Source organism: Saccopteryx bilineata, chromosome X (assembly GCF_036850765.1).
Source record: "Saccopteryx bilineata isolate mSacBil1 chromosome X, mSacBil1_pri_phased_curated, whole genome shotgun sequence".
Classification (NCBI taxonomy): domain Eukaryota; kingdom Metazoa; phylum Chordata; class Mammalia; order Chiroptera; family Emballonuridae; genus Saccopteryx; species Saccopteryx bilineata.
In genome coordinates, this window is record NC_089502.1 from 53214104 (window position 1) to 53286192 (window position 72089).

A 72089-nucleotide genomic window follows, 5' to 3' on the forward strand; every position below is an offset into this window, starting at 1 on the left:
ATTGTGTAATAACAAGTGATTGTACTTTTTAATGCTGTAAATGGTTCAAGCAAGGGAATATCCTATAAAATCTGCCAGTTTCGCATGAATGAATTTAATATTTGAGCTTTCTGAAATAAATGCATCGAGTGTCTCCATGTGGATTCATCAAGAAATATAATTTCCATCTCTGCTGACATCGAATATTATACTTAAATATAAAGTCTGGCACTTAAGATTGAAATGTGAATGACCCCTTAAAAGGCCACAACTGTACATCCTAGATTTGATTGATGGCCAAGCTAGCTCTTGGTCTATGCAATCTGAGCAGGCACTATTACCAGACACTAGGAAAATGGTGAATAATTCATGAATGAAAGATCCTGATGTTGTGCAAGGTTCTAATTGTCTTCCCACCTTTTTAAAAAAATATATATATATTTTGGAAATATTCAGACCAAATACCTCAATATTCAATTAGAAGAATATAATTCTTTATCTATGACATCTGCATTTTTTTGTATGTTTGTTTTGTTTTTTTGCCTAGCAACTCCTCACCTCCCCTTTTTCTGGTACTGATTTTATTAGATAAATTATTTGCCCTTGTTCCATGTTTTCTTCTGTGAATATCAATTAAGAAACCCATGTCCAGGCAACCTCTTTGACCAGGGTTTGACCCAGCTGAGTCACATGACCATCAGTTGTTTTTTTCCTGGGATTTTGAATGGTGACTACAGCATCCAAAAATGGCCGCTTTTGAAGTGCACATTAACCATCCTGCCAGTTGATACCTGGAACACATCTTTGTTTTTTCCAGCCCAGATTCCTGATGCTTTTTGTTTCTGGTTCAAGTAGTTTAGCTGTTCTGTAAACATTCTCATCTTTTTATTAACTTTCTTTTTTGTTAAATCAGTCAGGGTTTTTTTGTTTGTTTGTTTTTGTTACTTGCAATATAATCTGACAGATATAACATAAAACTAAAAATCAAAAAAAGCAGCCAAAGCAGAAACTTGTTTTACTATTGGTTTGGCTGTGGGAGATCTGGCTTCCAGTCCTAGCTCCACTAATTGTTAGCCTATCCTTGGGCAGGTTGTGTTTAAGCATTACTTTGCTAATCATTAAAATATTCCATAAATATATCTTGAATGCCTTGTGTGTCAAGCAAAGGCAAGCATAATAGAGTTTGATATTTTTTTTAAAAGTTATTTATGTCCCATAGAATTTTTGAAATAATCACATAAAATGAAGTTTATGAGAACACCTTGTTAGGTATTAAATATTATACTGGATGACCTCAAATGTAAACTATACAAAACATTAAAAGAAGAACCAATACCTATCTATTCTTTTCAAATTTTTGAGAAAACTGAAAAAGAAGGAATGCTTCCAAACCCATACTAAGCCAGCATTAGTCTGATACCAAAACCAGACAAAGGCACTGCCCCATTGAGATTACAAACATAGATTCCAAAATTCTTTAGAAAATATTGTAAAATAAAATTTAACAATGCATTAGAAGAATTGTCTGCCATGATCAAGTGAGATTTATTCCAGGGATGCAAGCATTGCTCAAAATCTGTATATCATTCAATATGATATACCACATTAACAAAACAAACAATAAAAATTATATGAACATCTCAATAGTTGCAGAGAAAAGAATTGACAAAATTCAAAATCCATTTATGAGAAAAAAAAATTCAACAAAGTCAGTATGGAAAAAACATGCCTCAAGATAATAAAAGCTATATATAACAAACCCCCAGCTGATATCATATTTAACAGTAAACACTATTAAGTTTTACTTCTAGGATCAAGAATAAAATGAAAATGCCCACTCTATATCTTTTATTTAACATGGTATTGGAAGTCCTAAACAAAGCAATTAGAAAATAAAAATAATTAAATGACATCCAAGTTTGAAAGGAAAAAATAAAATGATCACTATTTGCAGATGACATGATACTATATATAAAAAACCCTAAAAACTTAACCAAAAAAAACCCCATTAGAAATAATGAATGAATTTAGCAAAATTGGAGGACAAAAAATTTATATACAGATATCAATGGCTTCTCTATAATAATAATAAGCTATCAAAATGAAAAATTAAAAGAATAATCTCAATAACTAATTTCATCAAAAAATAGAATATCTAAGAATAAAGTTTATTTTTTTATTTATCATTTATTATTTATTAATTTATTTATTTTGGTGAGAAGAAAGGAGACAGTGAGGCAGACTCCCACATGAGCCCTGAACAGAATTCACATGACAACCTCATCTAGGGCTGATGCTCAGGTACCAAGTTACTTTTAGCACCTGAGGCTGACAAGCTAGGACCAATTGAGCTATCCTCAGCACCTAGGGCCATGTTCAAACCAATCAAGCCATTGGCTGTTGGAGGAGAAGAGAGAGAGAATGGGGAGGGGAAGGGGCAGAGAAGAAGATGGCCATTTCTCCTGTGTGCTGTGATGGGAAATCAAACCCAGGACATCTATAAACTGGTCAATACTTTATTTACTGAGCTATTGGCCAGGTCTTAAGAATAAACTTAAACAAGAAAATAAAAAACCTATAATTTGGAGACTATAAGACATGGATGAAAGAAATTGAACACAAATTATTAGAAAATTATGCCACACTCAAGGATTGAAAGAATTAACATTGTTAAAATGCCCATACTAAAGCAATCTACAGATTCAATGCAATGCCCATTAAAATAATAATAGTATATTTAACAGATCTAGAGAAAAGAATTGTAAAATGTATGGACCCACAAATAACCCTAAAGAGCCTAAAGCAATCTTGAGAAAGAAATACAAAGACAGAAGTATCACATTCCCTGATTTCAAACTATGCTACAAGCTGTAGTAATCAAAACAGTAAGGTACTGGTACAAAAACAGACATAGAGATCAATTAAGAAAAATAGAGGCCTCCTCAAAAATAACCCATGAATACTTAATAATGTAAAAGAGGTAAGACTATACAATGGGGAAAAACAGTCTTTTCAGTAAATGGTGTCGGGAAAACTGGACAGCTACATGCAAAAGAATGAAATTGGACTACTATTTTGCACACTACCAAAAATAATTTAAAATGGAGTAAAGACTTGAATGTTAAACTTGAAACCACCCTGGCCAGTTGGCTCAGCAGTAGCACATCAGCCTGGCCTGTGGAAGTCCCAGGTTCAATTCCCAACCAGGGCACACAGGAGAAGTGCCCATCTGCTTCTCCACCCTGTCCCATCTCCTTTCTCTTTGTCTTTCTATTCTCTTTCCATAGAAAAGTTGGCCCAGGCACTGAGGAAGGCTTCATGGCCTCTGCCTTAGGCACTAGAATGGCCCCAGTTGCAATGGAGCAATGCCCCAGATGGACAGAGCATTGCCCTCTAATGGGCATGCCATGTGGATCCTTGTTGAGTGCATATGGGAGTCTGTATTTGCCTCCCTACTTCTCACTTCAGAAAAATACAAAAAAGTATAAAAATAAAACTTGAGACCATAAACTCCTAGAAGAAAACATAGACAGTACATTTTTTCCCCATCAGTATTAGTAATATTTATTTGGAACAGACTCCTCTGAGAGGGCAACAAAAACAATAATAAACAAACAGATATACATTAAACTAAAAATCTCTTCCACAGTAAAGGAAACCATCATCAAAATAAAAAGGCAACCTACTTAATGGAAGAAGATATTTGTAAATAATATACTTAATAAGGGGTTAATATTCAAAATATGTAAAGAATTTACAAATCTTATTTTTAAAAATAAGCAAAGGACTTGGAGACATTTTTCCAAAGAAAACATACAGATGGCCAAGAGTTACATTAAAAGATATTCAACATTCCTAATTATTAGGGAAATGCAAATAAAAACCAATATATATCCTCTAACAGACAGAATTGCTATTATCAAAAAGCAAAAAACAGGCTTTCTCTGGTAACTGGGAATATAGAAACTGAGGCGGGCAAAGGGGGTGAATAGATCCAGGCCGCAGCACAAATGGCCAAACCAGGCTGTGGCATGGCGATCCAAGCGGAGAAAAAACTGATCCTGTGGCAACCTGGGCAATACAAGCTAACACTCGCGCCAAACCCAAACAAAGAAAGACAAGCGGGGCAGCCATTTTACCCGATCTCCTGGTCGGCGTGCGCAGTTAGTGAGCAAGAGATTTCTTCCTAAGCCCCGGGAGTGGGTGCCCGTGTTACCCCACAGAGAGGCAGAGTCAGAGGCCTTTCTGTGGGCTGAAAGCAGAATCTCTGGGCAGCCCCAGCGCCCTGGGAAAGCCGCGCACGGGAGGGAGCGAGAACTAATTCCAACGGTGGAAATTTTCCATGCTGGTGGGGGTTTCACTCAGAGGGAAACGCGGCCGACCTCATATCCTGGTCTGCACACGCAGATAGTGAGCGAGAGATCCCTCCAAGTGCCTCGGCAGTGCGCGCTCGTGTTATCGCACAGAGGGGCAGAGTCAGGGGCCTTTGTGTGGGCCAAAGCGGAATCTCGGGCCGCACCAGCGCCTTGCAAAAGCCGCACATGGGGACGGAGCGAGAGCCAATTCCAACGCTGCAACTTTTCCATGTGGTTGGGGGTTTCACTCAGAGCGTGAGACTGCTGGCCGAATATCCTGGTCTGCGCACGCAGATAGTGAGCGAGAGTTTTCTCCAAGCACCCTGGAAGTGGGCGCCCGCCTGTGTTACCGGACAGAGTGGCAGAGCCAGAGGTCTTTGAGTGGGCGGAAAGCCCGCCTGATTATGCTAGCAGCTCTGACTGACTGAGCCTTACCCAGAGCCCTGTGCTGCGTGGAAATAGAGTGGGGAGTTGCCAGCTCTTTGAGCCTCTTACTATCCAGGCAGAGGCAGCAGCAACCCCATAGCTGGATTATCAGGCTACTAATTGAGGAAGGAAAGACTAGGAGAAAGGCTCCAGGAATACGGACTCTCTCACTGTCGGAGCCTATAAATGCTAATGAGCCTCGACTGCCAATGAGACTAAAGCACAATACATGACATTGCCATAGAGACTTATCAACTACAAACCTCTACCTGAGCGTGCCAAAGGGGCAGAACCCGGGGTACAGAGTCACCAACCAGGAAGAGGGAGACAAAAGAAAAAGCAAGAAGATAACCTCTCAAAATCAAGAATAATCTGCAGACTTTATAACCTATCCCATTTTATTATATTTGTTCGTTTGTTTCTCTTATCTTCATTCTTGATATATTTTTTCCTCCTCCAACTTGGCCAATTAACTCTCTGCCGGTCTTCTCTCTCCTCTCCTTGAACTACACTACCCATAAGTGTTACATCTCCCATTATCTTTTCTCTCCTCTTCCTTTCTCTCTATGAGGGTTGCACTCCAAAACCCTTAACTCTTTCTCTCTCTCTCTCTCTCTCTCCTCTTTTTTCTTTTTTTTTTCTTTTAGTGGTTCCCTCTTTTTTCTCTCTCTCTCTTTTCTCCCTCTGTATTAGTTTCTTCCTTTCTCCTTTATATCTCCTCTCATTCAAACCTCAATAACAAACAAATTATCTTATCTGGGACTCAAACTTATGTTTGTGGCATTTTGGGGTTTTTTTACTTCACCTTTTTAACTCACTAGCAGTGCTCCCATCCCTGGCTCTCCATTTTATCTAGTTCTTGTTCCACTAAATACAATAGTATTTTTTAATTTGTCCCCCCATTTTTCTGTTTTCCTCTTATTCCTCTCATCATAACTCTTAGACAACCAACACCTAAAAGCAAATCATTTTATTCTTGACCTAAATTTTTTCCTTATTTGCTTTTTCTGGGTCCATACCCCCTTCTTTTTTCTTTTTTTTTCTTCCCTTTTTTTTCCTTTTTTTTTGCCCCTTTATTACTTTTCCCCAATTCAGGCCCTCCATTACAGGCATTGTTTGTTATAATTCACAGTTCACCACAAGATTTTCTCAAGAAAGAGGGGAGAGGAGAGGAGACAAAAAAGGAGGGGGAGAATAATTTCCTTTTTTTTAAATTTTATTTTATTTTATTTTTCTTTATTTCATTATTAATTTTTTTAAAAAAAACAACTCTTTTCGATTTTTTATTTTTTTAACTTTTTATTCTTTATTAAATTTCATTAATACTATCAACAAAACCACCCTCAGATGCCATTAAGGAAGAGAAAATCGAATATCATGGATACAAAAGAAAGAGAGGTAACACAGCTAGATGAGGAAAAATCTATGGAGAAAAAATTTAATATATTGGAAACCTTGGAGCTAAATGACAGAGAATTCAAGATAGAAATCCTAAAAATCCTCCGAGATATACAAGAAAACACAGAAAGGCAACTTAGGGAGCTCAGAAAACAACTCAATGAACACAAAGAATATATGTCCAAGGAAATTGAAACTATAAAAACAAATCAAACAGAGATGAAAAACTCAATTCACGAGCTGAAAAACGAAGTAACAAGCTTAGCTAATAGAACAGATCAGATAGAAGAGAGGATTAGTGAAATAGAAGACAAGCAACTTGAGGCACAACAGAGAGAAGAAAGAGACTCAAAAATTAAAAAAAATGAGATAGCCCTAAAAGAATTATCTGACTTTATCAAAAAGAATAACATAAGAATAATAAGTATATCAGAGGGAGAAGAGAGAGAAAATGGAATGGAGAACATACTCAAACAAATAATAGATGAGAACTTCCCAAGCCTGTGGAAAGAACTAAAGCCTCAAGTTCAAGAAGCAAACAGAACTCCGAGTTTTCTTAACCCCAACAAACCTACTCCAAGGCATATCATAATGAAATTGACACAAACCAACATCAAAGAAAAAATTCTCAAGGCAGCCAGGGAAAAGAAGAATACAACATATAAAGGAAGGCCCATTAGATTATCATCAGATTTCTCAGCAGAAACTCTACAAGCTAGAAGAGAGTGGACCCCAATTTTTAAAGTCTTAAAAGAGAGGAACTTTCAGCCATGAATACTATACCCATCAAAGCTATCTTTCAAATATGAAGGAGAAATAAAAACATTCACAGATACAGAAAAGATGAGGGAATTTATCATCAGAAAACCCCCACTCCAGGAATTACTAAAGGGGGTTCTCCAATCAGATACAAAGACCAAAAAAAACCGAAACAGAGCCACAAGTAAAAGCTCCAAGAAGAACACAATAAAACCAAATTTAAACTGTGACAACAACAAAAAGAAAGGGGGGGGAGAAGATGGAGATTAACAGTAGCAAAGGACGATGGAGTGGAAAAGTACTCACAAAATAGTGCGCTACAATGAACAGGGTAGGGACCCTTTTCATTACTCAAAGGTAACCACCATTGAAAAAACCACCACAGAAGCACATGAGATAAAAGAGATAGCAACAGAGGAAAGATGTATGGAATACAACCAAATAAAAACAAAAGATAGAAAAACGAAAGAGAAGGATCAAACAAGACACAAAACTAACAGAAAGCAATCTATAAAATGGCAATAGGGAACTCACAAGTGTCAATAATTACACTAAATGTAAACGGATTAAACTCACCAATAAAAAGGCACAGAGTAGCAGAATGGATTAAAAAAGAAAATCCAACTGTATGCTGCCTACAGAAAACTCATCTAAGTAACAAGGATAAAAAAAATTCAAAGTGAAAGGCTGGAAAACACTACTCCAAGCAAATAACATCCAAAATAAAAGCAGGTGTAGCAATACTCATATCGGATAATGCTGACTACAAGACAGGAAAAGTACTCAGAGACAAAAATGGCCATTTCATAATGGCTAAGGGGACACTGAATCAAGAAGACATAACAATTCTTAATATATATGCACCAAACCAAGGAGCACCAAAATATATAAGACAGCTACTTATTGACCTTAAAACAAAAACTGACAAAAATACAATCATACTTGGAGACCTCAATACACCGCTGACGGCTCTAGATTGGTCATCAAAACAGAGAATCAACAAAGACATAGTGGCCTTAAACAAAACACTAGAGCACCTGGATATGATGGACATCTACAGGACATTTCATCCCAAAGTGACTGAGTATACATTTTTCTCCAGTGTACATGGATCATTCTCAAGAATTGACCATATGTTGGGCCACAAAAACAACATCAGCAAATTCAGAAAAATCGAAGTTGTGCCAAGCATATTTTCTGATCATAAAGCCTTGAAACTAGAATTCAACTGCAAAAAAGAGGGAAAAAATTCCACAAAAATGTGGAAACTAAACAACATACTTTTAAAAAATGAATGGGTCAAAGAAGAAATAAGTGCAGAGATCAAAAGATATATACAGACTAATGAAAATGACAATACGACATATCAGAATCTATGGGATGCAGCAAAAGCAGTGATAAGAGGGAAGTTCATATCACTTCAGGCTTATATGAACAAACAAGAGAGAGCCCAAGTGAACCACTTAACTTCACACCTTAAGGAACTAGAAAAAGAAGAACAAAGAAAACCCAAAACCAGCCGAAGAAAGGAGATAATAAAAATCAGAGCAGAAATAAATGAAATAGAAAACAGAAAAACTATAGAAAAAATTAATAGAACAAGGAGCTGGTTCTTTGAAAAGATCAACAAAATTGCCAAAACCTTGGCAAGACTTACCAAGGAAAAAAGAGAAAGAACTCATATAAACAAAATCCAAAATGAAAGAGGAGAAATCACCACGGACACCGTAGATATACAAAGAATTATTGTAGAATACTATGGAAAAGGTTATGCCACTAAATTCAACAACCTAGAAGAAATGGATAAATTCCTAGAACAATACAACCTTCCTAGACTGAGTCAAGAAGAACCAGAAAGCCTAAACAGACCTATTAGTAGAGAAAAAATAGAAAAAACCATTAAAAACCTCCCCAAATATAAAAGCCCAGGCCCTGACGGCTATACCAGTTAATTTTATCAAACATTCAAAGAAGACTTGGTTCCTATTCTACTCAAAGTCTTCCAAAAAATTGAAGAAGAAGCAATACTTCCAAACACATTTTATGAGGCCAACATAACCCTCATACCGAAACCAGGCAAGGATGGCACAAAAAAAGAAAACTACAGACCAATATCTCTAATGAATACAGATGCTAAAATACTAAACAAAATACTAGCACATCGAATACAACAACATATTAAAAAAATAATACATCATGATCAAGTGGGATTCATCCCAGAATCTCAAGGATGGTTCAACATACGTAAAACGGTTAACGTAACACACCATATCAACAAAACAAAGAACAAAAACCACATGATCTTATCAATAGACGCCGAAAAGGCTTTTGATAAAATACAACACAATTTTATGTTTAAGACTCTCAACAAAATGGGTATAGAAGGAAAATATCTCAACATGATAAAGGCCATATATGATAAACCATCAGCTAACATCATATTACATGACACTAAACTGAAGGCTTTCCCCCTTAAATCAGGAACAAGACAGGGTTGTCCACTCTCTCCACTCTTATTTAATGTGGTACTAGAGGTTCTAGCCAGAGCAATCAGACAAGACAAAGAAATAAAAGGCATCCATATCGGAAAAGAAAAAGTAAAGGTATCACTTTTTGCAGATGATATGGTCCTATACATCGAAAACCCCAAAGAATCCACAAAAAGACTACTAGAAACAATAAGCCAATACAGTAAGGTCGCAGGATACAAAATTAACATACAGAAGTCAATAGCCTTTCTATATGCCAACAATGAAACAATTGAGAACGAACTCAAAAGAATAATCCCCTTCACGATTGCAACAAAAAAAATAATAAAATACTTAGGAATAAACATAACAAAGAATGTAAAGGACTTATATAATGAAAACTATAAACCATTGTTAAGGGAAATCGAAAAGGATATAATGAGATGGAAGAATATACCTTGTTCTTGGCTAGGAAGAATAAATATAATCAAGATGGCTATATTACCCAAAGCAATATACAAATTTAATGCAATTCCCATCAAACTTCCAATGACGTTTTTTAAAGAAATAGAGCAAAAAATCATCAGATTTATATGGAACTATAAAAAACCCCGAATAGCCAAAGCAATCCTAAAGAAAAAGAATGAAGCTGGGGGCATTACAATACCAGACTTCAAACGATATTATAGGGCCACGACAATCAAAACAGCATGGTATTGGCAGAAAAATAGACACTCAGACCAATGGAACAGAATAGAAAGTCCAGAAATAAAACCACATATATATAGTCAAATAATTTTTGATAAAGGGGCCAACAACACACAATGGAGAAAAGAAAGCCTCTTCAATAAATGTTGCTGGGAAAACTGGAAAGCCACATGCAAAAGAATGAAATTGGACTACAGTTTGTCCCCCTGTACAAAAATTAACTCAAAATGGATCAAAGATCTAAACATAAGACCTGAAACAATTAAGTACATAGAAGAAGACATAGGTACTCAACTCATGGACCTGGGTTTTAAAGAGCATTTTATGAATTTGACTCCACAGGCAAGAGAAGTGAAGGCAAAAATTAATGAATGGGACTACATCAGACTAAGAAGTTTTTGCTCAGCAAGAGAAACTGATAACAAAATAAACAGAAAGCCAACTAAATGGGAAATGATATTTTCAAACAACAGCTCAGATAAGGGCCTAATATCCAATATATACAAAGAACTCATAAAACTCAACAACAAACAAACAAACAATCCAATAAAAAAATGGGAAGAGGATATGAACAGACACTTCTCCCAGGAAGAAATACAAATGGCCAACAGATATATGAAAAGATGCTCATCTTCTTTAGCTATTATAGAAATGCAAATCAAAACTGCAATGAGATACCACCTCACACCTGTTCGATTAGCTATTATTAGCAAGACAGGTAATAGCAAATGTTGGAGATGCTGTGGAGAAAAAGGAACCCTCATACACTGTTGGTGGGAATGTAAAGTAGTACAACCATTATGGAAGAAAGTATGGTGGTTCCTCAAAAAACTGCAAATAGAACTACCTTATGACCCAGCAATCCCTCTACTGGGTATATACCCCAAAAACTCAGAAACATTGATACGTAAAGACACATGCAGCCCCATGTTTATTACAGCATTGTTCACAGTGGCCAGGACATGGAAACAACCAAAAAGCCTGTCAATAGATGACTGGATAAAGAAGATGTGGCACATATACACTATGGAATACTACTCAGCCATAAGAAATGATGACATCGGAACATTTACAGCAAAATGGTGGGATCTTGATAACATGATACGAAGCGAAATAAGTAAATCAGAAAAAACCAGGAACTGCATTATTCCATATGTAGGTGGGACATAAAAGTGAAACTAAGAGACATTGATAAGAGTGTGGTGGTTATGGGGGGGGGGAGGGAGGAATGGGAGAGGGAAAGGGGGAGGGGGAGGGGCACAAAGAAAACAAGATAGAAGGTGACAGAGGACAATCTGACTTTGGGTGATGGGTATGCAACATAATTGAACGACAAGATAACCTGGACTTGTTATCTTTGAATATATGTATCCTGATTTATTGATGTCACCCCATTAAAAAAATAAAATTATTAAAAAAATAAATAAATAAATAAATAAAAATAAAAGAATTACAGTAAAAAGAACAAAAAACAAATGTTGGTAAGGATTTTCATGCACGGCTGGTGGAAATGTAAAATGGTGCAGCCACTGTGGAGAAGAGTGTGGAGGTTCTTCAAAAATTAAAAATAGTTCCTGGTGCAATTCCATCCTGTGCATTGTTTGCATAACGAAAGTCATTTATCTCCATCTGCTTTCTCTCCCACCTAAACTTCTGTCACCACCCCATGGAAGGTTTGGTGGACATGGACATGAGCTCCCTGAAGCCACAGAACTATCTTTTTGGTTGTGAACTGAAGGCTAACAAAGATTTTTCTCTTTAAAGTAGATAATGATGAATACAAGCACCAATCATCTTTATGAACAGTTGGTTTAGGAACTGGTGCAAAAGATGAATTGCACCTCGTTTCAGCAGAGACAATGAATTATGAAGGCAGTACAATTAAAGGAACACTGATAACTTTGAAAATATCTGTAGAGCAATGGTTTCCCTTGGTAGCTTTGGTCTTATGGGTCAAGTGTGTTTCAGTGTGGTTAGCGGACAGCACTTAGTTACGGCAGAAGATGCCAAGTCAGAAGATGAAGAGGAGGAGAATGTAAAACTCCTAAGTATAAATATATCTGGAAAGCATTCCACCCCGTGGAAGTAGTAACAAGTTCCCACACACACACAAATATAATAATAAAACTTGTTGCTAATGAAAATGATTCTGAGGGTAAGGAAGCTGAAGGAAAAGCTCCAGTAAAGAAATCTAAATGAGATACTCCAGCCAGAAGTGCACAAAAATAAGACCAGATAAAAAATAACTCAAAACTATTAATACTAAGATCAAAATGTCAAGAATCCTTCGAAAAAACGGGGAAAACTTTAAAAGACACCAAAAGGACCTAGTTCTGTAGAAGACATTAAAGGAAAATTGGAAGCAAGTATAGAAAATTGTGCTTTTCTTCCCAAACAGAAGCTAAATTCATCAATTATTTTTTGAAGTGCTTCCAGATGACAGATGAGGAGGTTATTTAAAGAAGATGTGGCACATATACACTATGGAATACTACTCAGCCATAAGAAATGATGACATTAGATCATTTACAGCAAAATGGTGGGATCTTGATAACATTATACAGAGTGAAATAAGTAAATCAGAAAAAAACAAGAACTACATGATTCTATACATTGGTGGAACATAAAAACGAGACTAAGAGACATGGACAAGAGTGTGGTGGTTACCAGGGGTGAGGGGAGGGAGGATGCAGGAGGGAGGGAGGGAGAGAGTTAGGGGTAGGGGGAGGGGCACAGAGAAAACTAGATAGAGGGTGACGGAGGACAATCTGACTCTGGGCGAGGGGTATGCAACATAATTTAATGACAAGATAACCTAGACATGTTTTCTTTGAATATATGTACCCTGAATTATTAATGTCATCCCATTAACATTAATAAAAATTTATAAAAAAAAAGAGTTCTGGCAGTGGAGGAAGTCACTTTAAGAAAACAAAGAGGCCCTAGCCGGTTGGCTCAATGGTAGAGCATTGGCCTAGCATCTGGAAGTCCTGGGTTAAATTTCCGGCCAGGGCACACAGGAGATGTGCCAATATACTTCTCCATCCTTCCTCCTCTCCTTTCTCTCTGTCTCTCTCTCCCCTTTCCACAGCCAAGGCTCCGTTGGAGCAAAGTTGGCCCAGGCACTGAGGATGGCTCTATGGTTCCCATCCCTGGTGCTTAATGGCTCCTGTTGCAATGGATCAACACTCCAGATGGGCCAAACATCACCCCCTGGCCAAACATCATGCCAGGTGAATCCCAATTGGGCACATGCAGGATTCTGTCTGTCTGCCCCCACCCTCACTTCTCCCTTCGGAAAAATACAAAAAATAATAATAAATAAATAAACAAACAGTTTGTTAAAATTTTTAATCTTATTTTATTTCTAACAGTTGATTTCTAGCTGTTATAATGCAGAGTGTGAACTTTCTCTGCCATGTCTGATAAAGGTTGTCTAGATTCCATTGCCAAGCATATTGTCCAAAATGCTTGTTTAGTTTTTAAAGAGGAAACTCCACTTTTTGCTTAGTATGGAATGTTATGATAGGACATGGTAGTAGTGAGGGGTCAGACAAATGGAAATAGTGAGGAGACAAAAATATACATGTGAAATAAACTTAGTATTTTAATAAAATAGCACTGTTTCTATTAAAAAATTAAACCTAGCCTGACCTGTGGTGGCGCAGTGGATGAAGCGTCGACCTGGAAATGTTGAGGTCGCCGGTTCGAAACCCTGGGCTTGCCTGGTCAAGGCACATATGGGAGTTGATGCTTCCAGCTCCTCCCTCCTTCTCTCTCTCTGTCTCTCCTCTCTCTCTCTCCCTCTGTCTCTCCCTCCCCTTTCCAAAAATGAATAAATTAAAAAAAATAAAAAAAAATTAAACCTAGAACTACCATACAATCTAGCAGTTCCACTTCTAATCACTGATCCGAAAAGATTATTATACCCTTGTCCTTTGTGTTTATTGCAACAATTATTTATAATAGCCAAGATATGGAAGCAACTTAAGTGTCTATCAATAGATGAATGGCTAAAGAAAACATACACACACATATGTGTGTGTGACTATATATATATATATATATATATATATATAATTACTAAACCATAAAAGGAATGAAATCTTGCTATTTGTGAGAACAGAATTGACCAAGATAGTATTATGTTAAGTGAAATAAGTCAGAGAGAAAAGCAATACTATATAATTTCACTTATATGTGGAAACTAAAAACAAAATAAATGAACAAACAAAACAAAACAAACTCAGAGATACAGGAAACAAACTGGTAGAAAAGTATTTTATAATAAAGGATTTAGTTATTTTCCCCTGGAAGGGAGTACTAAATTTTAGAATTTTCGGAATAAGAAGTCTTTATTTTTCATATTAAGTCCTGTCCACACTTGCATTTCTGATAACAAGTTCACTCATTCTGGCCTTCCATATAGTTTCAGACTAAGGGCTGCTAGAGCTGGAAAAACCAGCCATGTAATTAGAGGTTTGGGACTTTGAACCAGGTGCTATCATCCTGATCTTCTAAACTTAAGAAAGAAAAGAGGAGATAAAAATTGAGTTCAATCACATGGCAAATGATTCAAGCAATTACGTTTATGTGTTAAAATGCCAATAAAAACCTTGGACACTTAAAGTTTAGGTCAACTTCCTAATTGGTGATACATATCAATATTCTAGAAGGGTGATATTTTCCGAGGACAAAAAAGCTTTATTTACTTTGAGGCCCTTCCTAGATCTCACCCTATGTGTCTCTAAACTTCACTGGTCTTGACTTGCATTCTTTATAATAAAACTGTAATACCAATTATAGTGTGTTCCTGAGTTCTGTGATTTACCTAGCAAATTGCCAAACAAAACAGAAACAAATTCTTAGATACAGGGGACAGACTGACAGCTGTCAGAGGGGAAGGGCTTGGGAGCCTGAGTGAAGAAGGTGAAGTGATTAAGCAGTACAAATTGGTAGTTACAAAATAGTCACAGAGATGTAGATTACAGCATAGGAAATATAGTCAGTAATATTGAGGTAAATATGTATGTGCCAGGTGAGTACTTGAGGCAGCCGGGGTGACAATTCTGTAAAGTATGTGACTTTCCAGCCACTTTACTGTGCATTTGAAATGAATATAGAATAATATTGAATGCAAAGTGTAATTGAAACATAAAAAATGAATATAAATAAATAAATAAATTCTTCTTCTTTCTTAAAAACAAACAAACTGTTGGAATCCATGGGAGTTCGAAAAGATCAGAGTAACAGGCTTTTATTGAAAGGAAGAAAGGAACCCTGCTGGGCACTTCTCGGGGGAGAAGGGCACCAAATGAGACTCTGAGGCAAAATTTTATAGGGTAGGGGAGAGCCCTGAGGAAGTGTGCATTGAGTCAGCGGTTCTGGTATGCTCCCTTGTGCAGTTTTACAATTTTGGCTTCCTGGAAAGCCTCTCCTTGGGGCGGTCGATCAGTTTTCTAGAACTTTTCTGCTTCAGGGACAATAGTCCAATAAGTAAGGGTGGGGTCAGATAGACAAGCAGAACAGCAAAAGGGCAGTTGGAATTTCTGGTAAACTCATGTATCTATCAGAAACAAACAAAACTTAAAGGGTAGTGGGAATTCTTAAATTTGAAGCCAGTTTGGCAGAAGTTCAAGGGACCTGGAAACCCTGGAGCCTCCGGCTGGTGTCTGAAGTGAAAAGTGTCTGTTGGAGGACTGTGCCTTTAACCTGTGAAATTTGACCTAATTCTGGATAGTGTCAGAATTACATTTGGAAACCTATAATAAATGACCTCAAGTAAATTGTACTCCTTAGAATAAGATATTAAATGAACAGTAACTAAAGTACCAGCTAATAGAGACAGAGAAAATTGAAGAGAGTAGAATTGAAATAGTTATCCCTTTATTTTAATAAAAAAAGGTATAAGAATGACTTCCTTAGTGAGCTTACCACAGTTTACTAACTGTTTTCTTATAGGATACCTATTTCTCTCCACCCACTGGAATCTTGTCTCTCTCTATATTAATCTGTTGAGTGACCAAGGGTAATGAAACCAGTTTCTTAGACCTGATAACACAATATGTTATCTCTCAACCAAGTAAAATAAACAGAATAAGTAATGACTGACTTTGAAATAGAGGAATTGAATGAGAATAAAATGACTAATATATTTTGTGCAAGGAAAAACTACATTTATTTTTTAGTTTTATTTAGACCAGCTCAGAAATTATATAAAACCAGGAGAACTATATAAGTGAACAAAATTTAGGGATCTAAATTCACCTTCATCCAGAGCTTACTATTTGATTAATTCATCTGTTGAACCAGTGATATATTTGGAAAAGTTAAGGCTGTAAAACAAAGAAGTAGGTATTCTGAATACTGAATATAAAAACATCAAGCAGTATATTGTAAGTACTAGAGAAAATGCAATTTTATTTCAAGATAACTAATAACAATTCTTGAACCATATACCAACATAGTGGTCTATCAGGTTTTTCTGAAATACATCATCTGTAACAAGTTTATTTTATTTCTGATTTCCATGTACTGTAGCCTTTCTCTGAAAGCTTTACCAAAAAAAAAAAAAAAAGAATATAAAAGAGCATAATAAAAAGAACTATTACACGTATTCAATCTCTTCAAAAGCATTTCTTCAAAAAATTTTGTGATTCTATTGAGTTGTTCCAGCACTGGAAAACTATTGATATATTGAAATATGTGTAATGAACAATTTTTACGTTTGTAATGAGTGATTCTTCTTTTATCATTTTTGGACTCGTTACAACTTAATAGTAGTTTCTTTTGATTTAAGTCAAGGGATGCATAAAACAAAGGTATTTTAACACACAAAATGACAGTAATACAGAAATTCAAAGTAAGAATATTTTCTATTTATACCTAATACTCAAAGATACATTGCTTTATTTGAATTGCATTTTTCTACATGATATGGAGAAAAAAATGACAAGTTTATGTAATGTCTGACAGATTTCATTGAGTTCAAAATTGTAATTCAATTTCTCACTCAATTGGACAATTTATGAATAATAGTAGGCTAGAGGTTTAAACAACCTATTAAATATTTATAAGTTAAAAAACCTAATTTGAACCATTGCAAGTACTTTTGAGAATATTCATATAAAGAGGACCTGTAATTTTAACATCTGACCAATAGATGACACCAGAGGGTAAGAATCGCAAACTGTTTTTAAGCATTGAAACCAGGCAGTTGTTTTACTATAGCTAGTTATTAAATGATGTGTAATACCTGCCGATAGTTAAGCATAAGAGTGAAGAATAAAGAAACTCTATTAGAAGTATTTTATACATAATTTATTTTAAAATTAGTACTATATTTTCAGCACAAGGAGAACGAATAGAAAGAAGCAGGATAAGGATTCAGAATAAACTGAAAAGTCTGATTATTAAAAAGAGCTGTCTTTTCCTTCAAGGTTTCTTCATTTTAACTTATGTGTATCTATCATCACACAAAATTATAGCACAAAAATAAAACTGAATAATGGGTAACATTCACAAAACAGGTAGTCTAATTAGCAAACACAAAGAAGTAGAATTCTAGTCATATTTGTGTCATACAGAATATTTATTTCTTAGCTTAAGATCATTTTAAATGTTGTAATGAAAAGTATTAATTATTCTAAACTTGACTGTGAAATGTGAAACATTAACAACCAAAATAATCTCATGGACTTCCCTGCACATTGCTATTTATTGATGGATCTGAATTACTTGTATGTAGACAAAGCATGTTTAAATTTGAGAAGTATAGATATATTAAAAATATAGATATATTAAAATATATTTTATTTAATTATATTTTAATATATCAATATCTATAAATATATTTGCATCTGCAAACTTGTGTAAACACAAATTCAAACGAGACAGAAAGAAGGATCAAAAAGAAAACATTTATTGACAACCAAATTCATGGCAGACATTGCAAAGTACTTCTGTATATTTTATTTAATTCTCTAAGCAACCCCATTTGAAAGATGGTATTATTATTCTCATTTTCCAGATGAGTAAAATGAATCCCTGAAATTTAACCATTGTGCATAAAGTATACACCTAGTAAGTGGTAGAATTGCAACTCAACCAACCTAGATTTATTGGAAACAAAAATTTATGTTTCTTTTGCTTTACCAACATGCATCTCAAAACTCATAACTATACACATAAGTCAATAGTTCTTGTTGGTTGGTTGAAAGCATGGGGAGCCACAATAAGTTTATTAAAATTATGTTCACATGCAAGGTAATTTATCTTTTTAACTAGAGAACTAAAATTGCAACTTAAGAATAAAATATTAATTCATTGCTGGGTTAAAGTAGCTAGTTTGAAGTTGGATGTTCTTTTAAACTAATTTCACCTCACTAAGCATCAGTATTTGTTTTGTTGTTGTTGTTGTTGTTGTTTAGCAAGAGAGAGTGAAACAGATGGGAAGTGAGAGAGATGAGAAGCATCAACTCATAGTTGGGGCACCTTAGTTGTTCATTGATTTATTTCTGATATGTGTCTTGATCGAGGGGTAAAGCAGAGCGAGTGACCCCTTGCTCAAACCAGCAAACTTGGCCTTCAAGCCTGCGACCTTTAGGCTCAAGCCAGCAAACTTGGCCTTCAAGTCAGTGATCTTTAGGCTCAAGCCACTAACCTTGGGCTTCAAGCCAGTGACCTTTGGGTTCAAGCCAGCAACTATGGGGTCATGTCTATGTTCACTCATTCAAGCTGGTGAACCCACACTGAACCCAGATGAGCCTGTATTCAAGCTGGCGACCTCAGGGTTTGGAACTTGGGTCCCCTGCATCCCAGGCTGGCACTCTATCCAAATGTGCCACTGCCCGGTCAGGCAAGCATCAGTATTCTTATATTTAATATTAAAGGAGTTGACCCTTTCTGTCTGTCTGTCTATATCTGTCCATCTCTCTGTCGCTCTATCTCTGTAAAAAAAATAAAAATAAAAAAATATTAAAATTAAGACTTTAAATGGATTAGAATTTTAAAAAAAATGTTAACACTAGAAAATCATTTTTAAATTAAAAGTACATAAAATACCAATATATAAAATAAATAAGGTAAATAAGGATAGAGTTGTTGGTTCCCATGGTTTGAATCCCAAAGCTCCACTTTTTTAGAATTTTCTTTCCACTCCTTCCAGTAATTCCTGAGGCATGTCCATAAAGTTTGAAAACTACTCTATTAGGTTGCATCTAAAGTTACTTGCAGCTTAAAATTTTTATGATTTTATGATACTTAATGTATAAGATTCCAAAAATATGTCAATAGTAGAATTTGCAGACCTTATCATTGTAATTTCTATGGAATATAAAAGCTCACCCTGACCAATTGGCTCAGTGGTAGAGCATCGGCCTGGCGTGTGGATGTCCCGGGTTCAATTTCCTGCCAGAGCACACAGGAAAAGCACCCATCTCTTCTCCACTCTTCCCCTCCCACGTCTTTCTCTCTCCCTCCCATACCCACCCACCCCCACCACCACAGACACGGCTCGATTGAAGGAAGTTGGCCCTGGGTCTTGAGGATGGCTCCATGGCTTCTGCCTCAGGCACTAAGAAGAGTTCAGTTGCTGAGCAACAATGCAACACCTCAGATGGGCATAGCGTTGCCCTGTAGGGGGCTTGCTGGCTGGATCCTGATCAGGGTGCATGCAGGAGTCTGTTACTCTGCTTCCTCTCCTCTCACTAAATTAAAAAAAAAGAAAGAAGAAATATAAATGCTCAGTCACTCTTCACAAATTAAAACAAATAAATGCAAACATTTTACTTGAGCTTAACCAAACCTTCTGTTTCTTCTTTCCTGACAAATGCCATTAATGATTATTTGTTTTGTTTTATATATTAAACACACACACAATTATAAATCTATGAGTGGTTCATTCTAAAATAAATTTTAAAGTTTGCATAACTACTTTAATCCAGCAAATAAAAAGCATTAAACATTCTGCCTTTGTCACATTGCTGATTCTCCCTGCTCTGCAAAGCCATATGTTAAAAGCTCGGGTGTCTTTTCCATTGTTCTTCTCATATCAAGTTAACTAAATCAGACTCACAATATCACTTAAAAGGAGAGGCATTATACTTTCAAGATCCATCTCTGTTGTCACAAATAACATGATTTCATCCTTTATTATGGCTGAACAGTACTCCATTGTGTATATGTACCATACCACTTCTTCTTGAAAGTATGCTAAATGAAATAAGTAAGATGGGAAAGATTAAAAACCATATGACTTCACTCATAGGTTGATATTAAAAAGACAGAAAAAAAGGAACAAAACAAAGCAAACAAACTCATAGGTAAAGACAAAAGAACAGCAGTTACAAAGGGAAAGAATGTGTTGGGGGTGGATGAGGAGGCTAAAAAGGAGATCAAATTTAAGATGACAGAAGGAAACTAGACGTTGCCTGGTGAACACCTAGTGCAACATACAGATGATATATTACAGACTTGTATACATAAAACTTACGTAAGATTACTAACTAATGTCAGGTCAATAAACTTAATAAAAAAGTTTAGTGAAAAATGAAGTAGAAGCATATTTTGAAAGATTTAATTTTTCCCTTTCATTTTTATATTGAATTCATTGTCAGTTTCTAAAAATGAAATTATTAAAGTATTTATGAGCATATTCTTTTGTTGAATTCTATTAACAAAAGTCTTGAACTTTCAACTATGTCAAACATGAATTTATTTTAAGGATGACAATTCCATGTATTACATGTACAGATAGATCTTGATATTTTAAAACATTGAGATATTAATATATTTTTTTCTGTTTTTTTTGTTTTGTTTTCTTTTGTGTTTGGTCTAGAAAATTTTTGGACAAATGCAAGTCAGTAAGTAAATCCATGATACTTTTTAATGCAAATTAAATTAGTCCTGGCTTTGATTGCAGTGATTTAAAAAAATCGCGGTAGTCAAATACCTATTCTATGTATTATTTAAAATAATTTAAGTGATTGTTTTTGAAACTGGATATTAACTAGTTTGCATTTTCTTCAAAACATCAAAGTGACATGTTTTCATAGTCACAGCTTAATTATTGTATTTTGCAGACCTGTAGATAATGCCTACATGAATTCTAATTAGCTGTGATTCTACCTTGCTCTCCCTGTTGTATGATCCACTGTTCTCAGCTTCTGGGCTCCAATACTACGTCTTGCTCAACCAAGGATGAATACAGCTGCTAGTCTTTTGGCTTATCTCCAAGCTGAAAAACATGCCCACTTTTTTTTTTTTAACAAAAATCTGCTTATTCACCTTTCCCTTTTGTTTTCTAGTTCAAGTCCTACCATGAGAAAGTCTAAATTTGTCGTAAAAGAGCATGAATCTCATTTCTAGCAGTAGTCTTCAAGGATTTATTTCACATTACTCTTTAAACTTAAATATTTAAAATATAGCTTCTTGGTGCAAGCAGTAAATAAATGCAGTGACATTTCCACGATTCTTGGTGATGACATATTTTTAGTACTACGTGTGGTGCATATCTTCAGTGACTCCTCAACTAAAAATCTGAATTTCACTTTAACAATTTTTAAATTTTAATAAAATCTCAGATAAAATGGAGCCATACATGGCAAATAATTTATTTTTTCTTTTTCTTTTTTATAAATAAATTTTTATTAATTTTAATGGGATGACATCACTAAATCAGGGTACATATATTCAAAGAAAATATGTCCAGGTTATCTTGTCATTTAATTATGTTGCATACCCATCACCTAAAGTCAGATTGTCCTCCATCACCTTCTATCTAGTTTTCTTTGTGCTCCACCCCCTCTCCCTCCCCCTGTCCCTCCTTCCTCACCTCCCTCCATAACCACCACACTCCTGTCCATGTCACTTAGTTTCATTTTTATGTCCGACCAATGTATGGAATCATGCACCTCTTGGTTTTTTCTGACTTACTTATTTCACTCCATATAATGTTATCAAGATCCCATCACTTTGTTGTAAACGATCCGATGTCATCACTTCTTATGGCTGAGTAGTATACCATAGTGTATATGTGCCACATCTTCTTTATCCAGTCTTCTATTTTTCTACAGTAATTAAAGCCTTTAGGCAAACTCTTGGCCAATACAGCAAGAATCCATAAAAGAGTAGTGTCCTTAACATGTTCACCAAGTCCAAGTTGGCACCAACACCATTTCAAATTCATGCAAATGCAACCTAACCCCAGTTCAGTCCATTAGGAGCTATCACAAGGAGCAGGAGTCCAGGAAAAGTCCACATCCAGGAAAAGTCCGCATGGCACTGGAATTGTTGTCACAATTCTATACTTTGCAGCTCACGTCCAAGTCCCAATGACCACTGCTTCTAGCTGGTAATGATTCAGGTAGACTGGAAAAGCCATCTGCAGCATGTGTGGAGATGGAGCTTCTGTTCTCCTCTGCCTGGAGAGATGAGACCAGGTTGCTTTTCCCTGGAGCTCTGCGACTGTGGCATAGTAAAGAGAACCTTGGGATACACTAAGTTGGGTGGTATAAGTAAATTCATAATAGAAGTTGGCAAAAGGGGGAAAGAGCTCTAAATTAGGAGTAGGTCCCAGCCTGAAAGATGAATGGGGCATTGAGGTAGGAGGAATAAAGGAAACACTATATATCAAACAAAGCAGCAGAAAATAGGACTATCAACACCCACAACAGAGATCTTCAAGGGAAGAATAAAAAACCTGACTATTCAGGCAAGACTTAATTAAGTGGACCTTGTGTAAATAAGATCAGTTTACCTGCTTCTTGGAAGAAATACGCTAGGCTTGTCCACAGTGTCGTCGATGGGGCCGATGGCCCTGGGCACCTTCAGCCTTCAGTGGCAAACCCCAGCATTCTGGGCAAGGTTAAGTCATAGGTGGCTGGAGCAGGGCTGGAAGAGACTGAACCCTCCCTTAGAGGAGCAAGGGGAAAACCTACCTTCCAGTGTCCCTTTTCCCTCACAGAAAAGGCATGTAAGCCTGGCAGGCTTTAGCTCAATGACCTTCCTATTCACTATTGAAGCAGGACCCAGATGGAATCCTATGAGACCCCTTTGGGACCTTGGAGCCTTTAAGGGCGTATCCTAAAAGCTGGTAGTTCACCTGATCTATATTGGGCTTTTTCTGCCTCTTGGTACCTTAAAAGTCATGCTCAGAAGATCTCGCTGAGGGATTTGAGGATCCCCCTCCACCTATATAAACCTTTTCCATATATCTGGAGCTATTTTAAAAAAGATAAAACAGTGTTATTAGCTGGATCAAATAAAAGAAGTAGAAGTTTGCTGTTCAACAGCATTCAGAAGAAATTTAAATTTTTTTAAGTAAAAAGCATTATATGGTAGACCCGTAGGAGTTCCAGGATATGACTCCCCCCTTTTAAATTTTTTTAAATTGACCTTAAAATATTTGCTGGGTACACTTTGATAATACCTTGACTTTAAATATTGTAAGAAATACCCATAATTTGAAAGGTTTGACAAAATACAGTAAATTCTTTTGCTACATATGCAGGAGCATTATCAGTTTAACCAGTTTAGGAAATCTAATAATAGAAAAATGCATACAGACAATGAGCTATAACATGCTTAGCAGCCTCTCCTGTTCTGACAGAGGTTACTATAAATCCAGAATAGGTATACACTGTAACATGCCAAATGAAGGTATATGAGTAACATCCATTTGCCAAAGTTGTCCTGGTAGGAGTCCTTGAGGGTTAACTCCAAATGAAGGGATGGATTTTAGTATAGGACCCCTTGGATAGGATTTACCAATCTGCCATGCTGTTTCCTGAGAAAGTTGAAACTGTTTACACAGGGCTGCAGCATTCTGGTGATGAATAGTATGAGACTGAATTGCTCGATCTGTCATGGTTGTTCCAAATAATTTTCTTTTGGGTACCTTGGTCAACAAGGGCATTCCTTTGTGCTAAACCAGGGAGCATGGAGTGAGCTCGAGTATGTTCTATAAAACATGGAGCTCTATGTTGATATACAAGTCTTTGAAGAAGGAGGAACTCCTGAAATAATTCATCAACAGTTGTCCCTGAGACAGCAGTCTTTATAGTGGAAACAACCATAAGTAAATATTTGCTGTCTGTATACAGATTAAAGAAGGAATATGGCAAATGCTGAAAAGCCATGATAATGGCATGTAATTCAAATCTTTGAGCAGATTTTAAGTTGTTCATTGATTTGCAAAAGTGATTTGCCATTTACTGGAAATTTCCCAGAGCCATTGTTGTTGAACCTTTGAAAAAAGGAACAACAATTTTGAGGCTCAAAACCTATAAGCTGTAAGGGTCACCTATGCCCCTTGATAATCCAGGAGGCAACAAGATCAAAATATGAAAGTGTATTCCATGGGTTACTAGATGGTTCAATGTGCCCAAGCTGTAGCTGCTCTTGTACCAATTGAGCAGCTGCCCTAAGTTTCTCCTGAGAAAGGGGCCATTGGTCTACCCATACATGATTATGTGATTTCCAAGTAAGTGGGTCTGCACAATGCATTATTGAGGTAGCAGGAGCTACCAAGGCCCCTATGCTAAATTTTGATATGCTAATCAACACTTTCTGGTATTGGGTTCCACTTCTATGGGGGTGAGAATTCCTCACTGTTCTTTCCCTAGTCCCTTAGTGTGCAAAAATCCCCAATCAAGCATCTGAGTACTGACTAAACCATTAGGACTGACAAGCAACACTCCTGTATTTTTCAAAACATCTCTACCTCACAAATTAACTGGCCATCCAGGGAGCACATAAGGCTTAAAAAATCCAGAATGACCTTAATCTTCCCAATGCAAAACACTAGAACTTTGTTGAGGGGATTTACTCTGCCCTATACCTTGTAATTCTGTGGCTGCTGCAGGAGTAGTCCAGGAAGGAGGCCAATGTAATTTAGCAATAACAGATACATCAGCTCTAGTATCTAAAAGTCCTTTAAATTTATGCCCATGTATTGTTAGTTCCATTTCAGGGCGTTCCTGACCTATTTTTTTTAAATCCAATTGGCAAAATCAGAGGAGCCAAATCACCAATTTTCTTGAGGCCCCTTTTGCAGGATGTGGCCTGAGAAGCAGAATTAGCATCCTTATACTATTCTTCTAACTGCCTGAATTAGCTGTGAGACAAATTCTTTTCTTTTAATTAATTTTAATGGGGTGACATTGATAAATCAGGGTACATATGTTCAGAGAAAATATCTCTAGGTTATTTTGACACTTGATTATGCTGTACACCGATCACCCAAAGTCCAATTGTCTTCCGTCAACTTCTAAATGGTTTTCTTTGTGACCATCCCCTCCCCCAACCCCCTTTCTTCTCCTCCCCCCCACCCTGTAACCCCAACACTCTTGTCCATGTCTCTGAGTCTCATATTTATGTCCCACCTCTGTATGGAATCATATAGTTTTTAGTTTTTTCTCATTTACTTATTTCGCTCAATATAATGTTACCAAGGTCCATCCATGTTGTTGTAAATGATCCAATGCCATCATTTCTCATGGCTGAGTAGTCATCCATAGTATATATGTACCAAAGCTTTTTAATCCACTCATCCACTGACGAACACTTGGACTGTTTCCAGATCTTCCCTATTGTGAACAATGCTGCCAGAAACATGGGGATGCATTTCTTCCTTTCAAACAGTGCTATGGTGTTTTGGGGGTATATTCCTAACAGTGGTATAGCTGGGTCAAAAGGCAGTTCGATTTTTAATTTCTTGAGAAATCTCCATACTGTTTTCCACAGTGGCTGCACCCATCTACATTCCCACCAGCAGTGCAAGAGGGTTCCCTTTTCTCCACATCCTCGCCAGCACTTATTCTGTGTTGTTTTATTGATGAGCGCCATTCTGACTGGTGTGAGGTGATATCTCATTGTAGTTTCAATTTGCATTTCTCTAATGATTAGTGATGTTGAGCATTTTTTCATATGCCTATTGGCCATCTGTATGTCCTCTTTGGAGAAATGTCTATTTATTTCTTTTGCCCATTTTTAGACTGGATTTTTTGTCTTCCCGGTATTAAGTTTTACAAGTTCTTTATAAATTTTGGTTATTAACCCCTTATCAGATGCATTGTCAAATATATTTTCCCATTGTGTAGTTCATATTTTTATTCTGTTCTTATTGTCTTAAACTGTGCAGAAGCTTTTTAGTTTGATAAAGTCCCATTTGTTTATCCTGTCTTTTATTTCACTTGCTTCTGGAGACAAATCGGCAAATATATTGCTGCCAGAGATGTCATAGAATTTACTGCCTATGTTTTCTTCTAAGATGCTTATGGTTTTACGGTTTACATTTAAGTCTTTTATCCATTTTGAGTTTATTTTTGTGAATGGTGTAAGTTGGTGGTCTAGTTTCATTTTTTTGCAGGTTACTGTTCAATTTTCCCAACACCATTTGTTGAAGAGGCTGTCTTTACTCCAATGTATGCTCTTACCTCCTTTGTCAAATATCAGTTGTCCATAAAAGTGTGGGTTTATTTCTGGGTTCTCAATTCTGTTCCATTGATCTATATGCCTGTTCTTATGCCAGTACCAGGCTGTTTTAAGCACAATAGCCTTATAATATAACTTGATATCCAGAGGTGTGATACTTCCCACTTTATTCTTCCTTTTCAAGATTGCTGAGGCTATTCGTGTTCTCTTTTGGTTCCATATAAATTTTTGGAATATGTGCTCTATATCTTTGAAGTAAGTCATTGGTATTTTAATCAGTATTGCATTGAATTTATAAATTTCTTTGGGTAATATAGACATTTTAATGATGTTTATTCTTCCTAACCATGAGCATGTATATACTTTCACTTGTTTGTTTCTTCCCTGATTTTTTTATCAATGTTTTATAATTTTCTGAGTACAAGTCTTTAATCTCCCTGGTTAAATTTATTCCTAGGTACTCTATTTTTTTGGTTGCAATGGTAAAGGGGATTGATTCCTTATTTTTCTATCTGACAGTTCATTGTTAGTGTATAAAAATGCCTCTGATTTCTGAGTATTAATTTTATATCCTCCCACCTTGCTGCTTTTATTTATCAGGTCTAGTAGTTTTTTGACTGAGACTTTAGGTTTTTTTTATATACAATATCATATCATCTGCAAATAATGATAGTTTTACATCTTCTTTTCCAATTTAGATGCCATTTATTTCTTTTTCTTGTCTGATTGCTGTGGCTAGAACTTCCAGGACTATTTTGAGTAAGAATGGTGAAAAGGGGCACCCCTGCCTTGTTTCTGATCTTAAGGGGATTGCTTTTAATTTTTGCCCATTGAGTATGATGTTGGCTGTGGGTTTGTCATAGATGGCCTTTATCATGTTGAGGTATGTTCCCTGTATTCCCACTTTGCTGAGAGTTTTGATCATGAATGGGTCCTGGATTTTACCAAATGCTTTTTCTGCATCTATTGAAATTATCATGTGCTTTTTCTCTTTCCTTTTGTTTATGTGATGAATCACATTGATTGATTTGTGAATATTGTACCAGTCTTGCCTCCTGAGAATAAATCCCACTTGATCATGGTGTATGATTTTTTTCATGTATTGCTGGATCCAGTTTGCTAATATTTTGTTGAGGATTTTAGCATCTAAATTCATCAGCAATATTGGCCTATAATTTTCTTTCTTTGTGTTGTCTTTGCCTGGTTTTGGAATCAGAATTATGCTTGCCTCATAAAAGGAGCTGTGAACTGTTCCTTCCTCTTGAACTTTTTGAAATAGCTTGAGAAGGATAGGAGTTAGTTCTTTGAATATTTGGTAGAATTCACTTGTGCAGCCATCAGGCCCAGGACTTTTTTGGGGGGAGTTTTTTGATAACTGTTTCAATCTCATTTGTTGTAATTGGTCTGTTTAGGTTTTCTGATTCTTCCAGATTAATTTTTGGAAGATTATATGTTTCAAGAAATTTGTCCATTTCATCTAGGTTGTCTAGTTGTTTTGGCGTACAGTTCTTCATAGTATTTTCTTACAATATTTTGTATTTCTGTTGTGTCAGTTGTTATTTCTCCACTCTCATTTCTAATTTTATTTATTTGAGTCCTCTCACTTTTTTTCTTGGTGAGTCTGGTTAATGGTTCATCGATCTTGTTTACCTTTTCAAAGAACCAGCTCCTGGTTTCATTGATCCTCTGTATTGTTTCTTTAGCCTCTATGTCATTTATTTCTGCTCTGATCTTTATTATTTCCTTCCTTCTACCAGCTCTGGGCTTTACTTGCTGTTCTTTTTCTAGGTCTTTTAGATGTAGGGTCAAGTTGTTTATTTGAGCTTTTTTTAGCTTCTTGAGGTATGCCTGTAATGCTATGAACTTCCCTCTCAGGACTGCTTTTGCTGTGTCCCATAAATTTTGAATTGATGTATGCTCGTTATTGTTCGTTTCTAGAAATTTTTTAATTTCTTCTTTGATCTCATTGTTTACCCATTCCTTATTTAATAACATGCTATTTAGTTTCCAACTTTGTGAGTATTTTTCAGTTTTTCTGTTGTGGTTGATTTCTAGTTTCATACCATTGTGATCAGAGAAAATGCTTGATATAATTTCACTCTTCTTAAATTTGTAGAGACCGTTTTTGTTCCCTAACATGTGGTCTGTTATAGAGAATGTACCATGAGCACTTGAAAAGAATGTATATTCTGCTGTTTTACGGTGAAAGGTTCTGAAGATATCTATTAAATCGAGTTGATCTACTATGTTCTTTTTTTTTTTAATTTATTTTTTATTTATTCATTTTAGAGAGGAGAGGGAGAGACAGAGAGAGAGAGAGGAGAGATAGAGAGAGAGAAGGGGGAGGAGCTGGAAGCATCAACTCCCATATGTGCCTTGACCAGGCAAGCCCAGGGTTTCGAACCGGCGACCTCAGCATTTCCAGGTCGACGCTTTATCCACTGCGCCACCACAGGTCAGGCTCTACTATGTTCTTTAAGTCTGCTGTTTCTTTGTTAATTTTCTTTCTTGAGGATCTATCTAGTAATGTTAGAGGGGTATTAAAATCCCCTACTATTATAGTATTGCTGTTGATCTCACCCTTTAAATCCATCAAAGTCCACTTTATATATTTAGGTGCTCTTATATTAGGTGCGTAGATATTTATTACAGTTATATCTTCCTGTTGAATTGCTCCCTTTTTCATTATGTAGTGACCTTCTTTATCTCTAACTATAGTCTTTGTTTTAAATTCCATTTTGTCTGATAATAAGTATTGCTACCCCAGCTTTTTTTTCATTTCTATTTGCGTGAAAAATTTTTTCCCATCCTTTTACCTTCAGTCTATGTGCATCTTTTGTTTTAAGGCATGTCTCTTGTATACAGCATATGTATGGGTCCTGTTTTCTTATCCATGCAGCTACCCTATGTCTTTTGATCGGATCATTTAATCCATTTAGATTTAAGGTTATTAGTGATATGTAATTGTTTATTGCCATTTTATTCTTTAAAACTCTATTCCTCTTTTGCTATATTATTTTCTCCTTTGATCTGTTTTCAACAGGCCCCTTAGCAATTCTTCCAGCCTTGGTTTGGTTGTAGTGAATTCCTTGAATTTTTTTTTTTTTTTTTGGTCTGGGAAGCTTTTTATTTTTCCTTCAATTTTAAATGATAGCTTTGCTGGATAAAGTAGTCTTGGTTGTAGGCTCTTGTTCTGCATTACCTTGAATATTTCTTGCCATTCCCTTCTGGCCTCAAGTGTTTCTGTTGAGAAGTTGAAAGTCATCCTTATGGGTCTGCTTTGTAGGTAGTAGTCTTTTTTTCTCTAGCAGCTTTTAATATTTTTTCTTTATCGCTTAGCTTTGGTATTTTAATTATGATGTGTCTTGGTGTTGATTTCTTTGGGTTTTTCTTTAATGGAGTTTTCTGTGCTTCTTTAACTTATGAGATGTTTTCCTGCCTTAATTAAGGGAAGTTTTCAGCTATGATATGCTTGAACAAAGTCTCTATCCTTGTTCTTTCTCTTGTTCAGGAACCCCTATGATGCAGATGTTATTTCTCTTCATGTTGTCACAGAGCTCTCTTAGATTTTCCTCATACATTTTGAGTCTCTTTTCTTTTTTCTGCTCTGATTCCATGCCTTTATTCATCTTGTCCTCTAACTTGCTGATTCGATTCTCAGCTTTTTCTATCCTGTTTTTAATTCTTTCCATTGTGTTCTTCATTTCTGATAATGTATTTGTCATTTCTGACTGATTCTTTTTTTATTATTTCAATGTCCTTTTTTATATTTGCTATTTCTTTATTTAGGTGTTTGTAATGACCATCTATTGTTGTTCTAATATCTTTGAGCATCCTAACAATCATTATTTTAAACTCTGTATCTGATCATTTGGTTATATCTGATTCATTCAGGTCCTTTTCTGGGGATTTCTCTTGATTCATTTGTGTTGCATTTCTCTGCTTTATTATTTTCTCTGTGTAAAGGAAGGTTTTGGCCACTGGTGTCCACTGGGTATGGCTTCTGTTCCCTAGGTATGGTCTGTCTGCAGGCCCACCACCTCCTCTGCTGTTGCTGCCTAGGGTGTTTGGGTATGGGTATTGCCAGTTTCTGCCCATTTGGGCTGTTGCTGTGGTTTCTGCCTCTCCTTCACTGGAGTGGCTGTGATCACGTGCTCAGGTGTACAAGCCTTGGTGGCCTTGGCCTTTGCCCTGCCCCCATGGGTGGCATTATCTTCGGCCCTGAGGGCAGTGGCGAGCACCTTTGCTTAAATGTGGGTCTCTGCCTGTTTCCAGGCTTCCGCCTCGCACTTGCAGGAGGAGCCTGCTCATGGAATGGCTGCAAGCCTTGGCTCCACAGGCCAGGCGGCACTGCGTGCCCAAGCTCAGTAGCGGGACTCTGCCTGTTCTGGGTTTTTGGCTCCACCCCCGCGGGAGGATCCGGCTCCCAAGTCAGGCCACAAGCCTTGGTTTCATGAGTGGGGTAAGACTGTGCTCCTTCTCCCTTGCTCAAGGGCTGGTCTCCACCCCTTCCGTGGTTCCCGCCCTTTTTCCCACAGGCTGGATTACAGGCTGCCTGCAGCTGTGCTTAACCGCTTATGCACACCCCTTCCTCCCCAGCCTGGCAAGACTGAGCTCACACCTGGGCCCAGTGGTGGCCAGCTGGCTTCTGCCTTTGTCAACAGAACTGCACTTCTGCATCCTGCTGCCCTCCGCCCTCCAGTAAGCCCTCAGCCATGTGGGGTGCAGGCGCTGCAGCTCAGACCCTAACACTCACTACTATAGTCCCAAAAGCTCCCTCTTTCTAAGTGACTCTGCTCTGAGTGCCATGGGAGAGCTTGTTTGGCTGGTGTCCTGCTTCCCTTTGCTGGAATTGCTGTTTCCAGGGGAAATATTCACTTCAGATTTGGGAAGTGACTGGTCCCAGGGGTTAGGGTAGCTGTCTCCCAAAATGTTTCTCCCTGTGCCTCCTAGATTACATTCTCTTCCTGCTACTAGCTCCGCTCCTCTCTCCCCATCCCCCCAAACCCCAGGTGAGTGGTTGTGAGAGAGGTTTTCTGCACGGTCCCTTTAAAAAGAATCCTGTGTCTGAGAAATCAGTCTCTTTCTCACAAACAGTATCCTGACTTGTTTCCACCTAAATACTGTTCATATGCCTCTTCTAGGCTCTGGGGCTGCAGGCTGAGGCTTTGTTCCTGGGATTCAGGACCCTCCCCTCTCTGCTAAACTCACTTCCTGCCATGCGAGTCTCCCCTGGCTGCTGTTTGCTCTGGGGAGTTGGGCAGCCCTCTCCACATTTCCACTTTTCCTACCAATCTCGGTGTGGCTTCTTCAGTGTTTCTTGGTTTAAAAGTCATCTTAGTTTAGTTTATTTACACTATAAATAAAACGTGTAAAAATTATATTTTATTCTTAAAATCTGTGAGCATGTTTAATTTAATTTTTATTTATGTCAAACCAGTAGTCCATAAATAATATTAAATTATCAGTCTAGATTGAGCAATGCAGTTATTGAAGTGTAAGTTTCACATGGATTCTTTGTATTTTAATGTACTCTAGTCAACATGCCAACAGAGTCCAAATAACCAAATTCATTGATAAATAAATGAATTGATGTGATAAAGAAACATTATTGGTTAATGTCTTCATTAAAACATTATAATTGAAAATTTAAATTCTCATCCTTATACTTAACTATCAATTCTAAAGGATAAGAGTTGACTTAAAATGTTTTTCCTGGAATGACCATTCTGCTTCTCTGTTTTTACTGTCCTGTAATCTTTAGCTTCGGATTCATTTACTACCAATTTGTAACTTTATTTTAGACATTCCAACTAATGCAGCCCCTCTGAGGTACATATAAGGACTCTTGTTTACACATCTCATTGTTTGAGCATTTATTCATCCATCCAGCTAGCAGTTATTAAGTCCCTCCAGTGTGCTACACACTGAAGACTTAGCAGTGAACCAAAGAGGGCATTATCTGTGCTTTCATGGAGTTTTGTCACCAGATTCATGTTTCCCTTGTATCACACTCCCAATAACTGTATCTGTGCTCTGCCCCTCCAGGTTATGTCTGTCTATCTATCTATCTATCTATCTATCTATCTATCTATCTATCTGCATGTTTATAAATAAGTGTATGTATGTTAGCAAGTTTATTAATTTCAATTCTTTTCTTTCTTTGTTAACCTTTTTCACAAGTCATGCTCTATAGAAGTATATGTGGACATAAGTAAAAATTAATATCAATTCTTCTTATTATTATTTAAATTTTACTTATTTTTAGAGAGAAGAGAGAGAGAGAGAGAGAGAGAGAGAGAAAGGCAGTGTGGGAGGAGCAGGAAGTATCAACCTGTAGTTGTTGCTTCTTGTATGTGCCTTGACCAGACAAGAATGGGATTTGAACAGGCAACCTCAGCCTTCCAGGTCAGCATTTTCTCCACTGTGCTACCACAGGTCAGGCTAATCTCAGTTCTTGATTCCAATCATTTATCTCAGCTTTTAAAAAATGTTCTATGTGCACAGGCATATCAGATGCATATGATAATTTCATTCCTTTCTTTCCAAACATGATTATTTTTATTTATTATTCTTGCTTTAAAACAATAGGTGGCCTGACTAGGGTGGCACAGTGGATAGAGCATTGGATTGGGACACTGAGGACCAAGGATCAAATCGCTGAGGTCGCCGGCTTGAGCGCAGGCTCACCAGCTTGAACAAGGGATTGCTGGCTTGAGCGTGGGATAATAAACATGATTGCATGGTTGCTGGCTTGAGCCCAAATATCACTAACTTGAAGCCCAATATTGCTGGCTTGAAGCCCAAGGTTTCTAGCTTGAAGAAGAGGTCACAGGCTCAGCTGGCACCCCCTCATCAAGGCACATAAAGAAAGCAAGCAATGAACAACTAAGGTGCCACAATGAAGAATTGATGCTTCTCATCTCTTTCCCTTCCTACCTGCCTGTCCCTATCTGTCCCTCTCTCTGTCTCTCTCTGTGTCCTTTTCTCACTAAAAAAATAAAATAGGCGGTACTTCCACAACAAAACTAGATGAAAGTGGAGGTAATGGGCAACTGTGTTCAATTCTCTCAGTGTAAGATCTTTTGTCATTTCACCATTTGGTGTGTTGTTGGCTGTAGGCTCATTTGTAGATATATCTTAATATTAAATAAAGAAAATTTCTTTTTAGTTTAAACATTTTTTTATAAATACATGCTTGATTTTATCAAATTTATTTTCTGCATTTGTTTTTTTCTATTTCTTTCTGCTAATGTGATAAAATATAGTGATTTTCAATTGTTAAACCAACTTTCTATTCTGGAAATAAACTGAAATTAGCTTTATTGTATTACCCTTTTGATATTTGTTTTGTTTTGCTAATATTTTATTTATAATTTCTGCATTTATCTTTATTTATTCCTATAATGTTTGGTAGATTTAACTGTTAAAACCATCTTGGCCTGGTGTTTTTTTTTTTTTCAAAGGGTTTTGCTTACCAATTTAATGTTTTTAGTAGTTATAGAACTAATCACAATTTGTTTTTCTCTTATCCTATCGTTTGCATCCAACATGAAGCCATACCTTTATTAATAATAGAAATAGTACAAATTTCAAACCAAACTGTAATAACTCTTCTGAAACAACCCCCCAAAAGGTCCTCATTTTTAGATGGTCACATAGCACTTAATATATTATTATTGTTGTTCTTCAGAGCTCATTCTGCCTTTGCTCTTGACACACTTGCTTGTGACATGACCAATTCAATGTCCTTAACTTCCACACCTGTTTCATCAACATCTTTCTCTTTACCCTCCTTTTGTACGGTTGAAGTCTGTGTGTTTTCTTGAATGTTTGAGACAGCTTCACCTTCACTTTGTATTTCTCAGCAGCTGCTAGCTGTGCTCGCTGAGATAAATCCTCGATCTTAGCTTCCTTCCAAACTGTGTAGATATCTGAAGCTTGGCTTTTGTAGACACCTGGCTTTGTGATAACAAAGAAGATATTCTTAGATTTCTATATAGTGACCTGAGTAAATTCTGTAACCTGTGGAAGACCAGGTTTGGACATAGTCTTCCCCACTTTCTTTTCATTCCAGCTCTGTTTTGCTTTACTGCCCGGGTCTTCATTGATTTCAGCTGCTGCTGCCAGGGAAATGTGGAACAGCGATGGTGGCAGGAATTTTTAAGCTATTTTTATTAGACAGTTTTTCATTGTTCATATTTCTAATAGTATGGCATAGTAGTACATGATAATTCCTGGGACACAGCTCATGTTTTTATTTATTTATTTTTTTAGTAATATTCCCTCTTTTAATCAGATATTTGTTTCTTGTGCCTTTACACTTTTTTTCATTGTTTTAGCTATAGGTGTATTGATATTTCAAAGAACTCATTTTGGCTAAGTTGATCCTCTGTTTTTATTTGTTTTCTTCTTTATTGTATCTTCTAATGTCTTTTGTTTCTTTGTGTGCTTACTTTGCTGTTTTCCTCTAACGTTTTTAGATGTTTGCTAGCTCACTGATGTTTTAGCCTTTCTTCTTAATTTAAACAATGTGGAAAAAAGTTAACATGATGTAACACCTGTGGCCAAGGCCAGACAAGTTAACATTGGATTTGGGCAGACAGTAGAGAAACTGTGGAGCTAGAAAGCATTGGGCCATTCCTGTTAGTCTCGCAATGCTGAAGTAAGTGAAGAGGCAGGGGAAAACCTTTTCTCACAGCAGCAGGCAAACAAACAGCGAAACCCCCCAAAAAAACCCTTGCAGTTGTGGGCAAGCAATCCGCAATACAGTGTCCACCCTGAAAGCAAGCACCCCTAGCCTTACACAGACTATATACACATGGCACTGCCACGTGCTCATGCACTAATCAGGCAAAACACAAGCAAGCAAGCCGAACACAGATGTTTTCCCAGCACATGATTCACCTAAGACTGCTGTCCTTAAAAAAATTTTTGCTTGCTAGATTGGTCATTGCTGACATCAGAGAATTTGACTTGTACTGTACACCATATCCTACACCAATATAAAACTTATTTTACATAGAGGGGTTTACTACACCTGCAATATTTGAACATGCTTTAATTCACATGGATGCCAAATTTTAATATTATACACCTAAAACTTATAACTGTATCAACCAATGTTACCTCAAAAAATTATCCATATTTTAAAACTAAACCAAAATCTTTTCATTTAAAACAAAACAAACAATGTACTTCATGCCTGACCAGGCTGTGGCACAGTGGATAGAGCATCAAACTGGGATGTTGAGGACCTAAGTTCGAGACTCTGAGGTCACCAGCTTGAGCACGGGCTCATCTGGTTTGAGTAAGGCTCATCAGTTTGAGCCCAAAGTCGCTGTCTTGAGCAAAGGGTCACTCGCTCTGCTGTAGCCCGCCAGTCAAGGCACATAGGAGAAAGCAACAATGAACAACTAAGGAGCCGCAACAAAGAATTGATGCTTCTCATCTCTCTCCCTTCCTGTCTATCTGTCCTTGTCTGTCCCTATCTCTGACTCTCCCTGTCTCTGCCACAAAAAAAACAAAACAAAAACCAACCAAACAAAAAAACAATGTGTTTCATGTTGAACACTTGTTTTTCTTCTGGGAGTGTGGAATTTGGTATGAATGTCAACACGACTGAACTTTCTTAAAAAATCTTGAATCCACAAATAAAATCATACTCAGCAGTGAAAAGCTGAAAGTGTTTTCTTCAAGATCAGGAACAAAACAAGAATGCCCAGCCTCACCACTTTTATTTAACATAATACCAGAGGTCCTAGCCAGGCCAATTAGAGGAAAAAAAGACATTAAAATTGGAAAAGAAGAAGTGAGTCTGTCTCTATTTGCACAAGACATAATATTATATATAGGAATATCAAATAATCTATTAAAATAATGAGAAATAATTTTTAAAATTCAGTGGAGTTGCAGAATAAAAAAATCAATATGTAAAAATCATTGGCATTTTTATACACAAGCAACTAATTATCAGAAAGAGAAATTAAGAAAACAATTCCATTTAAAATTGCACCAAAAAGAATAAAATACCTAGGAATAAGTTTAACGAAGGAGGAGAAAGACCTATACTTTGAAAACTGTAAGATACTAAAGAAAGAAATGTAAAAAGATACAAATAAATAGAGGATATACTGTGCTCATGGATTGAAAGATTAATATAATTAAAATGTCTATACTAACAAAACCAATCTGACGACAAACTTATGGTTGCCAGAAGGAAGGAAGGTGAAGGCTAAGAGAAAGAGATGAAAAGGAATAAGAGGTTCAAACTTCCATTTATAAAATACAATAAGCCACATGGATAGAGTGTAACACAGGAAATATAGTCTATAAAAAATGTAATACTTTTACACTATGACTGATGCTTGTTAGACTGTTGTGGTGATCACATTGTAAAGTATATAAATGCTGGTTTGTTATGTTGTATACCTGAAACTAATATAACATATGCCAATTATATTTTAATATTTTAAAAAATATAAAATGTATCAATAATATTTTCTTTCAAGCACTTTTTTGAAATGATAATATTTAGACATACTGGGTTAAATATATTAATAAATATTTTTAAAATTAAAATAAAATGTCAGTTTGTATTTATCTCCTATTTGGAATGTAAACAGTTTATAAATAATTCGCTTTATTTTAGGATATGTCTGACATTTGACCATGGGCTTTAATTGGAAATGGATAAAGAGAGGTCTGGATTTCTGGGTCATTGTCTAGGTCAGGCACATAGCTTTCTTAGTATTGTAAAGTAACGTTTCACCAGGTTTACATAGAGACACCAAGTCCAAATAAATTTTTAAGGAGTTTTATTTTAAAAAAGGAAATTTATTAATATGCCGGCCACATATGACTAACATGGGGTAAAGCTGACCCAAATCATGCCTTCCTTTAATATAGCCCTGAGTCAGGTTATATACCTTTGATCACACAGGTTGGTGGGAAAAGGAGGGGTGGCAATGACATAATCATTATTAAGCTGATAACATTTGTCTATAGGATATATAAAAAACATTTCTACATATTAAAACTTATAAGGTAACACAATAGCAAAAAATATTGTTTTTCATATTAAAAGACATTTCCAAATCTTTCAGTGTTTATCTACTATTCCTTTGTCTAGAGGTATATACATTAACTATATGCCTTCAAAAGAGGGAGTGGGGGCCTACATGGCGCCAGGGGATAAGCATTTGTGAATGGCCCATTAAAGAAAAAAAGAAAGGGAAAGAAAAAGGGCTTGCTTGATCTTTCTTCCCTTCCCCTGCACCTGGGTAGGTGTTTATCCTTTTTCTCACAGCTGCAGAGAAAGGGAGGGAATCTAAGTTCCTTCTCCACTTCCTCTCAAAACCCAGCACAAAATCTCTTTATTTACAACACAACGCTGTCATCCATCCTGAGCTATTTAAATCACACACAAGTATAGAAATCATATTTACAAAATTTCTATGTATGCTTAGCCCAAATTATAAAATGCCCTTTAAGCTTCCTAGTAAAAGGAAGTTTCCTACACAGTATGTCTCTGCAAGCCAGGAAATTTTCATATTTCTCTCCCCTCACTCCCTACAGAAAGGAGAGGACAAGAAACTTGACTTTTTCTCTTACAATTGATATTAATATCAATTTTTCTATTCTTTGGTACCATACCACATTAGACTGACCACATTTTTTTGTCATTACTTCAACTATAATTTTATATTTATAAAATTGAAATTATTTATGAAATTTATTTTCTTTAGTTCCTTTTAATTTTCCTTATAAACACTTTTTTTTTTCTTTTGAGAAAAAGTGATATTGCAAGTCCATTCATTCATGTGTTCATTCATGAGGCTCACTATCCTCATCATGGGGAATAAAGACTGAGCAGAAAGCAATTGCAGGGTGCTTGCAGTCTTCCTTAGCTTGGGTGTAGAATTTATAGTTCAAGGACTGCCATGGATTCCAACATTTGAGATGAAGTAGTGCCTTCCAGAGAAATAAATTTGAAATTCTGCTTGCAGTGTTTTCGAAAAGGTGTTTGCCAACTCCAAAGCGGCCTGTACAGTGAGCAGAATTTTCATAAACCATGTTTAAAGCAGTAGCTGGTAACATAACATCCTGAACAAATGTTTCTCACCTTGATCTAGTTGTTAAGATCTTATAGTGCTGAAAAGAAGGGTATTTTGATTCAGGACTATCAAAGCTGAAGGTCCAAGATAAATATTTAAGGTTTTCAGGTGAGATCACAAAAAGGATAGAAATGCTAAGTGTAAGAGAACCAGGGGGGGAAAAACGACTTAACAGAGCCTAAATCTCTTCCCCACTGGATCATTAAGAAAAAAAAATGAACAAATAATTGAACAGGTACCTCAAAAAAGAGTGCACACACAAGGCCAATACAAATAAGAAAAGGTGCTCAATGATCTTACACATCAAGAAAACTAAAATTGGAATTACAATGAGATACCACTATATACTTTAAAAAGTGCTAAAATGGATAGGCTATAAAGGCAGTGTCACATACCTTTGTGTGCATTCTTCCCAAGTCTTCTTCCAAACAGGTCTTGGTACTTCTGTCTCAGAGCTGCTGAAAGCAAGATGTCTTCAAGAAATGTTAAAATTGGGCACCCTGTCCTCAGTTTCAAAGCCACAGCTGTTATGCCAGATGGCTAGATCAAAGCTATCAACCTATCTGACTCCAGAGGAAAATACGGGGTGTTCTTCTTTCGCCCCTTGATTTTACCTTTGTGTGTCCCACAGAGACCACTACTTTCAGTGATAGGGCAGAAGAATGTAAGAAACTCAGCTGCCAAGTGCTAGGTGCTTTTGTGGATACTGACTTCTGTCATCTGACATGAATCAGCACACCCAAGAAACAAGGAGGACTGGGACCAACATTCTCTTGTCAGACCGCAAGCATACCATTTCTCAGGACCATGGGGTCTTAAAGGCTGATGAAGGTATCTCATTCAGAGGCTTGTTTATCATTGATGATAACGGTATCCTTCACCAGATCACCATAAATTAGCTTCTTATTGGCCATTCTGTCAATAAGACTATGACTAGTTCAGGTTTTCCAGTTCACTGACAACCATGGGGAAGTTATGCCCAGCTGGCTGGGACCCTGGCAGTGATACCATCAGGTCCAGAAGAGCAGAGAGTATTTCTCTAAGCAGAAGTGAGCACTAGCCATTATAAGGTTATGCAGCAATGTACAGCCATGAGAACAAAACTTGTCTTTTACTATTGTCATGTTTAAAACCCAAGACCTTAAACTTAGCCCAGATGTAGTATGGGGCAGGACAGGACTTTCCTATGGGGTTTGGCATGGGGACAGACTTTCTGCTTCTGGTAGAAATGGTCTGAACTTATTGAGCAGGCCAACTGATGTGTACAGTAGTGGCGCATTACTTTGACCTTTTGTAGTTTCTATTAAACTTTTTTTTGTGTGTGTGACAGAGAGAGAGATAAAGAGAGGGACAGACAGACAGGAAGGGAGAGAGATGAGAAGCATCAATTTTTTGTTGCAGTGCCTTAGTTGTTCATTGATTGCTTTCTCATTAGCCCCCCTTGACCGGGGGCTACAGCAGACTGAGTCACCCCTTGCTCAAGCCAGTGATCTTGGGCTCAAGCTGGTGAACCTTGCTCAAGTCAGATGAGTCCACACTCAAGCCAGCAACCTCGGAGTTTTGAACCTGGGTCCTGTGCATCCCAGTCTGATGCTCTATCCACTGCACCACTGCCTGGTCAGGCTCTATCAAACTTGAACTGAGAAAAATTAAATTAAAAGAAGTAGAAAGTGATAAAATAAATGTGATAGACATCAACAAGGATGAGCAAGCACATGGATTACTTGACATTCACATGAATTTCTGTTTAGATTATATATTGGTACAACTACTTTGGGAAATTCTTTTATTGCATTTACTAAAGTTTAATTTAACCCTATCACATGAACCTTAATTTCACTTATCGGTAAACACTCAAAAGAATGGTGTTCATATATCCATATACTCATCAAAAGATATGAATAAAAATGTTCATAGTGGCAATAGTTATAATAGCCCTAAAATGTAAACAATCCAAATGTTCATAAACAGTAGAATAATAAATAGGTAAATAAATTAATACATTCATGCAATGAAATATTATGAACCATTGGGATTGAAGAAACTATCCCTATTGGCAACTTGGATAAATCTCTATGCAATCTCATTGTAGAGTAAAACAAGCCAGACATAAAAGAGTACATCTTATATGACTCCATATATATTAATTCAAAAATAAGAAAATCTAGAAATTGATAAAAATCAAGATAACGATTACTTTGTGGCAGGTTTTGGCTAGGAGAGAGCAATTAAGAGGCATCTGAAACTCTGGCTGGTTGGCTCAGTGGTGGAGCGTCGGCCTGGCGTGCGGGAGTCACAGGTTCGATTCCCGGCCAGGGCACACAGGAAAAGCGCCCATCTGCTTCTCCACCCCTCCCCCTCTCCTTCCTCTCTGTCTCTCTCTTCCCCTCCCGCAGCCAAGGCTCCATTGGAGCAAAAGATGGCCCGGGTGCTGGGGATGGTCCCATGGCCTCTGCTTCAGACGCTAGAATGGCTCTGGTGGCAACAGAGCAATGCCCCGGATGGGCAGAGCATCGCCCCCTGGTGGTCATGCCGGGTGGATCCCGGTGGGGTGCATGTGGGAGTCTGTCTGACTACCTACCCGTTTCCAGCTTCAGAAAAATACAAAAAAGAAAAAAAAAAAGAGGTATCTGAATGTTACTAACTCTCTCTTCAAATTTGAGAAGTTCTCAGCCAGAATTTTTAAAATAAACTTCTGATCCTCCCTCTTCTTCTGGAATCACAATAATGCATAGACTGTTTCTTTTAATGGTATTATATAATCCATGTAGGTTTTCTTCACTTCTTTCATTTTTTCCCCCTTATGCTTCTCAGAGTGTTTGATATCCAAAGACCTGTTTTTGAAATCACTAACTCTGGCCTCTGCTTTGGTCCAGTCTGATGTTGAACCCCACTATTGAATTCTGCAGTTTGTTTATCATAGTCTTCAACTGTAGAATTTCTGTATATTTTTTTCTTAATGGTTTGTATTTTCTTATTGGGCTTCTCATTTTGTTGATGCAGTCTTTCTTTGATTTTATATAGTTGTCTATAATGAAATGTAGTTTATTGAATTTCTTTAAGAGGATTATTCTTTGTGACACAGTTCATATGTCTTTATTTCTTTAAGGTCAGTCACTGGAACTTTATTAGTTTCTTTTGATAGTATTATGTTACATTATTATTCATAACCTTTTTAGCCTTTCATTGGTGTGAACACACTCACCCCTTTTAGTATGTAAATACTGGCTTAAGCAAGAAAAGCTTTTCACCAGTCAACCTGTCCAGGGATTCTGAGTAAGCAATATGGTAGTGTCCCTAGGAAGAGTTTCTACTGGGGATTTTGGGCAGCTTGTGTTAGGATCGGTAGACCAAAAGCCTCGTATCATGGTTTTATAGATGACCTCTGGGTTTACAGGTGACCCTTGGAGCCTGGATTTGTGACCATTGATTTGGATCTTGAAGCCACAAGTGCTGCCATGAAATCCAGCCATGTGAACTGTGCAGGGCTGAATGTGCCATTAGCCTGTGTCTTCTGGAGCCTGGTGGGAGCCTGGGTCATAGAAGTCATGTAGGACATTGGTAGCTGGTCAGTGCTGTGGTGACCTGGGAGATTGGTTTCATAGGTTTGTGTCTGGAGCCTAGTATCAAAAACATTGCTTGAGACCACTAGAACCAGCAGGTGGCAGAAAGATGCAGGGTCCTAGGTCCTCGTGAGCTTGCCATAACCTGGTGTCACAAGAGGCACCTGGGGTTCCCCGCATCAGCAGGCACAGGGTGAGACAGGAGACAGAGTTCCTAGGCACTCATAGGGAGCCCTGCTATGGAAGTCACCTGGAGCTATGCGAGATACCTAAGGCTACTGGAGTAGACAGGCCCCAGAGTGAGTAAGTTTCTTGACTCACAATCATTGCCTGGAGTCACAGGAGCTTCAGGGCTCTGGGGTGAGATGAAGGCCTGGGTACCTGGGAGCATACAAGGAGCCCTTCTGTGAGAGCTGCCTGGGGTCACGTGAGCTACCTGAGTCATTGGAGTAGTCAGGCTCTGGGGTGAGCCAGGGCCTGGGTTCATAGGAACTCACTGGGAACTTGGTGCCAAAAATGCCTCTTGGGTTCTGCCTGGGGCCGCTGAAGTTGGTAATTGCTGAGGAGAATTTGGCCTGGGCTTGAGGGAGGAGTAACAGGGGTTATGTGAACCTACATTTTTTTTGCCATCTTCAATGTATCTTTTTTTGTTTCTATGCTTCCTCTATGTGCTGTAACCCCTCACCTTTAATCCTGGCTTTTAAGAAAACTTTTCATGTGCAAACAGTTGTCCAAATTGATGGTGGGAGGGCACAGTAGAAATTTTTATGCCACCATTTTGCTGACATTATACTCTGGATTCTCCAAATTCTTCTGAGAAGTGAAATGAAGTGACCTATTTCTAATGAATTGGATCAATTAATGAATTTTCATATTTTTTTCTGTTTCATTTATTTATTACTGTGCCATTGGTATTGGTCTGCTAATAGCTACATTATAAGAAACTTTAACATCTGACAAGTAAAGCACTTCTATTTCTCTTTTCCAAGATCATGCTTTTGATATAAATGTTTAAATTGAAATCTCAAATTTAATCCTTCATTGAAATCTCAAATTTAATCCCTAGATTGCAATAGTATTACTATAGAAATCACTTTCATTTAGATATTGATTTGGAAATGATATGTATGTTATGTTAAATTTTCCTTCCAGGAAAGTGATACAGATTTCATTTTATGTTCTCCAATTTATACTGTCTTTGTAATTTTGTTAAATTAATCTTAGATATTTTAAAGATTTATTACAAATGTGAACATAATTGTTATGATTATATTTCTCATCATTGTAAGGAAAATCTATTTTTGTACATTTAACATTAATTAAACTATCCTACCAACTTCTCATGATTTCTAATAAAGGCTTTGTTTTTTGTTGAGCAAAAGATCAATTTATAAGTAACTGAGGTAAAAATATTATGATTTTGGATGTGTCAGTTTCTCCTTACAGTTTTATCAATTTTTGTTTTATAAATTTTGGGGGCTATTTTGTTTTGTTTAAAATGTTATATATTTCTGGACCTGGCCAGGTAGTTCAGTAGGTTAGAGCATCATCATCATACACCAAATTTGTAAGTTAGATCCCTGGTAAGGGAACATAGAAGAATCAACCAAAGAGTGCATAAATAAATGGAACAACAAATCAATGTTTCTCTCTCTGTGTAATAGGGTGTCAAGAAACTGTAAAACTGTTGATACTGGTATTTCAAGAAGAATAGCCAGGTCCCCCCTTACCCCTCCCTTCTGAGGAGAAAAAAACCCAAGAGAAAGAGATTAAAGGCGCAAAAGTTAGTTAGTAGTTAATCATAATTTAACTATAGTTCTCTGGAAAGACTGAGGCCACTACTTGCTAGATAGAGCAAAGAAGGTAGAACTTATCTTCCCCTTTCTTAAGAGCCTTTAGGAGACAATGTTTACATAACTTAATTAAAAACTCCTTTAACTCTTCCTCCCCTCCTGGAGTCATAAGAGTGACATATACCTTTAGACAAAGGGATCAAAAATCCACTCTCCTTGCTTGAAAAACCTGCATTCTGTAACATTTTATATACTTTCTAATAATCATCCCTTTTGAAATTCTTTATATGTATAGAACTTGTAAACTAAACAAGCCCCAACACTTTTAGCAAAGGTAATTTCATTTAGCTTCTCTGCTTATCCTAAGCATTTCATTTCCCATTGTTGTGGCAACAAGGGTAAGTGTAAACCCTGGAAGATTTGGGAATGTCTTTGATACGTAAAATGACATTTATCACGACTGTGTCAGGTATATAAAACATTTATCACTACTGTGTTATCTTGTAGTCTTGATATATAGGAATGTTTTTCCTTTTAATAGATCCTATAGATAAATGTTGTAAGCTTATCAGTAAATAACTTTTGTATTATGCTCCCCCTCCTTTTCCCCCCAACCAGTATGTGATCATGTCTACATAACCAACCTAAGAGCTATGATCTAGGCTGCACAATTTTGGTTAGTTATACCCCATGTCAATCATATGTAGCCAGCTTATTAATAAATCTCCTCCTAAAATTTCTTCTGTATCCTGTCTTGGTGCCTCTATGTAACCTGCAGATTAAAGTAAAGTACTTTATAACATCTCTCTCTCTTGCTCTCTCTTTCTCTTTAAAATCAACAAATAAATAAATTAATAATTAAATAATACATACTCCCTTTTTTATAGCTAAAGAGTGAGAGGAAGAGACAGGCACACAGACAGGAAAGGAGAGAGATGAGAAGCTTCAACTCATAGTTGAATGTGTCACTTTAGTTGTTCATTGATTGTTTTTTTATATGTATTATACTTTGACTGGGGGCTACAGCTGAGCCAGTGACCCCTTGCTCAAGCCACTGACCCTGTGCTTAAGCTGTTGAACCCGTACTTAAGCCAGCAACCTCGAGATTTCAAACCTGGATCCTTAGTGTCCCAGTCATATGCTGTATTCACTGCACCACCATCTGATCAGGCACATATTACTGGTAAAAGAAACTTATTATTATGTGGGTACTATTGCTATTTTTAGAATTTATTTCCTCATAAAGTTATTTTGTCTTTTATCAGTATAACGATCTAACCTTTCTGTTGTTTGGTATTTGTGTGAAAACATCTTTTTCTATCCTTTTTCTATTTTATTCTTTCTAAGAACCTATCTTTTAAGTTTTTCTCTGCTAGATAAAAGATTGTCAGTTTGGATAAAACAAAAAGTTTATTCCAACAATTTATTATTTAATTTGTGATAATTGTCTAATAAGAAATGTACCTGTTTCCCCAGTTTTACTTTTTAATTTATATTTGTCCTACTTTTAATTTTACTCTCTCTTTATATCCTTTCTTGCTTATTTAAGATTGTCCTTTCTTTTTTTTATTTTTACTACTTTTTCTTTTCATTAAATTTAGACACTTATGCACACTATTTTTCTTTCTTTAGCGGTTGCCCTTGAAATGTTTATAACATATATAATTTAAGAATGTCCAAATTTACAGCCTGGTGCAGTGGATGGACCGTTGGACTGGGAAATGGAAGACCCAGGTTTGAAGCCCCGAGGTCGCTGGCGTGTGCGCCAGCTCATCTGGTTTGGGCAGGGCTCACCAGCTTGAGCCCAAGGTTGCTGACTTGATTTGAGCAAGGGATTACTCAGTCTGCTGTAGCCCCCCAGTCAAGGCACATATGAGAAAGCAATCAATGAGAAACTAGGGTGCCGCAACAAAGAGTTGTTGCTTCTTATCTCTCTCTGTTCTGGTCTGCCTGTCTCTCTCTTTCTTTGTAACAAAAAAAAGAATGTCCAAATTTACATAATTTTCAAATACCCTAACTACTGAACATGAGCATTATTTGGTTACTCTTTCTTCAAATTCTTTTAATTCAAATAATTTCTTCCAAACTATTATTACTGTCTAGAATTTTAGACCTACTTTTCCTTAATCCAACTAATGAGACGTTATTGTGATTTTTGTCATCCTCTCCATTCTCTTCATCATTATCATTGTTAACAATGTTTGTATGGATTTATACACATATGCATTTTATTCACTCTATATCACTTTTGGAATCTCAGACCATTGTTCTGAAATTGCTTTTCTTTTTTTCTTTCTTTTCTGATGTACTTTTGTTTAAGTCTCTTAGTGGGAATTTTTCATCATTATTGTTTGTCTACAATTATATTTAGTAGATCCTCATTCTTGGAAGAGAGTATTTCTGTGCATACAATTCTAATTTAAAAGTTACATTGTTTCAACTCTTTTGAAGCTTTTATTTCACTATTTTATTACATTTTTAGTGGGTGATGAGAAGCTACTGCCAGTATTATTGTCTTTCCTTTGAACTCCTTTCTCCCTTACTGCTGTAAAAATCTTGTCTTACATTGTTGAATCTGTAATTCCACTTAATGTATCCAGACATAGATTTTAAATTTTGCTTGAGATATATCATTCCTACAGGATTTAATAGATTTATATTTGTCATCAGCTATAAGAAATATCACATCCTTTCTAGTATTGTTGGCCTTTGTCCTCTATAATTTCTTTTTCAGAAACCCAGACAAGATACATTGAACTTTCTCATTTAATGATTCATAATTTTAAATGTCTTTTTTATATGTATCATCTTCTCATCTGTCTGTAATTGAATCTGTATAATTTCTACAGGTATATAATTTAATCCATTAGCTTCATCTGCAACTGTGTTCTGTCTGCTATTTAATCTATCAATTTAGTTTTGTTTCAGCAACTATATTTCCTTTATAGAGTTCTAAAATGTGCCAGCTTATTCCAGTTAGGTTTTTTGTCTTCTCATATTTGCAATTACATTCTTTCATTTCTATTTCTATAACTATTTAACATGAAGCCATTCTATATTTCATATGTGAAAATGTCAATATCTGCACAATTTGGTACCTGAATCTCTTGCATTTTATTTCTTCTAACTTTCACATAGTAGCTCCTCTTCTTAAGTACCTTGATTTTTTGAGCTGTGATCTTATCACTGAGTTTTAAACTGTGGGTCCACTGAAAACATAAGTTGGTAATTTTTTCTTAATATATATATATATATATATATATATATATATATATATATATTTGCTTCTACCAGTAATTAGGGGGAAGAAATGCCATACTTAAATGACTATTAAAATACTCCCCACAGTGTCCTGGCTTGAGAAATTTTTGTTATAACTAAGGTAAAAGGTTAATCTAATTCATTAACTTTACCACTGTAAACTATTATATTTTGGAAGTTTCCTTATGCATTCTATTACTGAAGAAATTTAAGTTATTTTTTTCTTTTAAAAACACTTCTTATTATATATGATATTATAATGAATATCATTTTGTTTGAAAATCTGTGACAAGTAGATATGCAAATGTAAGATTCTAGTGTTTGCTAAGTTTTTACTTTAATATGTACTGCTAAATTATGTTCTAATATGGTTCCACCAAATTGATCTAAGAATTCTCATATTTCTCTGCCATTTATATGTAAGTTATTTTATCTCATTAATATTTTTAAATTAAATATTGTTAAATCAGGTATCTATTGAACACGTAAGATTTCTCCTCGGTGAATTGCCTGTTCATGTGTTTTAATCATTTTTTGCTTTTTTGAATCTTACCCTTCACTGAGTATATAGTTAATAAATCACTTTTTCATTTGTGGTTTGTCTTTTAACATTTTTACCATACCACATTTTAAATTTTAATAAAATTTAATTTACCAATATTTAACTTTGGAGACTGGGTACTTTTTGTTCTTGGTTAAGAAAAAACTTTCCTATTTTATAATCATACATGTGTTAGTTTATATTTTTCTATATTTCTTCTAATAATTTGATAGTTCTTAATTTTACATTATGTTTTTATTCTGAAATTTAATTTCGTGTGTTGTATGAGATCAAAATCATATTTTACCTCATATTTTATTTGTTTTATAATTTTTAAGGTTTTATTTATAAATTTTAGAGACAGAAGAGGGAAATAGGTGAAGGAAGGGGAGTAGGAAACATCAACTCATAGTAGTTGCTTCTCGTTTGTGCCTTAACTGAGTAAGGCCAGGGTTTCAAACTGCATTCTAGGTCTATGCTTTATCCACTGAACCTCCACAGTTCATGTCAAAATCAAATTTCACTTTTTATTTACATTATATGTTTATCATAGAACCATTAAATAAGTGGTCCTTTGTAAAGCTATCTCTTTGACACAGCAAGTTCCCATATATACATAAAATTTTTCTAGTCTCTTTATTCTACATGATTCATCTATTTGTCCCTGCACTATTTTCACACTAACATAACTTCTAAGTTCTTACAATAATAAGTTTTTGTAAGTTTAATTATTGAGCACAATTTACATTTATTCTGGTTTTATTTTTCAACTATCCATTTGTTTTCATCAACTTTTAATTTGCAAAATCAGTTTTTTAAAAGTCTTAAGAGTATACAAGTATGTTTTTAGGACTTCTTCTCTGTCTTACAATAGTGTCATAATTTTCTCCTGATGCACAACTTTTGTTATTGGTTTGTACTTTATATTTTGGTTGTTATTATAAATTGCATTTTTAAAATATTACATGTTCTAATTATTAGTTATTTATATATCATTTTATTATTCTTACTACTGTAGATCTTCTCTTAAATACTAACGAAATAATTTATTGTGCCCTCTTATCTGATTTGCAAGTTACACATTCTAATTCTATTGTCTTAATGATCACTCTAAACCTTTTAAGACAGTGGTCCCCAACACCCAGGCCATGGACCGGTACCAGTCCGCAGAGAAAGAATAAATAACTTACATTATTTCCATTTTATTTATATTTAAGTATGAATGATGTTTTATTTTTTAAAAAAATGACCAGATTCCCTCTGTTACATCCATCTAAGAGTCACTCTTGACACTTGTCTCGGTCATGTGATACATTTATCCATCGCACCCTAAAGGCCGGTCTGTGAAAATATTTTCTGACATTAAACAGTTCCGTGGCCCAAAAAAGGTTGGAGACCACTGTTTTAAGACATACATGATAGACAAAGACTAAAATTAATCAATTTTCTATCCTCATTCAGAAGTAAAAATGCCCTTAGACTACTTAATCTTCACTAATTCACTTTCCATGTTACTTGTTATTATTTCTTAGTAACTCAGTTATATATTGTATTAATAACCCCCAAATTGGTCCTTATCACTGTTTTTGTTTAATATAGTTGCAACTTGTTCAGATCTACTTAAATATTTGTCAGCTTTTTGGTTACTAATTCTCCCTTTTATTCTTTTCCTTGGAGTTGTTTCCTTCTTTTTAAAACATGTTTTAGCAGTTCTTTGAGAAAGAATGTGAAGTGTGTAAATTATCTATTTTCTACCAGAGAAAACCTTTGTCTTCACTTCTAGGTAGTAATTTCTTAGTGTATAACCACCTACGTTAATACCTATTATATCTCATGATTTTAAATATGTTATTCCACTGCTGTTTTGTGTGTGGATTTCTTTTGCTACATTGTACATGTTTACTTTTGCTTTGATGTCCTGCAGATTCCTTAGAGATTTTCTGGTTTAGATTTATTACAGCTATGATGATTAGGATAAACCTTCTTGAATATAAAGTTTTATATCTTTAGCAAGTTTTACTTTAAATTCTCAGCTTTAATTTCTTTGACTATTGCCTGTCCAACACTGTCTCTATCATCTCTATCTGAAACATCAATTAGATGCACATTGCATCATACTATATTTTATTCATGCTTCTTAGATCTTCCGTATGTTTTCCCATGTATTTATCCTTCTGTGCTCACTATTCAGATCTATCAACTCAGTAGTATTATTCTCAGATATACTAACTTGCTGTTAACCCTAACCACTGAATGACTTCTACAAAATCTAAGTATTGCATTTTTATTTCAAGATCTTGATGGTGGAACGCAAGCGATAGAAATTTAGCTTTAGTAATAATAGCTTTTAGTTATAATCAGTAGGCTTAACAATTAAAGTAAATAAATAGCTTTACTCTAGGAGCTGGATACATAGCTAGCCTACATGACTTCATGAAGCTGTAAGCAACCTGCCTTTGTGCCCCACACCCAGAAGATCCACAACAAGATGGTATCTAAGCTCCGTTGCTCCAAGGACTGAATGTCTCTTGACAAGGATGCAGATAAAAAATTACTGGTCAGCAGATGTAGAAACACTAGAAGAATTCCTGAACTGCAACTTTTATTTAATCAACTTTTCTCTAAATTCCAAACCCTTCACCTACTTTTTCCTTTTTTCCCTCTATAAAAATGTTGGCTGAGATGAAGTGTTAAGATACATTTTTTAATGTTGTTGATTTTTGTTGTTGTTATATAACCATCATTTTCTGAGATCACCAGCCATGTGAATAAAGCACGCATAAAGATCCAATCCTTGTTTTTACCTATTTCGCTGAGTGGTGACAGGCAACACAAACACCAATATTTCATTTCACTTTGGTCCTTTTGCAAGAATCTAAATTTTAATATCTTATTTGATATTTATAGGCTTAGGTTAATGTGCTTTCTTTTGTCTCTGATTATTTAAAAGTATATATTATTATTTTCTGATTGCTTTTTTAATTTTTCAATTTATTTGGGGCTCTGATACTCCTGTTTGTTATTTCTGACTGTGTCGTAGTAGTGCTTGATGTTTCTTTATAGAGCCTATGTGTTCTAGGTTTTGAATACATTATGTCAGAGAAGTTTTGCATTTATAATTACCAAATACCCCAAGGATAGTACAGAACCAATTTTATATCAGTATCTTTTCTTGGTGTTTGTTAAACCTAGGTGTAGTATACATTTGAATCCTAAAACCAAAATCTAGAGAGTTTTTGTTTTTCCAAGAGAAACTATTTTGGCTAAGAACTTAGTAATTTTTTTTTTCTTTACTTATCCATGCTATCTAGTGACTTTTATCCAGTCAAACTTTTTAACAACAATGAAAGGGTGTTTAAGGGTATTAAAGACTTTGTGGTTATTATAATTACTAAAGAGAATTTTTTATATTTAGTGCCCAGAAACTAAAGATACTATGCATCTTACAAATTTCAGAAACATTCTGCACTACCCATTAAATCATCCACAATATTAATAACACCCAATTGAACCAAGATTTATGCAAATTCTTCTTAATTCCTGTCTCTTCCTTAACCTCACCTCTAGTCGCAAAACCTTAAATTATCTGAGACGAACAACCACTTTTTAGCAAAGCTGTAATATCATCTCAAAAATTTATAATTCTGGCTTTTGGTTCCCAATTTGTTATGTGACTTGATATTTGTATTTCTTATAAGTTCTACTATGCAGTAAACTATTTTGTTATATTTATCCAGGTGTTTGTTGCAGTTTTTGTAAGTGTCATTATCTCTTATAAACTAAAAATCATCTATCTTAAGCCAGTATTGTTCTCTCTCTCTATATATTTTTGTAATTTAAAGAAGTAAAATATTACCGATTGAGTTGCAATCCCCTAATTCTCCTGGGGTCTTATTTTCTGCATTCATTGCTAGAGAAAACCAGTGTTTTGAATTCTTATAAGTATTTTAGTTCATATTTTATGTATTATTAACTACACATAATTTTCTATGAAATGTATTTATTTAATGTTCACAGTATACACTCCCCAGGATGTTAAATGATTAATTTAATTTATACACCTGTATTTTTTCTCATTTTATAGATAAGGAAATTACATAACAAGTCAAAGATCACAGAAGTAGAAAATATCAGAATAACAGATTTGGGATTCTAACAAATACAATTTTATTCCAGAATTTCTTCTTTGTTTAAACCCTAATAAACAATACATAATGAAGGGACGTAAATTCTGCCACCTTAAAGCTGTTTTGGGGCATATTGATTTTAAGCTGTTTATTAAGAAATAAAAAATTCAGAAACTTTGACACTATCCTCTTTCCTGCCCAAGAGATTCAGACTGAGAACCTGCTTCAGGAAGGAGATCTTAGAATGCAGCCCTAGCCTAATTTGAATTAAGTGTGACAAACAAGAAGGTTTTAGGTAGGGGCAATTGCTCAAGCTAATTTCTGTTTACAAGCAAGGAAGCAGGCCAGCAGGCAAGCAGGGAATAGGGGCAAGATGTACACAGGGTTCTGTGCTATCTGGTAACTCAGTTCCTTTGTCTTTAGTAAAACCTCAGCTGAAGTTTTATTACCCTCCTTCTATAGCTGGCAGCCAGGATCCATGACCATGGTGCCAAGGATGGGGGAGGCAGGAAAGGATCATGACCAGCACTGACACTACAGTTTTAAATATATCTAAAATGGTATCAAAATGTACACATTTTTCAGCAACTTGATTTTTTTACTTAACATTATGATTTTGAGAGCCAATTATGTGAACAAATTTAGAATAATTTTTTTAATTTACTATATTTACTGATTTTTTAGGTGAGAGAGGAGAGAGAGGGACAGAAAAATGAGGGAAGGAGTGAGAAGCATTACCTTGTTATAGTAGCTGTTCTTCGTATGTGCCTTAACTGGACAAGCCCAGGGTTTCAAAATGATGACCTTAGAATTCCAGGTCGACATTTTATCCACTGTGCCACCACAGGTCAGGCTATTTAGTTTACTATAAAACATTTTATTTTATGAAGTTTAGACATCAGTTATTTAATTAGCTTTTAAGAGTTATTCACATTATTTCTTCTATATTACTCCTATAAACAATATTGCAATTAATATTCTTGTGCATGTGAAGGCATTACTCTAAGTTATATACTGAAAAGTAGAATCAATATGTTGTAGGTTTAAGGGCCAAAAAAATGTTAATACATTTTCTCCTACCTTCTTAGTTTTGTAGGCTGAGATAATGATCTAATTAACAGAGAGTTTAACAGGAGAGAATCAAGTTTAATATAAGAGCATGAGAAATTCATGTAGATAGAAATCTACAAAAATTCAAAAGACAATGAGGCAACAATGGGTATATATGACACTTTTTGAACAAAGAAATATGGGAGCAACAGGATATTAGATTTCAAAAGTAGCCTGACCAGGCCATGGTGCAGTGAATAGAGCATCGGACTGGGATGCAGAGGACCCAGGTTCGAGACCCCAAGGTCGCCAGCTTGAGCGTGAGCTCATCTGGTTTAAGCAAAGCTCGCCAGCTTGAACCCAAGGTTGCTGGCTCAAGCAAGGGGTTACTCGGTCTGCTGAAGGCCCACGGTCAAGGCATATATGAGAAAGCAATCAATGAACAACTAAGGTGTTGCAACGAAAAACTGATGGTTGATGCTTCTTATCTCTCTCCGTTCTTATCTGTCTGTCCCTATCTATCCCTCTCTCTGACTCTCTCTCTGTCTCTGTAAAAGAAAAAGATTTCAAAAGTAAGAATGAAAGAGTTACAGGTAGTTGAGGGGAGCTGAACACACCTGTCAGGAAAATCCTTGCTAGACAACTCAGAAACAATGGGACACAGGAGTCTGTAACTAACGGGCGCTTGCCTGAAGCCCGTGTTTACCATACTTAATTCAAATTAGGCTAAAGCTGCATCCTAACATCTTCCTGAAACAGGTTCTCTGTCTGAATCTTTTGGGCAGGAAAGGGGAAGGATCAAGGGTTCTTTCTGAGTCTTCAACTTCTTAATAAAGAACTTCAAATCAATATCCCAAAAGGCAGCTTCAGGGTGGCAAAATTTTGGTCCCTTTGTGGGATACTTATACTTTTATCTTTATATTTCTAAGATTATATCAAAGCTGTACCATATAGAGTTCCTCCCATATGCCCCCCAAAGAGCAAATTCTCATTTCTTTACAATTACTATTGTCAGCTTTTCTTTCCTCTGTTACTTTTTTAAAGAGCTGTTTCTCTTAACTTGTAGAACCTCAAATATTAGAAGTATAATATTTGCCTTTTATATGTATTTTAGGTTTCTTTTTTATTTTATGACTCCATGTGGTGACATTTGACAATCTAATTATTTTTAATATAAATGAATATATTTTATGAGTTATATTTATGCAACTTCTCTAGTAATATAATACTTAGTCTGAGATCATAAATGCATTCTGATTTATTTTCATTCAGTTATTCAATATATTTTTCTTAAGTGAGAAGCAAGAAGGCAGAGAGACAGACTCCCATGTGTGCTCCAACCAGGTTCCACATGGCAAGCCCACTGTGGGGCAATGCTCTGCTCATGTGGAGCTGTTGCTCTGTTGCTCAGCAACCGAGCTATTCCAGCACCTGAAGCAATGCCTTGGAGCCATCCTCAGTGTCTAAGGTCAACTTGCTTTAACTGAGCCATGGCTGTGGGAGGAGAAGAGAGAGATAGAGAGAGAGAAGGGAGAAGGGGAGAGGTGGAGAAACAGATGGTTGCTTCTCCTCTGTGCCCTGATTGGGAATCAAACCTGGGACATCCACATGCTGGGCCAATGCTCTACCACTGACCCAAATGGCCAGGGCCTCAAAGATTTTTTTTAATACTTAAATTCTTAAAAGAATTGTTTGTTTGCTTAGTTCTTGCTTATACTTTGGGAGAAAAAAGTCCTAATGGTATATTTTCCACATAGCCAATTGTTTGAAGAGCATTTATTAAGTAATCTATTTTTTTCACATAATTTTAATGCCATTTCTTACTTCTGTTATGTATAAAATTTTAATATGTGTGTTTTTTTATTTTTGAATTTACTTTTATGTTCCATTTGATCTTTGTGTCTATTTGTGTCTACTACTGTAACAATATCCCACTTTCACACTGTGTTTAATTAAAATAACTCTGTGATTGACTTCATATATGATAAAACATGTCATTTCATTTTGTTTTTCATTTCCACAATGCTCTTGGCAGTTGAGAGAATTTGACTTTTATATTAATTTTAAATTGGTTATTTTGTTATTCTACATTAATTCATTTTATTATTTGGATACAAACTATAAATAATTGAGACATTGTTTAGGGGAGAATTGATATTAATCAATATAGGATTTTTCCATATGTGAACTTGGACAATATCTTCATTTATTCAAGTCTGATTTTCTTTTCTTTAAATTTTGCTTTAGTTGTATGTCCCAAATTTGATATAAAGTACATTTGTGATCATTAGTTTTAAAAATTATGTAATTTTTTTATGATTTGTTCTCACAAAGCTCTGAAGTAAGTCCACAGCATAAGCTAATGGGAGACTTAGGGAAACAAAGACAAAAAAATCCTGAGTAACTTGATCATTGGCACATCAAAATCTAAGTAGGCACAAGTTGGACTATTAAAAGCCACTAGAGCATCTACTTCTATAAAGAAATGTTCTGAAAGTAGTAGCAGATCTATTGCTAATGGAAATCTCAGAAGTTAAAGCTGTAAAATTGGTGGGCACAGGTCAAGCACTTAAGAGCTGTTAGAATGATCACATGTAAATCTAAGAGTTCTGTGTTAGGGTCAATTGCTCACAGACCTAGTTAGATTAACATTAAGTCACCCACCCACCTTAAGAATGTTTTTGTACAATGAGGTATGCTGTAAAACACCAGAAAATCTTGAACTCAATGACACATTTCTCTTAGGTATTATTAATTTGGTTTTGAGAGAACTAAGAATTGGTTTAAAAATGGAACCTTCAAGTTTTGAGGAATTGAGCACTCCATCTTTTAACACACTGGCTTAATTTATGTCTAAGACCTGTGGTCCCAGAAGCTGAAGAGATTTACAAAAATAGCAAAATCTTACTAATATAAACTAGACTTACAGTGGTCATTATGGGGAACATTCTACTTAGGCAAGATTATTTAAGAAGTGGACTTCAAAGCAAGAGTTTTCATATTAAAAAACAGAATGGAATACTTATTTTATTAGCATACAGAAGTCTTCTAGATTCTAAAATAGCTTCATTGAAAGATACATTGCAAAAAGATAATAAAAAGCTAAAGACACAAGGGTTATCTAAAACAAAAGACTGACATAACTCCAACTTCTCCTTTCGGTCCATTACCTGACTATTCACAGTGTACTAATTATCTATCTAAATTGTCTTTGAATCTGAAAAAATACAAGACCACAAACAAAAATCTGCCCAGTTAGTGGCTTCTAAATGCAACAACTCCAAGGGCAGAAACCTAAAACCCCTGGCCTCCTTTAGTGCACTTTCCCAGGGGTCCATTATCAAAACACAATCCCATTCATCAGTGTCTCAATTGCAATCAGCTAAAATACTGGAAAACGATTGTCCTCAAAGGTTTTGTTTAAATCTTTCAACACCAACTCTAATGACCCATATCTGTCTTTGAAAAGGGGCCTGTTGAGGAATTCATTTTAAAGAGGCGATATGGCTCCAGCAGCTATGACGTCTGGGAAGTGCCTCCCTATCTGTGAATGCTAAACTCTCTGTTAGTCTTTGCAACCTTATATTTGGCTGACTGCCTAGAAAACCAGAATGCCACCTGCCCAAAGACAAATGTCATGCCTCAGGAGGGAGCTTAATAAATATATAAAGTGTAATAACTGCCTGATGTTATCTTTTAACTTAGGAATGCATTATTCTTTCTGGTGGTCTACATGACTACCCACCATATGGTTTTGCTATTAACTCTCTTTATGCTATTAACCCCTTATGAAAAAAGACACTGTTCTAGGAAGGATATGGATTTTTCCTGGCCTGCCACCACTGGAAGCAGCTACTTTGCCCATGTATGTAAGTTTCTTTTAGCAAAGCTCTTATGAATTTAGATAAGGCTATGTGTCAAAACTTTGGAGTCATTCCTGAATATAAACTTTTTTTTTTTTGAAAGAATGTTTTATTCTGTAGGGCTCTGCTGCCATTGAGGGGCTGAAACATGGGAGTCACAATTATAAAACCATTTTACAGTTATTAGTAGTGGTACTGATCTGGGGATCAATGACACATACAGAGTAATGGTAATTTTTTTGCATTTATGACCTGTGAAAAAGAGAATACTATTCTTTTTTTTTTATAATAAATTTTTATTAATGGTAATGGGATGACATTAATAAATCAGGGTACATATATTCAAAGAAAACATGTCTAGGTTATTTTGTCATTAAATTATGTTGCAAACCCCTCGCCCAAAGTCAGATTGTCCTCCGCCACCCTCTATCTAGTTCTCTGTGCCCCTCCCCCTCCCCCTAACTCTCTCCCTCCCTCCCTCCCATGTCCTCCCTCCCCCCACCCTTGGTAACCACCACACTCTTGTCCATGTCTCTTAGTCTCATTTTTATGTTCCACCAATGTATGGAATCATGTAGTTCTTGTTTTTTTCTGATTTACTTATTTCACTCCTTATAATGTTATCAAGATCCCACCATTTTGCCGTAAATGATCTGATGTCATCATTTCTTATGGCTGAGTAGTATTCCATAGTGTATATGTGCCACATCTTCTTTATCCAGTCTTCTATTGAAGGGCTTTTTGGTTGTTTCCATGTCTTGGCCACTGTGAACAGTGCTGCAATGAACATGGGGCTACATGTGTCTTCACGTATCAATGTTTCTGAGGTTTTGGGGTATATACCCAGTAGAGGGATTGCTGGGTCATAAGGTAGTTCTATTTGCAGTTTTTTGAAGAACCACCATACTTTCCTCCATAATGGTTGTACTACTTTACAGTCCCACCAACAGTGAATGAGGGTTCCTTTTTCTCCACAGCCTCTCCAACATTTGCTATTACCCGTCTTGTTGATAATAGCTAATCTAACAGGGGTGAGGTGGTATCTCATTGTAGTTTTGATTTGCATTTCTCTAATAACTAATGAAGCTGAGCATCTTTTCATATATCTGTTGGCCATTTGTATCTCTTCCTGGGAGAAGTGTCTGTTCATGTCCTCTTCCCATTTTTTTATTGGATTGTTTGTTTGTTTGTTGTTGAGTTTTATGAGTTCTTTGTAAATTTTGGATATTAGGCCCTTATCTGAGCTGTTGTTTGAAAATATCATTTCCCATTTAGTTGGCTGTTTGTTTATTTTGTTATCAGTTTCTCTTGCTGAGCAAAAACTTTTTATTCTGATGTAGTCCCATTCATTTATCTTTGCCTTCACTTCTCTTGCCATTGGAGTCAAGTTCATAAAATGCTCTTTAAAACCCAGGTCCATGATTTTAGTACCTATGTCTTCTTCTATGTACTTTATTGTTTCAGGTCTTATATTTAGGTCTTTGATCCATTTTGAATTAATTTTAGTACACGGGGACAGGCTGTAGTCGAGTTTCATTCTTTTGCATGTGGCTTTCCAGTTTTCCCAACACCATTTGTTGAAGAGGCTTTCTTTTCTCCATTGTGTGTTGTTGGCCCCTTTATCAAAGATTATTTGACCATATATATGTGGTTTTATTTCTGGGCTTTCTCTGAATATAAACTTTTAAAGCTTTCTTCCAACAGAGCCTCATATGAGCCTTTCCCAGGTTTGAGAGGACTCCAAGTGATTCTCTGGTACTACTCATAGCTACTCCTTAAAATACCCAAGAGGAAACTAAAGTTAAAATTAATGAAAAAATTTGCCAAATTTTGATAGATACTGGGGCTACACCCTCTACTTTATACCTAGAGCCTGACCATGAGACCTTGGGGAATCTAGAAATAGCCAATGAAAGGTGAAAATTCTTACAATGGTCAGTTCTCCAGGATCTCTCTGTATGTAGTGCTTGGTCAGGAGAGAAAAGTACAATTTCATGTGGTCTCTTGCTTTCTGAATTTAGCTCTTGTGAATTTGATTTCGATGTACATTTGGAAACCAATCCTTTCTTTCCCAGTGTTGACATAAACATGTCCAAACCAGTAGAGAATTTTTACAAGTTTCTTTGAGTCAAACTGATGACAATGGAAGCAAGATCTCAAATGCTCTGGAGAATAGCAATATCTAACATTTTCTTTTATACATTTGGAATTAAGGAGGGAATGTAAAAAAGATTACATAAAGATTACAAGACGATTAACAAGATTATGTGTTCTTTTGAGGGTGGTTACACTTCTCAGAGGATACAAAAGTGTGTTAACTTAGATGCACAAAAACAAGGAACAGAGTTTAACATGAAGATAAATTTTCAGTTAAAAAATTATAGGCATGAGGTGTGAGTATCCACTGTAACTTCCCCAATTATGGGTTTTTGAACAGATCACACTTCAAAGTTACATTCAGTTAAATTTATTGCAACACCCCATTTTTGTCTACACCAAGAACAGCTATTGTTTTCTTGTATGTCTTATTTTATTTTCTGAGAAGGCCTGTTGCTATTGTAAAAGATTTGAATTTTGGGGGGAAATAATCCTTGACAAAATGTCATTTCTCTGTGCCTTCGCGATGTAAATGTTCTACTTGGTCTTACCTGGTTTTTATCAGAAAAAAATTAGGCTATTTGGAAACTAAGTAAATAAAAAATTGTAAAAGTCTTCTTTATAAATATTAATAAAAAGTTTAAGCTGTCTGAGTAGGTAATCTTACCTTATTCCATCAGCCAGAAACATAATTTGGAACAACTGTTCTTTTATAAACTAGTGAGATTTGCCTTATCACACATGTGTCATGGCTAAAATTTTAAAAGGAAACCTATGAAATCACTGTATTTGTCTGGATGTTCATATATGACTATATACATACACTATAAATGTGTGATTTTTTTTTGCTCTGGATGGTATTGCCAAAATCAATTTGTGAAGCATTCTACTTAATTTTCTTAAAGAAAAAAAAATCTATATAAATCAATAACACTCAGAAACATAGAAGCGAACCCAAGTATTTTTCCAGTACACTTGATATAGGATTATTTTCAATAAATTATCTAGTTTAAGTGTGTTGGTATAATTAAAACAGATATGTCTTAGAGCTAACAATATCAAATATAAAGAAACATGCAACTTTTATTTTACTTAGGTTTACTAACAGTCAAATAAGTTCATGTTATTTCTGCTACAGGATGTATTAAAGAAAACAAGATTCAGATGATGGTTAGCTGTTTAATGTCTCAAATTTTTTATGAGTAATGTAAACATTTATTAAGAACAAGTAATTTAAATAACACATCTCATATAAAAGTTATAAATTTGTCAACAATAACTACACTTTATAGTATGTTATCTTAAAATAGTTTCTTTTTGTTTGTTTGTTTGCTTTTGCTAACTTAATATTTTAAAGTTATACCAAGATAAATTAAATAATAAATACTTATGAGATATTTACATCATTTTCAAATAAAACAAAACACTGAAACATTAATTACTGAACATAGGCTTATTCACTTTTGGTTTCCTCTTGCAGAGGAATAAAAGATCTTTAGGTCTATCACTAAATATGTTTTGTGACACATTGAAAAAGTTTGCTGTGAGCAAGAAAATAATTCTAGAAATTATAAAATATATTTATAAATTTGCCAATCCACAGAATGCTAATAAAACAGACAATACACAATTGTCTATTTCTTAGATTTCACTAAGAATTAAGGATATTAAGGGTTAAGAATTCTAATCAATTAAAACTACTTAAAAATATGGGTAAACAAAAACAACTGTGTATGATAAGTAGGTAAGAAAAGTAGAATGTGTTTCTGGATAAGAATAAATATGGAGGACAGGTTTGTTGAGGAAGAAAGAAAAGTAATTTTATTCTAAAGTAAAATGATTGTTCTAGAAAAAAAGAAAAAAATTGAATATAAAAAGTTGTGCAAGGCTTGTGGAAAAGGAATCTTGGGTAAGAAATTTTATGAGTGGTTGAGCTGTTGAGATTGGAACAGATTAAGTTTTCAAAAAATGAGTTTTGTCTCCTTTGTCAAATATTAATTGACCATATATGCTTAGGACTGAGCTTTCAATTCTGTTCCATTGGTCTGTTTGCTTTTATACTAGTGCCATACAGTTCTGGTTACTATAACTTTATAATATAGCTAAAGTCAGGAAGTGTGATACCTTCTGCTTTGTTCTTTCTCAATATTTATTTAGGTATTCAGGGATTTTTGCAGTTACATATAAATTTTAAGATTTTTTTCTACTTTTATTAAAAACGCTGTTGAAATCTTGATAAGTATCACATTGAATCTATAGGTGACTTTTGGTAGTATTGACATTTTAACAATATTAAACTTTCTAATCCATGAATAAATACCTTCTCATTTATGTGGGTCTTCTTTGATTTCTTTTTTAGTGTCTTTTAATTTTCAAGCAGAGATCTTTTACCTCCTTGGTTAACTTTATCTTAAGTATTTTATTGCTTCTGATGTTGTAAATGAGATTGATTTATTTCCTTTTCAGAAAATATTGTCAATGTATAGAAATGCCACTTAATTTGTATGTTAATTTTGTATCCTGAAAATTTTCTGAATTCGTTTATTAAATCTAGCAGTTTTAAAAATCATTGCATCTGTGAATATAGAATTTTTCACCTGTTATTTTTTTAATATCTTTTATTATTTTTCTTGCCTGATTTTTCTAGCTAGGACTCTTAGTACTATGATGAATAGGATCAGTGAAAGTGAAATCTTAGAGTAATTCTTTCAACCTTTCATCATTCAATATGGTATTAGCTATGGGCCTGCCATATGTTCCCTTTCTTATGTTATGATATGTACCTTCTACACCTAATTTGTTGAGTTTTATTATGACCCTAACCGGATAGCTCAGTTGGTTAAAGCATTGTCCTGAAGTGCAGAGGTTGCCAGTTCAATCCCTAGTCAGGGCACATACAGGAATAGATCAACATTCTTGTGTCTCTCCCTTCCTCTCTTGCTAAAATCAATAAATAATTTTCTTTTTTTTAAAAAAAAAAGAGTTTTTAATCATGGATATTAATTTTTTTAAATATTTTTTCTGTATCTATTGAGTTGATCATATCTTTCAGTATATTACTGTATATATCACATTAAACCATCTTGTCATGTTAAGTGAAATAATTGAGCCATAAAAAAAACAAATACTGTGTGATCTCATTTATATATAAAATAAAATTAAAAATCACTGAAAAAATTATCAGAATTGTGGCTACCAGAGGCAGAGGTTGGGTTTAGGCAATGGTTGAAAGAATTGAAAAAAGGTGGTCAGAAAACCCAAACTTTCATTTGTAAGGTAAATAAATTCTAAGGATATAATGTTCTAAATAATGAATATAGTTAACACTGCTACATGAAAGTTGTTAAGCATAATAGTCCTAAATGTTCTCATCACAACAAAGATTTTTTTCTTTTCATTGAATTTATATGAGACTATGGATGTTAGCTAATCTATTGTAATTATTTCAAAATATATGTAAATCAAGCTACTTTGCTCTATTCCTTAAAATTATAGTGTGATATATACTAATTATTTTTAATAAAAGTAGACAAAATTGTGCTTTAATATAAAAAGTACCTAGGTACAAAATTAGGTTTTGCTATTCTCTTTATTAAATAGACAAAGGTTTTTTTTTTTCTTTTTATTTTTTAGATCACTGGTCTGCTCTTAATAAGAAATTGTAAACAAAAGTTTTTTGGGATATTTTGCCTTTTAAGTAATCTACCTGAAAAGCAAAATTTTGCTTGAAATAATTTTCTATGGTTCACATTGTCTTTTTTTGGTCTTTGATTACTTATGAAAAACCAGTCTACTCAATACTAACAGAGCTAAGTTTTTTTTTTAACATATAAATTTTTAACCTATGTAACCTATGTAAAGATTTTAACCTATGTAACCTATGTAAAGTTTTTGTCACTTTTGTTTAATTGTTATTTTTTACAAACGTTACCAAAAAATCAAATTCTAAATGAAGTTTTTTTACCTTGAATGAACTTTGGAATTTTCCAGAGGTCCATAGAACATCTCAAAAGATGTTCTTTTTCCTTATAAAAAGAGAAATATTAAACTAATTAGGCTTATTTGATGTAGTAAATTACATGGAAAGATGGTCAGATATGAATTGATGCTAAATATTTTTAGGTTATGTTTATATGACTATATGTTATTAATGTGTTCCAAAAATAAATATCTGATATGTCCCAATATAATGTTAGTCATAATTCTAGTTATTTTCTTGAAATATTGTATGTCACAGAAATAATCAGATCTTCTTGTCAATTCCATTATAATAAACTGTGATTAGGTCATTAACCATAGATATATTTAAAGTCTTTTATCATTTATATGCAGTTATTGTTTTATTCTGATAATCTTGCAAAAGTCAGATTCATATAAAGGACCTTACTGAGTACTCTTGTTGAGTGACAGTGCTGTCAAATTACAACTTGTTGAGGCTTGGGTGCATATTTTACAACTGAAGAACACTCCATCTGGCATCTCTTTCTGTGTAAATGCCAGGGATCTCAAAATCAAATTGATTAGGAAATAAAATAGTCGACATTGAAGTAGATGACTTCTCCCAAGATGTCAGTTCAATAATGTCTCTTTCCATTTCTACCCTCTTTGGTCATTCTTCTTTTATTTTTTTTTGTTACACCATGAAGGTCTTCATGATTCTTTTGTCCACTTTTTCCTAGTCTTGTCCTATAAAGATATGCCATTGTTCTCATATCTCAGGCCATTACAAAGAAGGGTAATTCAACCTCCAACTATTGTTGGATTTGTTATGTAAAATTGGTGATCCTGTAGTTTTTTTTTTGTTTTTTGTTTTTTGTTTTTTTTCTCATCACAAAATTCTCCCTGATTTACAATGCTTTAGTTTCTCTTCAGCAAGATTACTGGATAAACACTTCGGAGAAACTAAAAATAAAGCTACATGAAATTCATAAACATGTTAATTGGCTTATAGAAGTATTCTCCTCTTCAAGAACACTCCTTGACATTTATTTCTAGCCAGGTTATGCTATAGGACAGTGGTGCCTAACCATTTTTTGGGCCACGGACTGGTTTAATGTCAGAAAATATTTTCAAGGACCGGCCTTTAGGGTGGAATGGATAAATGTATCATGTGACCAAGACAAGTGTCAAGAGTGAGTCTTAGATGGATGTAACAGAGGGAATCTGGTCATTTTTTAAAAATAAAACATCGTTCAGACTTAAATATAAATAAAATGGAAATAACGTAAGTTATTTATTCTTTCTCTGCGGACCCATACCAAATGGCCCATGGACCGGTACAGGTCTGTGGCCCGAGGGTTGGGGACCACTGCTATAGGAACCTTGGTTCAGTAGCACTCTTCAAAAAATGGGTAGTGTTTTGTTAGTTATTATTATTTTTCCATGTTATCGTGTATTGCCTCAAAAGTTTTAAATGCATGGGAGCAGTCAATAACCAACTGACAGCTGGTCTTTCTTACTAGGATGACAAAAGATATCCAGCTCTAAGACTATGAGCCTGATATAGTGTGAAAACTACAGAAAAACCCAAACAGGAGATTCTAACCTGGAGTCATGCTAAGACCAATATTTTTAATCAAAATTCTTTAATTAAGAAGAATATTAAAGGAGGAATTGTAGAAATAACTTTCTAAGCCCAAGAGGGAGCCACTCTTGTCTGGAGTGCTGTATCAGCAAACCAAAACTAAGATAACTTTTGCATCCCTATAAATGCTCTGCTTAACCAAAACTGCATTATGTCAAGTGAGCTAGTCTCCAAACACAAAACCAACTCTGTGTTTTTTCGTCCAAAATGAAGTTTGCCTATATGGCTCCTACCAAACTGATATCTTATATTTCTCTTCCTTGTCCTTTACTCTTTGTTTTTTAGAAACTTCCTGCCTTCTGTCCCATTTTGCAATTCAGTGAATAAAAACTGTCTGCTTTATGAAATATTAACATTTGTTTTTTTTCTTTCCTTACTTTATAATAGGAGAGATAATACATTTAATTGTATATACCAGTGAACCATTTATAATAAACATAACATCACTTAGTTTCAGTTAAACTGGTATTCTGAAATATATTTTTCTAATCTTTATGTTAAATGATAGTATTGTTACCTTCTCAAAGATGAATTGTTAACATTTCTCTTTAGTCCATTGGTTTGGTAACAATCAATGACAAGGAATAAATATTTGGTATTCAGAGCTTTTTTTTAAATCCCCATTAACATACTGCTGTAGAAATTTTTGTACATATACACTTACATACAAAATAATTATATATAATTTTAGATTAAAAACACTGAATGGAAATAATAGACTATAATAACACTATGATGAATCAGGAAAAGAGTTTTCTTTGCACAGCAGATATGATAATAGAAGAACCATTAAGGTCATCATACAATCTGAATTATCTTCTTTTAATAAAAGCAATACTCAACTTTATAAATTTGCATTAAAAACATAGTTCAACACTTGCAATATTCTCAGAATCCGTGAGGCACTATGATTGTATAAATAAAAATTTTAACACATTTTTTGCACATTATCTCCATAGCACTTACAAACCAATTAGCTGAGAAACACACACTTCTCTCTAAAAATATTAGTAGATTAGCATTTCAGAGGGTTAAGATATAGTAATGCAGCCTGATCAGGCAATAGTACAGTGGATAGAGCGTGTGACTGGGATGCAGAGGACCCAAGTTCAAAACTCTGAGGTCACCAGCATAAGTGCAGGTTTATCCAGCTTGAGCGGGGGGTCATTGGCATGAGCGTGGGATCATAGACATGACCCCATGGTGGCTGTCTTGAGCCCAAAGGTTTCTGGCTTGAGCCCAACCAAGGTCACTGGCTTGAGCAAGGGGTCACTGGTTTGGCTATAACCCCTCAGTCAAGGTACATATGAGAAAACATCCAATGAACAACTAAAGTGCTGCAATGAAGAATCGATGCTTTTCATCTCTCTCTCTTCCTGTCTGTCTCTCTCTCTCTTTCTCTCTGTCTCTCTCGCTTTAAAAAAAGATATAAGCCCTGGCCGGTTGGCTCGGTGGTAGAGCATCAGCCTGGTGTGCAGAAGTCCTGGGTTCGATTCCCGGCCAGGGCACACAGGAGAAGCACCCATCTGCTTCTCCACCCCTCCCCCTCTCCTTCCTCTCTGTCTCTTTCTTCCCCTCCCATAGCCAAGGCTAAATTGGAGCAAAAGATGGCCTGGGCGCTGGAGATGGCTTCTTGGTCTCTGCCCCAGGCGCTAGAGTGACTCTGATCGCGACAGAGTGAAGCCCCGGATGGGAGGAGCATCGCCCCCTGGTGGGCGTGCTGGGTGGATCCCGGTCAGGAGCATGCAGGAGTCTGTCTGACTGCCTCCCCGTTTCCAGCTTCAGAAAAATAAAAAATAAAAATAAAAGAAAGAAAGAAAGAAAGAAAGAAAGAAAGAAAGGTGAGGCTTCTTTATTAAAAAAAAAGATATAGTAATGCGAATATATATAGAATCAGGTTCTGAAAAGAATATACATTACAAATATAAAAGAAAATAAGAGGAGGAAAATAAAAATAAGTCAACAAAAGGCCATAACTTGAAGACAGAGAAACTCAAACTTAAAAATAACTGTAAATTGAATGGGGAAAATCATGAAATATTATTTCATAATCTATTACACTTCTTCCCTCTGAAAGGTTTTGTGACAAGCAAAGGCAGCCAAGAAAAACTACAAAAAAGAGAAGGAAGGTAGCAGTGAGGCATTGGGTTGATATAAAATTTACCCTCATTCTGGAAATTCAAAACAAAAACCATTTTCTGTATAGAGAGAGCATAAACTACAGGGAATAAATATGTGGGCTTTCAGTTTCTGAGAATGTAGCTAAAAAAATCACTTCTCCTAAGATCACAATTTAAAAACTAATTATTTTAACCTATTCAACTTTGGAGGTCACAGAGTTTTAAATCTAAGGTGAGACAGGAATCTACAGGGACACAGAAGCATGATATTCCCAGGCAAGTTGCAAATAGACATCAATAACAGTGTAGCTGCAGTGACTGTGGCATTTTTGCTAAAAATAACTCAGTTTAATCATTAAAAAAGCCTCAAACATATTCACATAGAAATATTCTACAAAATAATCCACCTTTTTGAAAATTGTTAAATTATAAAAGACAAAGAAAGACCAAGAAACTGACCCAGATTGAAGGAGACTAAATAGAAGCGATTATATTGGTTTGTTAATTATAATTGTAACATTCTAATGTCAGATTTTAATAAAGGGGAAACTGTACATGGGATATATGGGAAGTCTTTGAACTATTTTCACTCTTTTTCTGTAAATCTAAAACTGTTCTTAAAAAATAAAATTTATTTTAAAAACAAAATAGATAAATCTGAACTGTGAAACTCTGAATTAGATCTTAAACCAGATAAAACATATTAGGAAAAAAATTGGTAAAATAAGGTCTGTAGATTAGTTAATAGTATTATACAAAATTTTATTTCCTGGATTTTACAAGTATACTAAGACTAAGATGTTAACATAAGAGAAACTAAGTAAGGGCAAAGGAAGCCTCTGTGTTCTTTTTGTTCTTTTTCAATGACTCTAAAACTATTTCTAAATAGTAATTTGAAACATTTCAATAGAGATATTTTATTATCTTGAAATGTATACAAGTATTTTAAATCAGAATAATTTCAATCATTTCATGAATTATCTTAGAATTAGAAAGTGAATCAAATTAACTTTTCAGTAATAATCACTTGCAACTTACCGTTGTATATTTCTAAACTTCCTTGGAGAGCATTCCAATAAATTATCTCACTTGCCATTTACATAAATCCTTTAAAGAAAATATCAGAGCCATGTAACAGATTAAGAACAAATTTTCAGTGAGGTGGCAGAATGTCTTGTCTAAGAGCATATAGCCATTTGTGACAGAACTGTGTCTTAGTTCACTGCCCTTTGCCTTATCATGTGGCTTTCAAATGCCTACTACGTACAAAATATTCTGCTACATTCTCTGTCATAATACATTTGACATTTTGTGAATATATAAAAAAGCTACACAGACTTTTGAAAAAGCATATTCTAAAACTAAAATGCCTGGCTGTAGTATGTTGAGAGCATTAGACATAGATTAATGACGTGATATCACATGATGATAAAGAAGCGGTTAATAGAGCAGGTGTCTTTGATCAGGAGCACAGCAAAAGTGTAATCACTTTTCTACTATGTTTTTGTCTCATGCTCTTCAGATTTTACATGCTAAATTCAATGCCAGAAACACAGCCACTCTGATTCTTTTCTGAGCAACCACGTTGAGACAACACAACATCAATGGCTGAGAGAAAAACAATTTGTTCTGTCAAAATTCACTTATTGTGCACTGTGGGTGTTTCTCCACCTGGCAGATTTATGCCTTGTATGAAAACTAAAAGCAATGCTTCTGCCAATTGAGGCACTTATCTTTGGCATTACTGTCATTCTTTCTACTATTCAGAGGACAACAAATAGCCTAATATTTTTATTTTGTTGTGAAATTACTAACGCACTACCAAATTTTCCTCCCTAGATATTGAGAATTACGGTATTTATCATCAAATTGGCAGGAGGAGATGTAGGGCTGGTAATGCTATCTTTGTAAAATATATCCCTAGTTGAAATGGATGAAAGAATAAAGGTGATTGTTGTTTAGAATTTTTTTAGTAAAATTATTATTAGAGAAGGTGTCTAATTTGACAAAGCAGGGAAAACCACCTTTTAATCACTACAGAGTTACAGCCAGGAGATGTCAGAGAAAATTGCACTACGTTGTGTTTTTGAAAGTGTCAAGGTCATTCTTGAAAAAAATTTTGACTAGAATTTGACTGCTATAATTCTCAGGACAATGTAAAGTCAGTGAATTGTATTTTTGTTTTAAGAGATGCAAATTTTATAGGAAATGTATTGAAAAACTCAATTCACATTAAGTATTCTTTCTTGAAATAGCTTCACAAGTCTTGGTGAAATAGAGGAAATTAAGATCATTTCTCTATTCTACATCATTCTTTCAATAAATGTTTGACTGTCTTGCAAATGCCACGTACTTTTCTAGGCACTGAAGAAAAGACAATGAAGCAAAAATCAAAATCTATGCTATCAGAAGCTCAAATACTTATAGGAAAATGATGGTTAATATTTTTAAGGTAGTGTTCTCAGTTTTTCACATATTCTTACTCATTTAATTATCACAGAAACCTTATGATATATTGATTTTTTTAAGAAACCTTAACAACATTAGGTTTCTTAACAGTTCCATGAAATACAATATAATTGAGTGGTTCAAATGTAATAACACAATGTCTTACACAATAAAAGAAATTTATTTTTCCTAGTATTATTACAAGTAGTTTGTTAACTTTTACAATATTCAGATTGATTTTTTATATGCTGACTAAAAACAATCTTTCAACTAGATTTTTCCCCTAAAAATTATATTACACTGGGGAACAAAATTTTTGTTGCAGCCACAAAGACACTTGTTCTTACCTAACTTGAGTGTGCTGACCTCAAATCTGACATTAGTTTTTCTCTGTAAGCTACAGTTTTTTTGCAATTCAAGATTTTAGGTTTTTATCTTATTGTAAAATTTTCAACATTTAGTTTAACATAATGAAGTAGAATGTCTTCTTGTGCATCATGTTTGTGAAAATATAAAAACTTATATAATGCAGTAAATACACTAATACACTAAAAGATATAATTGCATCAGAATTTGTCTACAATTTTGAAATAGAACATATTAAAACACTTATTTTCATCATAAAATTTGCGCAAAACTTATTTAAATTTTATTCGGGCAAAAATTTGCATTTGTAGCTCTTGCGCTTCTGTACTTGTTCAGGACAATCTCGTTTGATGCTCCAGCAGTAGTCTGCTCATCACTAACAGCTCCAAGATTTTCAGGAAACTTATCAAGGTGACTGTTCAGGAAGTGAATCTTTTTTTTTTTTTTTTTTTTTTTGTATTTTTCTGAAGCTGGAAACGGGGAGAGACAGTCAGACAGACTCCCGCATGCGCCCGACCGGGATCTACCTGGCACGCCCACCAGGGGCGATGCTCTGCCCACCAGGGGGTGATGCTCTGCCCCTCTCGGGCATTGCTCTGTCATGACCAGAGCCACTCTAGCACCTGGGGCAGAGGCCAAGGAGCCATCCCCAGCGCCCAGGCCATCTTTGCTCCAATGGAGCCTTGGCTGCGGGAGGGGAAGAGAGAGACAGAGAGGAAGGAGAGGGGGAGGGGTGGAGAAGCAGATGGGCGCTTCTCCTGTGTGCCCTGGCTGGGAATCGAACCCGGGACTTTTGCACGCCAGGCTGATGCTCTACCACTGAGCCAACCGGCCAGGCAGGAAGTGAACCTTAACGCTCATGTTACATCCAATGTCACGGAAAGCCAACAGCATCCTTTGAACCAGAAGTTCATAGTTTTCTGCTTTTTTGTTGCCAAGGAAGTTCTTTGTAACTGCCACAAAAGACTGCCATGCTGCTTTCTCTTCCTTATTTATCTTCCTGGAAAATTCTTCACCAAATATGAGGGTTTGAATTTGAGGTTCATCAAATACACCTGCTTTTATCTTCTCGAAAGACAAGGCAGGAGAAGCAGAAATAATACGTTGAAAGCATTCACTTTCTCTATTCAAAGCCTAAACAAACTGCTTCATTAAGCCAAGTTTGATGTGAAGTGGGGGGAAAATGATCCTGTCTTGATTAACTACAGGTTCTTTCACAATATTTTGCATTCCTACTTCCAGAGCTTCAAGTTTTGGCCACTCCTTCAGTGTCCAGTGTTTCTCCCGAGCTTGGCTGTCCCACAAACACAGAAAGCAAGGATACTTCATGAAACCTCTCTGTTGTCCTAGCAGGAAATTTACCTTTTTAAAATCCACACAAAGGATTCAGTTATGCTCCTCATACTTCAGAAAGTCGAGGACAGTTTTTATGTCATTATAATCTCGCAGATTAGTTGAATAACCAATTGGAACTGCTGCATAAACATTACCGTTGTGTAGGAGAACACATTTCAGACTCCGTTTAGAGCTGTCAAGAAATAGCCGCCATTTTGTTGGACTATAAGTGGTAACACCTAGCTGGCTGAGAAGACTACTGATATCATGACACTAAACAAAGTGTTTGTCTTTAGAAAAAAAGCCCACAAAAATTTGTTCACGTTTCCTGAAATGGGATACTTTAGCTGACTGGTGAAGTACATTCTTTTCTTGAAGCCTGGAAGCTAATAACTCAGCTGCTTTCTTTGATAGACCCAAATCTCTTACTAAGTCATTCAATTCTGATTGGCTAAACTGCTGAGGGGTTAATGACTACTTGGCATCAGAAGAAGACCCTTCAGATTCTACAACCATTTCCTCATGCATCTTATCAAAATACACTTGATCACCATGTTCACTTTCTTCATCCTTAGAAGAAATAAAACCATTGAAAACTGGAACTGGGAGTGTTTCAGAGTGTGAGATAGGTCATATTGCTGAAGGAGTATTAGAATATGTGATCATATGATGTTTTTTCTTGCCAATGCCCTTTGTATGGATCAGACAGAAATAACAGTCACTGCTGTGGTCCTAGGTTCACGCCAAACCATGGGAATACCAAAAGGCATTCCTTTGCATTTTCCTTTAGTCTAGTCACGAAGCATTTCCTCACAATTATGACACATAATATGAGGAGCCCAATTCTTGTCTTGATCCCCAAGGGAAACTTGAAAATAAGCAATATATGCACGTGTCACAAATGATGAAATATTGTGCCATTGACGTTGAAGTGTATAACAGCCACATATATAACAGAAGGTGTCAGGACTATTCTTACATTTATGCCTACTTGAAGAAGCCATGATTCAATCTTAAAACAAAATAAGAGGGTGTTTTTATCAGATAACAAGTTTTTTACATTTAAAAACAACTACAATTATGTAAAAGTGGTGTTTGTAAAACATTAATTGCCTTGTGGTTATGTTCAATCCAAGAGTCGTTGCCTTTTAACTCCAATTTAAAAACCAATGTATGCCATTAACTATAACAAAAAGAAATTAAAATTGCATAAAAACTAGAGCATGCACCCAAAAACGGATTTCATATTTAGAATCAGTGATGCAGAATTATGTAGAAACAGTTCTAAAACCTCATGC

At 35.5% G+C, this 72089-nt stretch overlaps 3 pseudogenes; 2 read left to right on the top strand and 1 right to left on the bottom strand.

The window, feature by feature from the left end:
- The first annotated feature begins 11759 nt into the window (after positions 1–11759).
- On the top strand, positions 11760–13464 carry LOC136317659 (nucleophosmin-like; annotated as a pseudogene).
- A 20717-nt stretch (positions 13465–34181) lies between these two features.
- On the bottom strand, positions 34182–34687 carry LOC136317660 (nascent polypeptide-associated complex subunit alpha pseudogene; annotated as a pseudogene).
- A 4425-nt stretch (positions 34688–39112) lies between these two features.
- On the top strand, positions 39113–39696 carry LOC136316993 (peroxiredoxin-1 pseudogene; annotated as a pseudogene).
- Positions 39697–72089: the final 32393 nt, after the last annotated feature.